The following is a 72,089-nucleotide window of genomic DNA, read 5'->3' as shown; positions in this document are numbered from 1 at the left end:
AAAGCACTCTTGGTAAAAATGTCAGCTAAATGGCTAATTAGTAGTTAACAACGAAATAACGTTAAGGATAATGGGGCATATCTAGGATACAATTTCTTTGGCTACTCCATTGTATTGTAAAATATTGAATGGCGGTCTTGTCTCATTGGGGTCTATCGGGTCTTCATCAGAGCTCTGCGGTGCTGTGTCCTCAAGGAAGAGTTACAGTCTGCCGTGACTGTGACCACAAGATTCAAATCTAATTACATAATATGTTGAACACACACCTTTAGTTTGACCATCCCTGGAAACTTCCACTTGTTAACAGGAGTGTTTCTTTGTGCCAACTTCAAGTGAAAAAAATCTCTGTCCTGGACCATAAGCAGTTTAACTAATGTAGACCAGCTTGTCTCTTGTTGAAGGTAGCAAAATATTCTGACAGACAAGAGATGTTCAGTGGCTCTGAAAATGGGCAGATTGCATAAAGCACTAATGAAAGTCGGAAGACGTGACACTAAAGCAATCTTGGGAATGAAGTAGACAAGCAAACAAGAAAAAGCAAGAAAGAAAGTCAGAGTGAGATAAGACAGAAACGGCATATCTTCTGTAGTCTTCTGCCATCTGATAGGTGGCCATGTGTATTTGCTGGCGCTGCTGTTACCATGTGACACTTGATTCTTTGAACTCTGGTTAGCTGCAGTCAGGGATCACCTCTCTCGGTTTCTCCAACCAAACAAACATACATACATCTTGACTACTCAACAACAAAAAAAAAAGCATTGGAATTTTATCTTTAAATTTTAACACGAACACTGCCACTTCTCTTTGGACTCTTTCTTGTTGGATAGCTGGTTTAGTCCAATTACTAAATAGTCATTTAGTTGACAAATTTTATCTCAAGTGACTTACAGTACCATTACTACAGGGATAGTCTCTCAATGGAACAATGTTGAAGGACTAACCCTTGTTGGCTTTGAACCAACTTTCGGTTCCAGCCCAGATCTAGGCTTCACCACTCTAAGCAAGTTGAATATTTTGTTAAGTTGGCACAGCAGGTTGGCAAGGATGGGCCCAACAGATGGTAGTGTAAGATGAAGCCAGGTGGATATGTGGCCTCATTATCTAAGGGTCGTCTGTCATGACATTGTCTAAGTAGTCCTGGGTTCAATGGTTTAGGTAGCAGAACTAAATGCTTGCAGTAAAAACACATCATATAATCTAGACCTGACCAGCTTTCAAGTGCCAATAACCCCTCTGAAATAATCAAAACAGACCACCCTGGCTTGTGAAAAACTAGCAAATCACCTTAGGAAGGAGGTGAAAATGAAAACTTGTTTTCAAAACTTCTAACGTCTAAACGTGTTTAAGCACTGTTTTTGTACTGTCTAGAAATCCAAGCAGCGTCTCTCTAAAGAGCTGTCGGACTGTGTGGTTTACTGCAAGAGTGTCCACTTTAGCAGCTTTAAACATTCACAAATTCACTCAAAGTTTTACGAGATCTCCTCGTTCACGGAGTCTAAGGCCCGGAAACACTAGGAGGCAGGTAAGGAAACTTGAGTCTGACTGCTTATAACAGCTCATAAATTATTTTTTTAGAGAATTGTATTATCTTACTGTGTTTGTCTCTGTGCTACAGGATCAGAGTTTGTTCTCCATAACGCTCGCCAGCTGAGCCGGGTTTACCCCAGTGGTTTGAGAACTGACTCATCCAACTTCAACCCACAGGACATGTGGAATGCAGGGTGCCAAATTGGTGAGCCTACCTGAGTAAAAAAAAAAAAAAAAAAAACGGAATTATGAATACTTCATAACTCATGAAATTCTGGTTTAGTTAAAGGGTTAGTTCATCCAAATATGAAAATTAGGCTGCGTTTTACTAACCCCCGAGGCACCCTAGGTGTATATGACTTTAATCTTGCAGACGAATCCAGTTGGGAATTATATTAAAAAATGGTCTTTGATCTTTTAAGCTCTGTCATTCCAGTCAGAGGGTGTTGCATTGCTTCAGTCCAAAAGAAGTTAAATCAAAAGTGCCCTTCCATTAAAAAAAGTGTCTCACACGGCTCCGGGGGGTGAACAAAGGCCTCCTGTAGCGAATCGATGCGTTTTTGTAAGAAAAATATCCATATTCAAAACATAATAATCACTTTAATCTAGCTTGCGCTCACTGTTATACATGGAAGCAGCTCTAGGCGGATGATGTATGAGGTCGGTTTTGCACATGCACCGCTCAGAAGTGACGCACATGGAAACGCAGCGGAGAGATCAAAACACAAACATGGTCACTACTTAGAAGTACAAAATGAGGATTTTTAAAGAAGAATGTCGGAGGATTTTAATATAAGCCAAGAGGTTTTTCCTTTGCTAAAGTAAGGAAACTTTGCTTCCTTTACTCTCCTGTTAACAAACGTCGGTTTTTCATGAGACTCACCGGCGCATGCGCTACGCTGACCTCGTACGTCATGCTCCTGGAACTGCTTCTGTGTACAGCTGTTGGCGCAATTTAGATTAAAGTGATTATTATGTTTTTGAATATGGATATTTTTACTTACAAAAACGAATTGATTCGCTACAGGAGGCCTTTGTTCACCCCCCGGAGCTGTGTGAGATTTTTTTTATGGAAGGGCACTTATTATTTAACTTCTTTTGGACTGAAGAAATGCAACACCCGCTGACTGCAATGATAGAGCTTGAAAGATCAAAGACCATTTTTAATATAACTCCGATTGGAATCGTCTGAAAGAAGAAAGTCATATACACCTAGGATGCCTCGGGGGTGAGTAAAACGCAGCCTAAATTTCCTTTTTGGGTGAGCTAACCCTTTAAGATTAATAAGGGCTGTCATGCAATTTTAAAATATTCTGTTAAAGAACATTGCATAACCAGCTATAGATAGTTGGGATTAAGACAGATGTGATTAATTGCTAGTTCTTGGCTCAACTTATCATGTACTAGAAATTAGTATGACTACTACATGTTAAAAAAAACAGCTTTAACCAACCTACTTTTAACCAAGTATTGTCATGTTTTAGTTAGCCATATATCTGGTTAGGATAGTTGATTTTTTTGTTTTTTAGAGAAAATTTCAGTTACTTTTCAGATGGTCAGACTAGGAGGAGCAGCTGACTAAATCAGCTGAACACTACCAGCCTGACCAAGCTGGGAGACCAGCTAAACCATCTTGAACCAACCAACCAACTCATAATATGGTTTAATATAAACTATTCAAAGTTGATGAACATTGCTAGGTTTACTAGCCAAGACATCACTAGTGTAACAGCCTAAATTATCATTCTTTATCCATGAAAATGGAAATTGTTCCAATAACATTATTTTAAGCCGGATCTGTTACTACTAAATACAAATGGTGCTAAATATTTTTCACTACTACTAGTTGTAGCCTTCTCTTCTCTGCTCGTTCTGTTCTTCTCTTTCTCTTCGCTTCTTTCTCTTCTCCTTCTCTTTCTCTTCTCGTTCTCTTCTCTTCTCTTCTTTCTCTTCTCTTCTCTTCTCTTCTCTTCTCAGTTGGCTCTGAACTTTCAGACCGCAGGGGTTGAGATGGATCATAAACAAAGATTGGCTTATTTTAAGTCAGAAATGGACATTGTGGCTACATAAACATACTGAAACCAACCTTCATGCGCAAACACTGATGAGCGGCTTTGACCCAGAGAACCTCAAAACACGAGACGGTTTACAAGCCGCTTAGCCTGTCAGTACAGGTACATACACCTGAAATTTCTTGTGAGGCGCTGGTGTTATACCATGTGTATAATGCGCGAACCTGTATATATTGTGTTCTTTTAAGTAATCAGTGGACAAACAGCTTCCCAAGGTAAACATCAAGGCGGGCTCAATCATTGATCCTCGCGTTCGCGTGTGAAATGCACGGATATACACTGGACCATGCAAGCAGGCAACCAGCTACATTGCCAACAACGGTTCAGTTGAAAACATTATAGGATGGAGTGTTGTCTTAGACTGAGAAAGCCTAGACGCAGTTGAATCCAGAGATCTAGTTGCGTTCGAAAGACTAAACACACGTGTTTTCAAACAAACGGTTTTGAAGTCTCTTTTAAGGTTCACGGTGAATGTAGCTTGTGAGCAATCAACTTCAAATAGTCCCTGTAACTAATACATTGTTTTAAAAGTACAAATATTCCCTTATATTCCCAAGCACAATTAATATCAGCTACCTATTTGTCTCGGCAGGTTTTAAGCCAGTATGGCAACGATACGCTTCATTTCACAAGTCATGTCCCTGAATTTGGCGGTGGTATCTGTTTGCGTGGCGGGGACTATGATAAAACATCAAAGACTGACTTTGTGGGACAGTTCAATATCAATTTCAGCTGGACTTCAACCAGGTACGGCTCCATTCCCACCAAATGCATCAAAAATGGTATCCCCAGGGGAGCTGATGTAAAACTAAGCACATTTTGTGTTTCCTCATAGGGATATCGTCCCACTTCGCTCCCTGTCTAAAGACGGCACCAGACGTACCCTCCTTCCTCGATTTTTGTTCATGTACGGATAACTAAACTAATGTCCAGTGAACTGAATTTAAAGTTTGGTCGTACAACTGACACGTGTACAAAAGAAACTAAAAAACATGAATATAATTTCAAGCTCTTCCCGTTCAACCCTTTGTTAGCAGAAACGCGGACATTTTAATAAGTACAGTAAAAATGGATTAGAAAAGTAAAGACCAATTTTACAATTTTAAGTTAACGTTTGGTTTGCTATATATTTAGTTAATTTGTACGCGCCAAATACATTTTTGTTATTTTATTTACTGTTATTCAGATTTGTGGTGAGTGTGGGATGCATATATATCTAAATAGTAACTCCATTGCTATACACAAAAAAAAAATAGAAATTTAAGATTTTGCATAAGTAACGAATGGCTATTTGGGTTTAAGGCGGAAATATGCACCAGCACAAACCATATAAGTTTTGTCCTTCTTATCCCAGGAACCAACATGTGATGATTCACCAAGAGTCTATTTTTTAACCATGCATGGCAAAATCTTGCTTTATATATTTTATAAAAAAAATATTTCAAAAGAAAATAGTTTTACTTTCGTAATCGTACCACTGCCATTTCAGTAGTATTTTTACAGTGGTGTATGTGTTAACTGCTACTTTGGAATAAAGTACAGAGATAATGAGGCTCACGGGCTCAAGTTACAATCTTACTTTGGCCCCGAAGTACATCAGGGGCAAGAGTCAGTTACAGAGAGATACAGAAGCAGGGCAATGAAAATGACCACGTCTGTTCCAACCTCCACATACCAGGATACAGTATACAATCGTATACATTTCCACAATACATCCCGCTATACTCTTGATATCCTCCTAGCATGTAGAAAGAAGCATTAAAGGAGATTAATTTGAATAAGTTAAGTCATTTGTTAAATCATATGTACCTGTATGCGACGACCAATAGTGTTCTATTTTTGTATTTCTAAGCTTCAGATCTATATACTCGTTTTTGTAATATTGTTCAGTCACTATCTGTTCCGATTTTGCTTGTGTATATATTTGTATGTATTTTATTTGCCATATTCAGTCAAAGAATAAAGACATTTTGAACGGATTTATGTTTCTGTTGTCAACACAAGTTACAGTTTTATACCAACTTATAATGAGAACAAAGAATGGGTAAGATAAGCTGACTAAAAATGATGAATTACATCTTTTCAAATAAAAGCCTGAGGTAAGCCATGCCTCTGTGAAAACTGCTCAAAATGATAGCATGCCATTCCAATTATACAGCTGTAATTTTTGTTAAAGGAATTTAGCTTCCCTATGAGCATCCATTAAATGGTAAAGACCCAAATGCCATCTTCAGAAGTGGCTTTGTGCCACCTTTGCAGTGTAAATTGAATGTAAAATACCGAAATTTACTCTGCAAAAGGTGGCACAGAGGCGCTTTGAAGTGGCACCTTTTGAGGTATTACACAGACTGGTTATGTGCTCAGAGGTTTCCACACCGAAACCACAGCTGTTTGTTTTGATTTTTGGAGCTGAGGGGGGTCTTTAATTTAGTTTTGTTTGCAGCATTATTTTCTTACAAAAAAATCTGAGCAGGCTCAGAGCAGCCTTTAACTCAGCGGTTGTAAAAAGTGCCTTAAGATTGTCAGGTTGTGGTTAAGGAGTGTTTTTGAGTTGCTGCTTCTTGTGCGAGTCAGTTGGCAGACCCCAATTGCTAACAAGCTGAAATCTAAAATGTACATTTAAAAAGTCAATGCAGTGTGCTGTTAATAGCAGAAAGGAAATCATACATTTCTTGGAAAGCCATCACGTTCGATTAAAAGTTCAATTTCTTCATAATTTTGCCATCTGTTATATGTTGATGTGCAATTGTTTTATTTATTAAGTTTAAAGTGATACTGAACATTTTCTAGTAATGTAGACGAGCCTCAACGACCGAGGAGGGGTTTTGGACGACGGACTCATTTTTGTCCCTCTTCCGTTCCATTTAAACCAGGACAATATAAGCGGCAACACCAAAACAAATGGTAAATTTAAAACACGTGCGGGGACTTATTCTGAATGTACGCGCGGTGCATAACTATAAAGATCTTATTCAATATAAATTAAAACACACACACACAAACACACACACACACACACCGGAGGACAGAATGGTGGGGAAAATTAAACGGGCCCGACAGAAGCTACACCACGGCGCGCTGTGGGTGTTGGAAAATGAGCCTGAAAAACAAACCCATGCTGGGGAATGATCTAGAGAAGATAACAGATCCAAGCCCATTCAGCTCATTAAACACAGATGTCAAAAGAGACCAAACTCTCAACACATCTGCCAGCCGCATAAAACACATACATCAAAGGTAAAGACATTTGTTGCATTGGCCCAGTGTCATTATTTTTCAGATGACCTGCTCTAAATGCGGATCCAGTCTTCATTCAGCCTCATGTGTTTTCCATGTAGGCGTTCAGTTTTCCCACTGGAGTCTTTGCTGGAACTAAAATCTCCCCTGAGGCTTTAGTTCAAACGCTGAAGGTTGATGAACCATCAAATGTGACCATAAGCAAACAGTCTGCAGAACTGAAAGGTTAGGTGTTTTTTTTCTCTTTTTTTTTTTTATTTTTTTAATTTTTTTATTCCTCAAAGATGTGCTTTTAAATACTTTTTAATAGTTTATTTGAATAGATTATATAAATATTTTTAATGTACTAAATATTGAAATGGCTTATTTTACTCTTTATTAAGTATTTATAGGTATAAAAAAATCAAGTTCTTATTTTGGGGATTTCTTTAGTTTTGTCACTTTATCGATATATTATTTTTACCAATTCATTACTTGTTTGAAAATTATTCATATTTATATATAATCAATCAGAAGATAGTTTCAAATAAATTATATAATATATAGAACTATATATTATATATATCTATATATAATATATATAATAGTAGTATTAATTAACAGTTTTTTATTTGATATGTAAACGTGATAGTTAAATATATTAAAAATAGACATTTAATTTATTAATGTTTCAATAATATTCAATATAAATTAATTCGCACACAAACAACAGATTATAGTTGAAAATAAAAATGTAAAAAATATAATTTTTTATTAAAGTTTAATTTGAAAAAATATATAACCATTATACATTTAATTTAATGTTTAATTATATCCATATATAAATTAATCCCACCACACACTAAGTGAAAATTAATAAATTTAACTATCTATTTTTTTATTCAAATTGTAATTTCTTATTAAATGTGTAATTATTAAATCCGATTTGTTTGAACATGCGTACACATATATAGATATATTTATTATATCTATATATATATAAATATATATATATATATATTATATTATATATATAATAATTATATCATATTATTAAATGTGAATATTTCAACTGGCTATAAAATATTCATTTGTTGAAAAAAACAAAATGTAAAAGTTATTAATATGTTAGGGGTGCACGATAAATACTCGGCGAAATGAATGCGACTTGCAGTAAAGCGGTTTGTCTAATCAGCGGTAAATTAACAAAAAAAAAGTATCGGCCGATATTTAGTCTGACCCCTACATTTATTATAATCTTAATGAGTGTTAATTGTTTACATTTTTAAATTTGGAAAATCATGTAATGTTTACATTAAAACACGGCGTAAATAATGATTTTAAATGTTTTTTTAATGTAATTATAAGTTAGTTTAGTTTTTTCTATTATAAGTATTGTAATTGCACAATATTTTTTAATTTACTTCTGAAAATGTTATCCTCAATGTTTATTTTATTCTATTTATAGGGCAGAATCATATAGTATTTGTTTTACTTTTACTATACTTTCACATTTTTGCACAGATTTGCTTTTATGTAAAAAATTATTAATTATTAATAAAAATATTATTGCTTTGTAATCATGTGTTAATTAAAGATAAAATAATTATTATAAAAGTATAATTAAAAATATTCAACTTTACATTTAAATGAAAATGATGAGAAAGGTGAAGCTACTCTTCCTATTATAATACTATTATAGTTTATCTTTTGCACAGATTTGCTTTTAATTATGCAAGTATTTCAACAATCTTAATAAATACTCAAAAATGTAAAACAAAGAAAAGCTATAATGCAAAATGAAAAGGATATTTTTTTCTATGTATTGGTCATAATCAGGTAGTATTCATTTTACTTTCTATTATAATGTTTTCATTATGATTTTTTTTTAAATATGTATTTCAACTGAATATTACAAGGATTTAATGTTAAGACCTCTCTATTTATAGGCTGTTGTTGTACTCATTAATGTTAATTTAATTGACTATTATTTATATTATTATATATATATATATATCTTACTATAGATTATATATATAATATTATAAACAAGATTATAAATATTAAATGTATAATCTTGTTGCTAAAAAGCGCTCACGTTTGTGACCACAAGATGGCAGTCTGTAGCATGTTTTGAAGACTAAAATCTCATGTCTATTAGGGGACGTTATGTATATGAAACATCTGTAACATGTATTGAAAATTGTTTGAAATCATTCACCAAGCTTTGATTCATGGCTGTAAGGGGATGTAGCTTAGTGGTTAAGCCAAGATCCAGGCTCTGCATTGAACAAGTTTTGTTGTTCGAACCCTGGACTAGTAAGTAGCAAGGAGCAGAGTTGTCGAGTAAGGAACTCTAAGTGATGAAGAAATGAAGGTGAGTGTTTTGACTGTTTATAGGAGTGTCTCTCTGTACATGTCAGATGTGTTTGAGTTGTATTGCGGTTTGAGGTAAGGAGGGCTGTTCTATTTCCTGGCTGTCTGCAGATAAATAAGACTCATGCGTGAACATCCCAGCGCTGCTCTTGCTGCATCAATGCCCCTACTGATTTGACCCGCGGACCTTCCACTGGCTGCTCACGCGAACCAATCTTGGGTTGTCTCCTTGAGGAAACTGCAGGATTTAGAGGAACCGACTAGGAACTGCTGGAAGGACTGAACTTAACCAGGATAATAGTTAGAATTGGCCCTTGGGCTACGGTTCTAGTCCCTTGATATTTTGCAGAGAAAAATTACCTTGTTTAAAAAAGTTCTGCAGAACCAAAAATCGAGGAACGACCCACCCACACTCAGGAAACACGCCTCGACAACAAAAAGTGTTGGCATACGACGTACAGTACAACATACTCTGTATGTTTCGGTGGTGTTTACTGCTCTTTGTTGTAGCAACACTTTTTGTGCGAGGTGTGTTCTTGAGTTGTGGTGTGGTTTTTGGTCTGCAGATTTTAGAAGAAACTCTCTAAAGGATATTATTCCATGCTCGTAATATACGTTTTAATTGTTTTCAGTATTTAGTACAAAACAGAAATGGAGTCATACATTTCCTCCGCCACATCATAGCTAGCCTTTATCTATCCTAATGGATCATACACTACTTTTATATTTTTTGTAATACTTTATTTTTGAATAGAGTATATAAAATATTTTTATGTAATAAATATTGAAATGCCTTATTTTACCTCTTTATATAAAGCTCATAGTTATAAAAATCAGTTCGTTATTTTGGGATTTCTTAGTTTATCAATTAATCAATATATTATTGTACAATGTCCATTACTTGTTTGAAAATTATTTTATATATAATTCAATCACTGAAAGATATGAAAATAATTTATAATATAATATATCAGAAGATTATCAATATATTATAGATATAGATATAGTATTTTAATAAATCCCGTTTTTTATTTTGAAACAAATACTTAGAAATTGGTTTTTATTTGAAAAAATCTCATAAAAAATATACATTATAAATTAATGGTTTCAATTAATATTCATATATAAGTTAATTACACACACCATTAATTGAAACTAAAGACATGTAAAAAGATAATCTTTTATTCAAATTTAAAATTCTTATTAAATCTTTAATCTCCTTGATTTTGAACATAATTCATATATAATATCTAATATTATATATATATATTATATATATATATTATATTATATATATCTATATTAGATCTATATATCGATATACATATTATTCAATCAAACGAATTAGATTTTTTTATTGTTTGATTTATGCTATTGTATCATTTACCGTAATAACAATAGTTTACCTATATTTGTTATATTTTTTAAACATATGTAAAATTAACTGTGAAGTCTGTATTTAAAATATATATAGTGATTAGATTCAACTTATAATCAGTCCCAGGAAGATATTTGATGTTTTATTTGTTGTTGGATTTGTTAATATTAACAAAGTGACGTGACATGACATACAGCCAAAGTATGGTGAACCACATACTCAGAATTCGTGCTCTGCATTTCACCCCATCCAAAGTGCACACACTCCAGCAGTGAACACACACACACCGTAACACACACCACACCCGGAGCAGTGGGCACTTGGATGTATATATGTATACACACATATAGCACAGACAATTAATATATAAATGTTGTTGAATAATAACCATTTATTTTCAATATTTATTTGAATGATTTTATTGGATTATGCTTCATTAATATAGTTCAAGGATCTAGTTAAATGTGCCTCAGCTGCATCTCTGCGCTTAGAGCGAGGTGACGTTGAGAATCGATGTGGCCTGTGGCACTTCTGGCGTTTGACAGAATGAGGCATCTTTCTCTCGGGACACCTAGCTAACTTTAATTGGGGGTATCGGTGAAGTCTCTGTGTGACCTCGGAAAGTCAGGACCTCCTTCACCGATCCACTCGTAACTCCGCTCCCCAGACGCCCTGCCACTCTCCTCACAACGCTGGGTGGGACGGGGTCAATTGAGAAGTGCAAGTGCAGCTGGGCAGGAAGGGCAGCCGGGTTGTTGCTGTCCAATCCTACATGGGCGGTCCCGTTTCCAGCCAGCTACTCTGACATGATGCTCTCTTCTTGATGGATGTGGTGGGACATGATGGATGTTTTTTTTCACCTGTCCCTGGTTTGTGCGGCCAAACAGGTGACGGGCTGCAGAGTGGGATAGTGTTTCCAGCGTCAGGAGTGGTTGGAGGGAGAGACAAGAGGGGGCCGGAGATCCCTATCGGGGCAGATTACAGTCAGAAAAACACCACTGGTGTTATTTCCTGTGGTGGCCGATGGTTTTGGGATCGACTCGCTGATGGAGTTGTTTTCTGAGTCATGAGAGAGCGGTTTTTGAGGTGATGCTTTGAATAGTTGAGAGTGTGGAAAACTGGTTTTGTGATCTGGAAATTGGCAAACAAATGATGAATGGAAAGAACGGAAACTAAAGTTGGGATTTTTTCAGTTGTAAGCGATATGCTTTTGCAGTTTGGAGATTATGATCATCTGTTGAATTGTTTTTATATTATAATTTCAAGTGTAAACATCAAATTCATCATATTTGAAGCAAAACTTGAAGAGTGCCCACAAGTGTTTTATACAGCATAGCAGGAGGTACATACGGTCAGGCGCATTCAACCCTGTTACGAAACGTAGTTTTAAGGGTAAAAACGATAGCAATCAAATAAGTTTTCTTTAACTTATGGGTAATAAAAGTTTTTATCAACACCAAAAACCAACATCTGGTTCCAGGGGGCACGCATCTAGTACCTACTGAGTTATATCAGTAAGGTAAATCTAAATGTATCACTCTGTTACTCCCTTGTTTCCCGTTGTTTCTTCCCCCAGTTGTATGCATTTATACATATCTTCTTTATTTTATAGATTTTTTTTAAGATATATTTTATATTTTTTTAATATATTATATAAATCTTTATATTATAATATTCTTTTTGTTGTGAAGAAAATAACAATTTTACAAATCATCTTGTGGGCTACATTTGAATTTAAACGGTACCGTGATGAATGAAGAAAAAAAATCAACCCTTCTCGACTCAACATATATACCATAAAGCCACATTATGATGCTGGATTACTAGGACCGCGAGTCGGACTGATATCTTTATGAGCATATTTTTTAGGGTCATCTAAAACTGATCACCACGCTGTTACGCCTTACCTTGTTGTTACGTCCCCCAAATTACAAATATACATAATGATAAAGAGTTACTATAAGTGCGTGGTAGATTGTGTTCATATATATATTTCTATATATATAGACATTTTGTATGTGGCTTCTATGTATGCACATAATTTTTTGGCTGTATTTTACATATCATCATTTTGGGCTTAATTTAACTACTTATATACTTTGGTAACATATTATGATGGGAAATAATTAAAAAAATATAGTGTTACAATGGTATAATGACACTGTGTGTTTACATACTATAGATATATTATATATATCATATATATACATAATATCGATATTTAGTACTATATATATATATATATATGCTATATTAATTATACATATTATCTCATTTTTTTTCGTATAACTATTATCTTATTTTAAAACCATTTATATAAGATATATAATAGGTCCCCCTTTTCGTCATAAGTCTTTTCCCATAGGAAGTGTAACGCAGATGTTTATGTTGTGTTTTAGCATATTATTGAAGGATGCAGAGGCCCAGTGCCTTTTGTGGTCTGGACTTCACATTGCATGCCTTTCTGTCAGAGATCGTCCTCTGGAAAAGTGATATAGTGGAGAAATGTGTGGTCCGCAGGACATGTTGTTTCTCTTAATCGAGTCGCCACTCTCCAGGACTCGTTTCCAGAGGACAGAGCTCATTTACATTTGTCCAAGGCCGAGTCCATGCCCCTATACAGACAAAAACACACAGATGTCTTGTGTTTTATAAACGCTGTTAAAACTGAGGAAAACTGTTTTTGATGTGTACATGACACGAAATCGGTCAGGACTAATTCATAACTCTCAATGTTATTCTCTTGAGATTCCTGCATCGAATCTGGTCCAGGTTCAGCTTTCCATCTTCCACAGGAAGATGACGGTCATTCGAGATGCTGTTTCTCTTACACACACACACAACAGGCCAGTCACCTCAAAGTGATTGACACAACGTACAAAATAGCTTTGCGCATAATGCACAGAAATGTGTGCTGCGGATGTGGGCTACATTTTTACAATTACAAAACAAAACAAAAACAAAAAAACACTTTAACCTTTAGAATCAGAAAGAGCTTTATTGCAAAAGAAGGAATTTGTTTTAGTGTCACAAGCTTCCAGTACACAGACAAGGAATTTGTTTTAGTGTCACAAGCTTCCAGTACACAGACACAACACAAACACAACGCATAATACAAATAAGATGTGAATAAGATACACACTGCATAAATAAAATCGTAAAACATACATCACACACAAACAATGTATGTACAGGTGGGGCTATAGATAGAATAGGAATAGAAAAAAATATTAAAAAAAACATAAAGTGTGGATGCACTAGGATTTTAGGTAGGATTTAAAACGTCAAAAGGAGATGGCTTAATGTGACGGGTCCAGAGTGGTCTTCTGAGCCTTTTATCACGTCGGATGCATACAGTTTTTTGGAGGTAGGCAGGGGAGCACCAAGTATCCTTTCCGCACGTCCGAACCATTTCTCTGAAGTCTTCTGTTGTTCTGACTTTGAAGCTGAAGCACCAAACCAGACAGTTATTGAAGTGCACAGGACTCATCACGCCTGAGTAGAACCTTGGCAGGTTATTTTCTTAGCTCGGCCGAGTGAATGTTACAACCTATGGTTGGGCCTTTTTAATTCAATGGCAGCTCGACAGCCTTCTGTGAGTGTCCACGTCATGGTCCTGAGAGATGGTGGTTCCCGCAAATCGGAATGGAACTACTATGCATGGGCGCCCTCTTTCCACCATCCTCTGGATGATGAACTCGCGATGATTGTAGTTTCAATCTTTTGCAACTTCAGGATCTTGACAGAGGCGGTTCTTTAGAGGTGCAGTCGTGGGTGTACAGTCGTGGCCACAAAGTATTTGAGAATTAACATAAATATAGTTTTCAAAATTTTTGCTTCTAAACGGCTTTTAGAATCTTTGTTTCAGTTGTTGTCTTTCTGTTATGTAACGGAAATAGCATCTACTAGATCACTTCGATACGTTTCCAACGGGCTTTTAAGCGACAAGTACATGGACATTTATGCAAAGCGGTCATTATTTGCAGTGTTGGCCCTTCTTTTTCAGGACCTCTGCAATTTCGACTGGGCATTGCTCTCAATCAACTTCTGGGCCAAATCCTGACTGGATAGAACCCCATTCTTTGCATACTAACTTCTGGAGTTATGCTCAGAAATTAGTGGGTTTGTGTTTGTCCACTGCCCGTCTCTGAGGAGTGACCACCAAAGTGTCTCTCTAATGGGATTAAGAATCTTGTTAGAGGTTCCAGGCCATGGACTGACAAATGAATTGGCAACATTCTGGTCCCCGTAGTCCACTTAGTTATCCCACTATCTTTTGCCCTTTTATCTGTATACTGCACCTGTTTGCTTCCTCATCGTGCTGGAAATGCATAGCATTGTCCTTCACTCAAATCCTTCTGTTTCGGGCGTTTTGTTGGGAAGCAGTTTGCTGTTTGATGGTGTTTTTGGTACCATTCCTTTAATTCATTGGCTGTGTTGTTTGGTCTGCGTCGCAGAATCTGGTGATGAGTATCCCAGTACGCTCCCCTTTGTATCGATGAGAAGGGGCACACCAACAGTATTGGTCACGCCTGAATGGTGTCAGCTATATGCTTTACTGTTGGTCTCATTACTCAACAGTGACTAGTTGTACTTCGCTCCTCCGGACGCTCTCTCATCTTCCCTATTGCGTACAGCCCTTTTTCTCAGATGTCCCCACACACTATGCGTGCCATAGAGGGCTTCATCGCAGACTCACGACTGTTGCTTGTGCCCCATGCTCACAGCAGTCCATTTCACTATTACTTTCTGCAACGATCTCAATCTGTCCTGATGTTTTTTTTTTGGAGATGAAGTGGCTTTCTTTGCTGCCTCTTTCTTGGACAACCCAATGGCATCTTCCAAAAGTCTTTGCGCATCACTGTGACTGTTCCGTCATCGCGCTCACGATACTACTCGGGGTTTACCTCGATCTCCTGCTGCGGCCCATTCCGATCCGAGCAGCTGAATCCTCTTTAGGAGACGATCCTGGCGCTTTGCTGGACTTCTTCTTTAGGACACCCTGAAGCCTTTTTCTTTACAAGAATTGAACCTCTTTCCTAGAAGTTCTTGGATGAACCTATAAATTGTTGATTTAGGTGCAATCTTAGTAGCCACAATATCCTTGCCTGTGAAGCCATTTTTTATGCAACGGCAATGATGGCTGCACGCGTTTCTTTGCAGGTCACCATGGTTAACAATGGAAGAACAATGGATTTCAAGCATCACCCTCCTTTTAACATGTCAAGTCTGCCATTCTAACCCAATCAGCCTGACATAATGATCTCCAGCCTTGTGCTCGTCAACATTCTCACCTGAGTTTACACCAAGATGATTACTGAAATGATCTCAGCAGGTCCTTTGACAGCAATGAAATGCAGTGGGAAGGTTTTTTTTTGGGATTAAGTTAATTTTTCATGGCAAAGAAGGACTATGCAATTCATCTGATCACTCTTTCATAACATTTTAACTTCCTGGAGTATATGCAAATTGCTATTTTAAAAAACTTAAGCAGTCTGCGTCGGCGGATCAGCTCTGAAACAGTTGGAATCTCAGCAGATTCTTAATGTCCTGTCCAATATTGCGTCATTCAGCCGCTGTTTCCGTGGAACAGACGCAACAGAGTGCTGAAAAATCCTACGAGAGCAGGCAAGTTGTTTGTTCCGTTTTTTTGTTTAGGTAAGAGAGCGGAGATTCGAGCAGACTGACTGGTTCGGCAATCGCCAGTTCGAAATCTGCGCTGTCTGAGCTGTACATGATCGCGCCGGCGTCACTTCCCCTGTCTGCGCGTCCCTGAAGCGTTTTGATCCGCGCCGCGGCTCCTGCCAACTACAACTGTCCGCCAAACGTCCCAAAAAAATGCCTCCCCAGACCATTAAATGTGGACAACACATACAGATTAGCATCTGACCATTTTTTGTGAAGTTAAATCTATTTAAACTTGATCACATTGTTTAGAGCATTAAAATAATTTTGTTTAAAAAAAGATTATTGTTTTGACGCAGCTTATAGAAAAATGTAGATACACATTTTTAGTTACTTATTTGCATTTCTTGTGTTTTTGAAGGGACTGTTAGATCAGGACTCGGGGCCTGCTATTTCATCATGTTCATTGTTCTAGGCTTCAAGAAAGGGCCTTAACCAGTTTTTTGCAGATGTGAAGGGGAATAATGTCTTTGCATGAAAACTTGCAGGCTGTCTGGTAAATGGGGCTTGGGGGCAGCGAAGGAACGGCATGGTGCTGTGAAGTGGGAGGTTCTGATAAATATTTGAATTCATCCTTCCATGTAGCTTTATAAGATGCCAACGTCCTGCTGGCAAGAAAACATCCCTCAAAAGGCAACCATTACACATCCATCCTCCACCCTTTCACGCTGACTTCTCTTATCTGTTTAGACTTCTTTACGCCAATTTCGTGGTTTCAGATTCGTCTGCATTATCCCGTGTTTTCGCTCATTCATATTGTCTTATGTGGACAGAACTGCCTTTTTGAGGGTGACCTTGAATTAGTTGTTTCTTGTGCAAGCTTGGACATATATTCTAGAAATCACAGATTTGGAATGACACATTCGCCATTCTTGGGCGATGGCTGAAAGGGTTTGTCCTTTGGCCTTCTCGTGCTGTCGAGGGTTTCCAGTCACTTAAAATCGCTTCGCCATCATTTGCAAAGTCAGTAAAACCTACAAAGTTTAGAATGCCAATTTTAAATTGGGTTTTCTTTTTTCACAAGTTCTTTTTCCAAGGGATAGCTCATTATTTTTTATACTGACTATGCTTCATAATATATGTAACTCATGAAAATACAAGCTTAAAGAACTGCCCTTGCCTGCCTGATATTGACCAAAAAAAAGTCTCAGCTTAAGATCATGTGTATTCATACACAATCCCAAATTGTTTCTGAAGAACATGAAACTCGTCCTTATGAACATCCATACAGTCAAGGCAAGAGAGGTCACTGGCGAAGCCACTGTAGCTTGCCAAACCCTCCCATGCTTTCAGTGATTGGGATCTGTGCAAAGCTTGTGAAGGGCAGGTTTTATCAGGAGCAAATATCTCTTAAAAACACTCTTTTCCTCTGAATTTGTGCTCGGCAACCATAAAGCTTATTGTGAGCTGAGTTTCCTTCTCTGAATGCGATAGAAATCGCAGAGGTCCCGTCCTTTTCATCTGTGTGTCTCTTTGGGATTTGAATTCTTTGTGTGTTATTTTTGGCAAAAACATTCACCCTGTAGTTTAAAACTGTTTTTATCATAGGCTGATGTTTCACAACGCGAGATCATTTCAAGGTGCCAAGCAAAATTGAGTTTTTAGGCTTCGTGCGTTTATTGATTTTTGTGGGCTTGATTGTTTGCCCAGTAAATTCAATTTATTATTATGAATTAATCAGGGTGCTATGATGCGGCTACAAGAACTTTATGTTGTGTAGTTGGTGTACATGAAAATGTTTTTACATTCATGTGTTTAAGGTTAAAAAACCGCATTATTTTTCCACAGACCTAAAAAGTACATTATTGTTTCTTCTCCTCTTGCCCCTCCTTCTGAAACACAAACGATTTTCACACGGATCATCTCTCTCAAAAGCGAGATGTTGCTGTGTTTCGGCCAAGCTATTTCGGCGCATTGTCATTGGTCGAATGCCTGCAGCGTGTGAATGAAATGTTACGCCTACTTGAGGGCATATTTTGATAGTCCTTGGTCCCGGACGGAGCGACGGGACAAGAACATAAAACCCATTATAAACATGATATAACAACAGGATTTCTACGTCGTGTTTTCTTGGAATCAAAACAAAATATATTTCAAGCTTTCCCCCTCACCAAAACCGCGTCACACAAAAAAAAAAGGCCGTGGCCTTGAGTTAGCGGAGGCCGGAAGCCTAGAGTACGCCGCAGGCCTCAGTAAGTGCATTTCATAAAAGATATTTTAAACAATTAATAACAATTTAAGATTTTCCTTTTTATTAAAATTAAAATGCATAAAATTTGTGATCACATAATAACATATTTTTTAGTTCATTGTTTTGACCTCAGTGGTCTTTGAATACCTCTACAGATGAAATTATGCTAAACTACATCACATATTATAGGCCATAATAGATGTTCCTCGTCACACTTGACTGCTCCCCAGAGAGGTCCCAGTACAATAGTTAAATCCACACAAATGCTCACTCCTGATTAAGTCCGTCACTTGCGGAACAGGCAAGTTACGATGCATTAAACAGACAACAGCCATCCTAACTTAAGCTCTCACATGAGAGCTATTGTTATTTTTCCTTCCATTTTGCAATCCAACAGACTCACGAATGCACAAGCAATATTCACTTTAGATTAAAAATAGTGCCTTTTGTGTCAGAACATTGCTTTTGTTTTGTTTCCCATCCCTAAAATATTTTCTTCTGTTTCTATAATTCTGTTTTCACATCATTTAAAAAATATTTTCTAATGCCGTTTCATGTCATTTTAAAGGGTCGGTGTGTTTTTTTAAATGAAATGTTACTTAAATACATAAATATATCTTCGTGATCTCAGCAGTTCAGTTCCTGGCTCATGTTTCTTTGGGAACTGAACCTGCAACCTTTTGTGTTCAAGCCAGCCATGTCTCCTTGTGGGAACTGATTGGCTGCCGCCATGCTATTTGACAGGTGCATGAAGTCTATGCTCGCAGACAAACAAAAACCCAAAAATGAACCAAAAACCCTGCATTGTAAACGAAAACTAAAAGCCCTTTCTATGGCAAAGAATAACAGACAAAGTCCAATGCATTTGCTTTTTGCTATTTTTCTATTTAAACCAATGCTGTTACTGGAACTAAAAATTAAAACTAATAAAAATGTGTTTTCATTGATTAAAATAAAGCTTAAAAAATAATATATAAATATCATTTGAAAAAAAAAAAACCTAAACTTTACCTTTATAAGATAAGAAATGTTTGAACTGAAACTATTAAAAAAATAGGGTTTTGTTAATTAAAATAAAGCCTTTGTGAAATTTCTCGCTTGATTTAATTCTTAAGCTTTTTATGGCTTTAATGCCCTTAATTTTCTATTCCTGTTTTGTCTTTTTAATGTATTTTATTCCCTTTATTGTCTTCCTTGACTTTTATTTTAAATTTAAATGGCAGTCTTATTATTAATATATTGTTTTGCTAAATTATTGAACCAAATTGGATTCGCATTCTAAACTTTTCTTTCTTTCCCCCATTTTGAGAAATATTATCATTGTTTTGTTCTTGTTTTTAAGAAGCCCTTTTAAGTGTTGAATACATAAAATCTTAAAGGACAGTCATGCATATTGTTGAACTGATCAGTAATGATCCATATAAATGTCTGTTTTTCAGGCACAGGGAAAAGAAGCATCAGTCAAAGAAAAGAAAAAAAAAAATGAAGGAAGCGCAGGGAAAGATGGCTTAACAGTGAGTATTTGCTCACCATTCTCTGCTTCTTCCCTTTCCCGCTAAAGAAAAAAACTCTTTATATCATCACACTGTCCAGAGAACAATCCTGAAATGCACAGTGTGAGGGCTGTACTTCTAATGTACTCTTCCTGTTCGCTGCTCACCGTGAGCTGTTCTGTGATTCTATAATGGGCAGGCAGGGAAATTCCAGAGATGGATGTGGCAGGGATCATTAATGCCACAATCTCTGATTTTTAGCGCTCTGCTGACCATCGAGCTGTTCAATGCCGGGATGCAACACAAGCTCGGCCAAAGGTGTGATTAAAATTAGGATCAAATGGGCCTCTTGGCTCCAGGCGTAAACCCAAGCCTCAGTCATGTCGTAATACCAGCACTGTCAGGGAAATTAAAAAGGGGGGAGGATTAAGATGTTGCTAATTCTTAAGTGGTTAACAAATGGTGTACACAATGCTCTCTGTACTGGTGCGGTGGTGAAAAAGAAGTCATAACTGCGGTGAAACCTCCAAATGACAATGAGAAAATTACATTTATTTGTGTTTTAAGTTTGTGTCAAGAAGTGCTTCTGTGTTCGTTTTTTCTTCCCTACATGTACTGTACTTTGTTGTTTTTGACTGAAGCTGCTGGTCTTTCCTTCTCACAGCTCTCATATCGTTTTAGATGGCCGGGTGACATCAGTCTGTTCCTGCAGGTTTCTGTCTTTGACCTGGACAGGAATCTTCCTACATTTATTATTTTATTCTTTGTGGAATTAAATGGAGATATGTTTATTTTTATGTATAGGGTTAGGTTTAGAGTTATGGGTTATGTATTTTACACTTGTATTTTTTGTTTTTATTTGATGCTTTTTTGTGTGTATTTTTGCCATTTTATGTTATTTTATTTTGTTATTTTTTGTAGGTAGCATATTTTTATGCTTTTTACACCTTTTTAATATATACCCTTTGTTTTACAGATTTGCTTTTTTTTTTTTTTTTTTATTAATTTTAATGATTTTTTAATGACACTCAAAATATTTTTAACTTATTTTTCACGGTTTCTATACATTTTTTGTTTATATTTTATGCTTTTTAAATTCCGTCATGGCATTTTATGTTATATTTTATTATATGAATCAAATATTAATTTGTGTTTTAGGTTTAATGCTTTTTATTTTATGGCATTTTGTGCCTTTTTTATGCCTTTTTATTTAATGACATTTTATTTTATTTAAATGTACCTCATTTATAGCTTTTATTAATGTACAGCTTTTTAAATTTATTTTAATGCTTATTTTTAATTTTAATGTTTTAATAAATTAATTACTTATCTTACACAATTTTTTTATTTTGTTTTATACAACTAAAAAATATTTGTTATTTTATGCATTTATATATTTAAAAAAAAAACTTATTTTTTATAATTATTTGTTTATATTTAATTTTTTTTTTATTGTATGCTTTATTAAATTCTTTTGTTTGTTATTTTGTTTTATACCCCTTATTTTATGAATTTAATTTTTTGCTATTTAATGCCAAATCTTTTTATTATTTTTATTTTTCTTCCTTTCTTTTCTCATGCAATTTGATGATAATAACAAGGAAAAAAGGATGAGAAAGTGACTCTAAAAACTTCACAATTTGGGTTATCCCCATCCGCGTCCGGTCAGTTAGCAGGTGTGAATTTGAATAATATGTCCAATGTGGTGGTCTCACTGCCGCATTGCTTACCCAGAAAACCACTTTGTCATGTAGTTTGGTTTGTCTCTTCTGTCACATCCAGAGATCCAGTGCGATCAACCTGGCGCGTGAGCAGCAGGTGGCGCAGGGCGCGGAGGAAGGCCACATCCTGGTGGTGGGAGACATGAGACCGCTGGCCGACGCCCTTTGCCTGAACTCTCCCGAGCTCCGCCTCCCCCGCCTCTCAAATCCCCCCCCTGCACAGCGCACAGCGGAAAACACAAGCGTAAGCCCTTCCTTTTCTTCATTGTCTGCACACAAGTACATTGGTTTAAGGTTAGCTGGGATGTCCTCTGCGGTAACTGATTTGTGTATTTTCTTGCCATGAATTACTGTAGTGCCTTGAAACATCACTTCACACAACAGATTTCATCCAGCACCTGTTTCTCTATTATGTATTAATTTTCTGGCAATCCAGGGTTCATATTTTTCTCTTTTCTGCCCTTGAGTTCTATACATTCACTTAATATTTTATAGAAAATACATTCTCATATCCATTTCCCTAGAAAGACCTCTAATAAAATGCTAAAGTGCCAAAACATGACATCATTTTTTTTTTTTTTTTTTGGGTTTTTAACATTAACATTAATATCTGTATCAGCTCATGATTAATTACCCACTATCATTATTTAACATTTAAAATTTTACATGTTGAAAGTCCGTATATTATTAAAAAAATTTAAGTTTTGGGGAAAGGGTATCATCAGCTAGAATATATCCTTTTTATATATACCTGTTTTTAATAAAATGTATGATTAAGAATTAAGTAAACCACTTTAAAAAACAAAGCACTTGAAAAGTTCAATGCGAAAACACATTGGGTCAGTGTGTGTGAAATCATATAAATAAACAAGTAAGAATATTTATATATGGGAAAATCGCATGTATGTAAAAATGATTTAAAAATGTTTTTATTACAAACTTAATCGGCTGGAATTTTTTTTTTTTCGTTTAGTTTTGTTTGTTGCATTTTTTTGTGTTTTTAAAATGTCTTTTTAATGCATTAATGTTATTTCAGTTTTAGCTTAGTTTAGGACTCAAGGGAACTTAGAAATTGTTGTCGTTGCCTATATTTTGTCAATAAATTTTACGGTTTGTTTTTATAGTTATTTCAGTTAAACAGTTTATTTTCTGTTCAAGCAACGAACATAGGTTTTATTTTAATTATCTTATAATAACCCTTGTTGAAATGTAACCCTTGAGCAGCACAACTAGAGCAGTTTAATTCTTGTATATTTTTGGCAATCCCCCTGTAAGCGCAGATTATGTATAAAAACATATATTTAATATCACACACCGGCTCGAAATGTATTCCGTATTAAATTAAGCCATGCCACGTGTCGACAGCAGTCAAGCTTGTTGTTGTAGATTAATTGAATTTGGCTGAGCACATGAAACTATGAAAGCCAAAATCTTTCTCACAACTGTTTAATTGCTTTGATCAAAAACTCATTTATCTGTTTGTTTTCTCAGTTTGTGTTTGTGGTGTTTTTTCTGTTAGTCATTTGATGTATGTTGTGAAGTCTTGTTTTTGTCTTTGCGTGAGTAATAAATAACATTTGTGTGAGAAAGTGCCCGGCGCTCTGGAGAGAACTTCAAAGTTTATCTTTTAAACATGCCTCTAAATATCTGTATATAAAACACTTGAGCTTTTTTTTTAAGTTAATGATGATAAATATAAATCGTTCTGTAGTTAGCACATATTGTTTTGTTCTCTGTTTTCACCACAGTTCTGCTACGAAGAAACCAGAACTCCACAAATTTCAGCCAGATGAAACCAGCCCAGATACGTGAAAACTACTGGTGTAATAAAATGGCTTCCCCTCCTTCATTTTCCACCCTTTGCTAATGTTAATTTCACATCAGTATTTTATTTCAATTTTATAAAAAACCTGGTGGTTAATGGTATGAAAATCTCACCAAAAAACCTGAATCACAAAAAATCGTACCAAGAATATACAAGCCTCTTTTTTTAGGATAATATGAACTCTTTTTTTTTTTCTCTCTTCTCCTTTTCTATCAAATAGTGTCTTGACCACTTAGCATATTACAGGACACCAAGATTTACTATATGCTCAAAAAAAAAAATAATTAAGTGTCAATTCGCAATGTGAGAGAATTAGTACCTGTTTTTTTATACCATCATATATTATTACACAATGCATAAGATGCAGCAATACCTCTTCAACTGCAAAGCATTTAAAAAATAAATTTGACAAAAAGGGATGACATTGAATGCAAACTGTGGCTACAATTGTTGCGTGAAAAAAGATATTACAGATATAACATAAAAAGCTCAATTCAATGTTTTTTGTCATGTCATTTAATTACCTTTTACTTTTTAAATTTACTTTTTTCAGTATTATTATATATTACATATTTAAATAATATACTTTATTTTTAAATTAAAAACATTAGTTAGGGTTATTATAAATTAATTGTATTTAATTATATAAAATGTATCAAACGCTATAAATTATTAAATTATATATTCAATTAAATGATTTAAATAAATAACCAACATATAACCATTCCCATGTATGTAATTTTATACACTGAAGATGTCATAGCAAAATCTTCTACGCCTTACAAATATACCTAATTTTCTTATTATACTAATAAAATATATAATAAATATAAAATATAGTTATATAACATTTAAATATTTACTTTCAAAGGTACAATTTAGCAGGTCTGCTTGTTCACCTTTTGTAAGCTTTTTTTTTTTTTGTGTTTTAGACAACATTTTTTATTGTGCATGGATATTTTAAGAAAAGTCCAATGTCACAAAAACTTAATCGCTATTTTTTTTTTTGTCCTGGTTCCGCCGAGACGGGAAGCATCGCAATACATCAGAAGCCCTCAAAAACTTGACCTTCAAGCCCAACCCTTTAGCTGCAAGGACATTTGGCTTGAACATCTCCGAAAACGACTCAAGCAGGAAGACGAACCAGATTTTCAATCGCCACTCTGCAGCGCCGCCCTGTTGGTGAGGACCTACAGAACTGTGTTTTCATTATATGCTGGTACATCAAACCAGAGCAAATACAGTTAAACCGGTTTTATACTTCATAATAGAATATGAAAACGAAGAGGGAATCTGAGATTTGCATAACTTTGCAATATTAACACTATAAAGGAAACACAGTTTCTGTGTGTACCCTTTAGTAAATGAGTTTATTGCAACCACGAATATGTGCTAGTTGATGATCATGATACCAGATATTTAATGATGTGTTTTTTGCTCTTGGTTAGAAGATCAAAATAGAACTCTCAGTGGGAAATGCTATGACTATGCATATGTTTTTCATTTATTATTTCAGCACCTGCCAAGAAAAGCTTGGACTTATAACAATAAAAATGGTCAAAACAAAAATCCAATGATTCTTCTCTTTCCTCACTATAAAATTTGACTCCTACCTGCTCGCATTTCATTCATTGAATATCCAAGACAAGCGCTCTCTAATTAAAAGCGAGATCTGATATATCAGACGTTTAGTAATGCTGCCCTCTCCTCCTGTACTTTCCATGGCAACTTGTTGTAAAAAGAAGGAAAGGGCGGCACGCTGCAGCAATATGTTTTCAGAGATAAAGGAGAAAAGAGGAACCTGACTTCTCTTAATAATGGCTTTACTGTAGGGGCTCTTGGACTGTGCTGTATATTGAGTCGAGGACCTTCTTGTTTAGTTCTCATTTCGTGGCTAAGACTGGATCCTCTTTCACAACCCCATCACTAGATGCTCGGCGATTCCTGTGTCATATAAACCTCTAGCATTATAATGATAGCAGAAGTGTATGTAATGTGTCACACTAGGGGGGTGTTTGTAGTATTTAAGCGCGAGTGAAGTGGCGAATGTGGTGTAGTAGATTGTAGATGTTCCTCACCCACAACTAGTTTCCTCCTCAGCGTGTGCTTGTTGGTCTGTCCTAAATCCATTCATTATAGGGAAAGACTACTAGGATGGTGAAATGTGTCTCGATTTTAATGGCAAAGAAGTTAAAAAGAAAGCGACATTTTCCATCTTAATATCTGCTCAGCAATAATTGTAGGCACATTTTGCAATCAGCTTCAAAAATGACAAAATATTCCTGGAATCTATATTTCTTGACTTCAGGAGTGTGTAAGTCCTATTTTGTTCAGATAAATTGTTGAAGTTGTTTGGCAAGTTGAATTAGTTTCTCTGCATCTAAATAATAATATTTCATGGTTAAATAATATAAAAAGTTTCAAAAAGTCATCATCATACCCCTCATGATTTTAAAAAAATATTCATATGCATTTTATTCTTTTACCTTCTGTCTATAAGTTTAACTATTGATAAGACTAGTAATAGACGTCAAGCTTTTTTGTTTTTGCTTTTTAGTACTGTGGCATTTTTTTCTGAAGCTGGTCAGTATAACTATGACAATATTTACTTCATTAAAGAAAAGTCTGGCTGTATACTACCCAGTCATTTTACTTCAATGTGGTACAAACACTATGAAACTTCATAATTATATATTTTAAAGTACTAAAATGAAAAAGTAAGTGTTGTCTAGTGTAGCTATAGCAAGAGTAAAATGAATTATGGAAATGTTGTATACAACTGAGTAAGTACTAAGGAGAATTATGACTCTTCACTCATGAATGCATTGTATTAGTGAATGTCTCAAAATCTGCCAAGAACATGATCAAGCAATAATGTGCACCCAAATCAAAAAAGAAGAAATTATAAATATGAACATGGAATATATATATATATATATATATATATATATAAAAATCTCACATTTTACAAAATTCCCTCGTTGTGGCATTATTATTATTCATGACAACTAAGCACAGTTTCTTAATAATTCTCCCACTAGTGTTCATTGAAATAGCCTACTGTATTTTTTAAGGTTATACGAAAAAATAGCTACTGTATTATAGGCTAGTAATAAGATTTCTGAGATAAAAATCGGCTGTTATATAAAGCCATATGCGTCGGTATATGGAGGCCTCCTCTTCATCCTTCAGCGGTCGACGCACGCGCGAACTCCAATCCTCCTCCATACATTTAGTGAGTCACACACACACACACACACGGGGTCAGGAACCACGAAAAGCCTTCCTTCATTGGTCTTTATCAACTGAAAAATTTTGGAATTATTTATATATAAATAAAAGTACTAAAAAAGTTTTCAAACAGCACATACCGCATGATTTTAAAAAAAAAGAGTCAGAGCATTTTTTTGTTTAATGTCTGTCTAGAGGGTTAACGACAGGGGAAAAGAATAGATAAATGGTTGTTGGTTTGGTTTTGTGATTACTGTGGCATTTAGTTGCGGAAGGCGGTACAGGATTTAGGACACTATGTCGGCAGGAAAAAAGTCATGCGGGAAATACTCAGGTCAACTTGCATGGACCTAACACATGAAACTGCGGCAGAGGAGAGTGGAAAGTATAAAAGGAAAAGTAGTGTGTATAAGGGGACGATAGCAAGAGGAAAAGTGAAGGAGATGGGGGATACAACCTGAGAGAACGAAGGGAAGTAGGAATCAGTGAGGACTGCTGGTAGTGGGAATGGCTCACAATCTGCCAACGAACATGAAGGGAGAAAGGTGCACCCAAATCAAAAAAGAAAGAAATTATACAGATGAACAGGAAGATATATAGAGATATATATAGATATAATAGAATTTTTGTGTTTGTGTATGGGTTGTTTCCCATCGGGGGGGCATTATTAGATGCAGACAACGAAGCCCAGGGGTCTGAGAGGCTCCCACTAGGTTCAGGGAAAGAGCCTACTGTGGTTGGTAAGGGTTTGTTGTTGTGTTTCGTGTGTGTGGGGGGGGGTAAGGGGGGGACGAAAAAAACGACTGGATTATAGGCCTAGTATATAGATTTGAGAGAAAAATCCGGCTGTTATATAAAGACCATTGCTTCGGTATATGGAGGCCTCGCTTCATCTTCAACGGGTCGGACGCACGCGCACTCCCATCCCTCCGCTACATGTAGTGATCCACACACACACACACACACATTCACAGGAACCACGAAAAGCCTTCCTTCATTGGTCTTTATCAACTGAAAAATTTTGGAATTATTTATATATAAATAAAAATATTTATCTATAAACTTTATTCACTAAAATGCTAAATGATCCAGCAATGGTTGAGCATCTCTTTTAGATGATCATTTAGTCAGACAGTATTTTTAAGTATGCAGTAGTATTTAAGTATTTTTAAGTATGCAATACAATTTTTTTTAATTCCAGTTTTGCATAAAAATATATCTGTCACGATGTGACATGTGAAAAACTAACATGTGAGTGTGTATACTGTAACAGAACAGAATCATGAATAATCATTGTGGGGGAAGAGAGACAGATGTTATTGTCTATTTTACAACTATAATATTTTGACTATAAAATATCCATAATGGTTTAAGTATAATTGTGATGTGTGTGAAAGTAAAATATGTTACACTTTATACATATATAATCTTACAAGTTATAATTTAAATAGTTTTTTTTTTCTTCTGATGTTCCTGAGGTAGTAGTTTTACGGCCTCTGTCAAATTTCTCAGTATAAAGGAAACCATACCTCCGTCTCTCTGACCAATCAGCGCTCGAATTTGGCCGCGTCAAGCTCTGATGCGCCAATCAAACGACAGAGAGATAAAAGCGCCCGCCCACCCTCTGGCCAATCAGGGTGTCCGCATCGGTTTATTACTTTCTCCGTTTACATCACCACTGCGCACTCGTAATAGCATATGCAAATGCGCATGGATTAAAGCCTCGCGGTGTGAAATGCGGTGATGCTCCCGTGTGCCGTTTAATGTCAACGGGGTTGTCGAGAAAAACTGCACGCTTCTCTTCTAACAGATTCTGTTTCAGCATTTACTATTCCTTTGCCATTTATTCCTTTGAGTTCGGGTGTTCATTTTTGGGACGCTTTTTGTTCAGCAGGATTAATCTCAACCCCACGATATCAACCCAGCATCACCCTGTGAGTAATGATCCGTATTTATTCACGTACAAATGGATATAAATGCAATGCTTTTAATTTACATTATGGTGTGTTTTAAAACCATGCTCTCATATCCCTGTAATCAATCAAAGGATGGAAATGTTAATCAGTGGTCCGTTCATCTACAGTTCAGCCTCCGTTGAGTCCACGAAGCTTCAATAGGATTTATGCTCAGATACATATGTGTGTTGAATTTTATGTTTGGTGTGTTATTCAAACCACTAGACCGGACAAACTGACCTAATGTGCAACCAAATGTACGGGGAACCACAGCGCTGAGATGATAGTTTTTGGACCCCCCCTCAAGTCAAAGGAAGCCTCTGTCCCAACTGCTTTTTGTCTCTCTCCTTTTCTGTTCCCTGTTATGGAAAATTAATATATGCTAATATATATTATATATATATATATTATATATATATTATATATATATAATATATATATAGATGTATAGATATATATATATGACATACATCTGACATTGTTTAAGTTAATGATTAGGGAGGCTATTTTAATAATCCTAAATCTTTTTTGATATAGTAAATAATCTAATAATATATCCATATTGGATAATATATTAATTTTTATATCCCGAAATCTTGTTTTATTGTCTATGGATTGATTATTTGTTTTTTTGAGTTTGACTTATGTTGTTTGTTTGCTTTATATTAATATATTATATATAAGTATTTTTAATTAGATATATATATTATATATATATTATATATTATATATAGATATATTTTTTTTTTTATTTTTTTTTTATTGTGTTTATTTAAATTATAATAACTAAATTATAATGAAAAACAAAGTGTGTGTCTTATTTTTAAAAAGTATTTATACATCCTTAATATATATTACAAATAGAAAATTTACATACATTTTAATTAAAGTAAATTAAATAAAGACATCATATAGATTATATATGTACCAGCATATATAGTTTATAGATATATAATATAGGACGACATTAATTCCACATTAATGTCAAGGACGCAAGTTGGATCCAATACAAATGTTCTTTGAACTAAGTCTCTGGTCACTGTTCTATACTGATTCTGAAAAGCGGCTTTTGTTCCTTTTTTTTTGGTTCCCTATCATAGTTTGTTTAAAGGAAAAACACGCAAAAAGCGCCACGCCCGGGCCGAGGTATGAATTCTGCAATGACTGAGGTCGGTGCAAAGATGTTGAATTGAGCCTGGTTTTAGTTCAAATTGAAAGACGAAACAGACATCACAATGAAGAAGTCAAACAGAATACGAGATAGTTGGAACATGTTTAAAGTTTTATGAATATTTTAGACTGGGTTCGTTCAAAGTTTAATGCTTTATAAAATCAGTTCCTGGTTGTTTTTGAAACTGGCTTTGATAGTTTTGATGGTCTTCTTAGCACATAAAAAGCCAGAGATCAGGCAGTCTGCCAAATCTTGATCTTTTATAAGAGCTCTTTAACAGAAATTGCATTTCGGAAAACTTGGGTTAGATGAACTTACTGAATTGCTGATCAGCAGCCCGTTTTACATCAATTAGGATGGAATATAAATTTTCCATATCACATGTGCACTTAAGCCACAGTAATATCATCTTGTGTAAAAAACAACCACAGGTTCAGTAGAGAACAGGAAGCGCAGTAGTACCCATACCATTTGTTTCAAAAAACTGTTTTGGACTATTTTCACTTGTAAACAATGCTGGATCTGTGCATATTTAAGCTCCTGATTCAGGCGAGTCAACTTTTTAATGGAGAAAGCAATATATACATAGAGGGACTCTATCCATAATATTCTATTCAAGACAGAAGCAAAGGTTGAAAAAAAAAAAAAAAAAAAAAACGTCTGAATGATGGATATGTTGCTTATAAACACAGCTTTTTTTTTAATTCTCAAGATATTAACTGATGGACTGGAGTGGTGTGGATTTGAGGAGTTATAGTTATGCTTTTATCATCGTGTTTGGGACTCTCATTCTGACGGCACCCATTCACTTCAGAGGATCCATTCTTGAATAAGTGACACAAGGCTCCAGTAAATTTCTCCAAAGTTGTTTCCATAAAGAAACTTAATTCAAACTTGAGTAAATTTTACTTTTTTTTTGGACAAATATTCCTTTAAAGATCATTGGCTGATGCTTGTGGTTGTTTATCGCATTGAAAATAGGTTAAACACACTGCATTATGGGATACACTGTACAACGCAGTGCACTCTGGAAGTATACTGTATTGTTTGGTGAATGCAGTCAATATTTTGTATCGAAAAGATGCAAAAACATGGTGTAGTTCCCAGCAATCCTAATTAAACAACATGTTTTAACCAGCCAAACCATTATAAACTGAGTAATTAATCAACCATAACAGAGGATTTGAACAATATGCACTAAAACGGGGCGTTACAGCAGGTGGACGTTTTGTGCTGAAGTGGCTCTTCTCTACATGATGACGTGAATTTATGGTTTCTCTCTGTTTTTTGAGTCACGAGGCAGCTGTTAGCAAACACAGTTGAATCATCAGGTCACGAAGCATGAATCATCTTTTTTTGCCTCATGGGTTGTGTGAGAAGCAATCTACTCGGGAAGAGTTTTGCATCTTTAACACTGGCTGTGGTTTATTATTTTCAACAACCCAAAACCCCCCTAAAAGTTGTTATGTCTTTCGGTTTCTTGTACCAACTATGGCAAACTAGAAGTCTGTGGATAGAACTTGTTTCATGCACATGCTAATGCAGCGCGTCGTTATAAGTAGCTGTCCACAGTAATCGGCCAAGTTTTCTTCTCTAATCATGGGAGGGTTGATTTAATAAGTAGTTGTGGGGTTCATTTGTTTCAATGCATGACTAACTGTTATTCCCACTGAAGCATATGAACCTGTTCATTGAGTGCTTTATAAGAATAGAGAAGATTTAATCTGTCGCTTACATGATCTTCTGTCAGCGCGGGTCCCATCTGTACCGCAAATGAATGAGTTTTTTTGAGAGCTGAGAGTGTCGCCAGTAACAGACAGATTACAGGAACGATGTTAGAACTTTTTCTAGTTTGATCTAACGATGTGGTACTTTGGTAAGACGGAAAGAAAACTGGAAATGCGTCCTTTCAAGGTTGGGTTCTGTGAGCGCCGTCTGTTTATATTTAAAGACCTATATGTCTATATGTGTAATGAATATTTTGACAGAAACTTGGTAACTAGGTTGTCACTAGGGGGGCGTTCATCATTCTTTTTCATTGTGAGATGTGATGTTGTGTGCATTTCTTTGACATTTGTCCTCGAAAAATATGAACTGATCTGAAGATTGGCAATGTGTTTGAATTTGTTCACGAAACTACCGCCCAGGTTGGCGCAAAGGACAGTTTTGCAACTGACTGGAATTTATATTTTTGTTTTTGTAAAACGGAGATCAAATAACGAAATAAAAACAATAACATATAATATAACATTATATCACCCTTAAAAAAAAATCAGAAAATTAATTTAAAAATTATTTGTAGAAAGTTAATTTAACAACAGCGTGTGATAGTCTTCGTTAACAATTCAACAGCTGCAGCCTGACGCATCAGAAAAAAAATTAAAAATTAAATTATATTTACATAAAATGCTCTTAAGCCCATGTTATGGTTATTGAAAACAGTCATTATGAAAACCATTCAAACTACACAATTTCCTTATGTTGTATTAACGTTGTATTAAAGTCGTCGTCAGAATACTCCATCTGCCATCAGACGTGCAATCTGGGTTATATGAAGTGACAGGAACACTTTTTGTAAGCAACAGAAAACAAAAAATAACGACTTTATTTTTCAATTGATTTCTTTGTCAACAGTTCTCCTCTGTGTCTCTCCATATTACCGTATGCTGCGTATGCTCTGCGTTGTGCTGTCATCCGCGCCACGCCGCCCAATAACTAATAGTGATATTCGTGTGTTAGCCAGACCTTCAGACTTCGGCCTGAAGGTCTGGAATTCATGACAGCTTTCTGTGGCCAATAGCCCGCCCGCTCCCATGAGAACTCCGTTTTGACTGATGGTCAAACAACATTTACGTTCGTTTTGTTCAGCGTCACATTTCGGTCGGCGTGGAAATGTCGCCACAATCACAGACTGGTGTGTTTTTTTAAAACTCTCGGACGTATTTGAAAGATTTTTTCCACCTGTGCCGCAAAACTTTCAATATTTCACATACTTTTGAAACTCCAGAGTTTAGTTGATCCTGATAAGCGCTCGTCGTCACGGTTGTAAACACTACGGCTTTCTTCTTTCTTGAGGGGGTTTGGCACAACGGTATCTTTGTTTCCGGACAAAACGTTAAAGAACGCGACACACATGTCTCCCGGAAATCCTGTAGAATTCAACCAATCCGCGATGACGATTTTGACCACTCCTGGGAGCCACGTTCAAGCTCACACCGGTGCGCAACGTTTTTGCTACGTTTTCCGGGTCGGTTGAACGACACGTTTCTGGAAAACGGTGGGCAACGGTGTGCCAACGGGTTTGAGAGGCGTTTTCTCTTAATTGTTTGTGGGTGTGTCAGAAATGTCGGCCGCCAGACTCAGCGGCAGCATGTATATAAACCACGCGGGTATTTAAAAGAGACACCTCGCACAAATGGGTCCTAGGTCCCTAGTAGTTTTACAAATGTGTCCCGCTGCAGCTCTGTGTGATATATGCACCACAATTGAAGACAATTAGAAGACATCTTCGTTTTGCCCGTAAGAGTTTTTATAGTAAAAATATAAGCATATCACCATGATGTTGTAGTTGTTTTATATTTTTAACTTCATTGCAAGGCAAGTTTATTTTATACCCAAATTTCATACACAGTGGTAATGAGAGTAGCTCTTTACAAAAAAATGAGACCTGATTGAATTAATACAATGGTATTTAAAAAATTAAGACGACTAGAAATAAAAATAATTTAAATTAGTAATTGATTAGCTACCAGTGTATGATATAAAATAGGATGTGTTTTTACAGTCAGAATTGGTTGGTAAGATGTTCTCGTTCAGTCCTTTATTTCTGGACGCCCTTGGGTTTTTAAGGGCAGTTGGGACTGTAACATCGAGGGTACTTTGCAGTATTAAACAAGTATAAGTGATATCAATAATCATCAGGCTCCGAAAATTCCCCTTTTCAAAAAAGAACACAGAGGAATGGCTTCTCAGCTGCCATAGTTGCACAAAGTCGCTTTGCGTCATCACAACAGGGTGTTCAACCCGCCACCGTTTCCGTTTTTTAAAAAACGTTTTGAGCCAACGGTTTGGTGGTGTCGGGGCCCTAATCCACGCCTAGCCCTTGAAGTGTTGTCCACTTGTTGTGGAAGACTTTTAAAAAATATATTGTAAATATTATTAATATTCAATTTAAAAGTATTAATTTAATCCATTTTCCTTATTATCCGAAACTGAAAAAGCAATAAACAAGTGCTTTTTTTTGCTCTCTCTTTAGAACAAAGAAACTAAGCTAATTTAACTCTTTCAATTACTTTCAATAGATTATTGTGCATATTAACACAAAAGGCAGCAATGATTACAACCTGAGCAGATTTATAAAAATAGTTGTTAAAAGAAGATTTAAGTTGTAAATGATGGGATCGCTGGGAACGTTTCCTCCTGTGGGGACTCAATTTGGAGTGTTTGTTTGTGGTTCCATGCATATGTACCGAGTGCTATATGTAATAATTCTATTCTTTCTTCCTTGGATCTTTCTCTTATGACAACATATTGATTCCAGAAGCACAGTTGTCCTTGTATTTGCGTCTTCGCAGAGCGGGTTGGATACAAAGCACTTAAATGGCTAAATTGTATGCCAAATTGAATCAATGTTGATATGGAATGACAGGTCTAGTATTATGAGCTCAAATGCTTTAATAAACTTCAGAAGGGACGTGGCTAGTAATGAGAAAAATGTAAAGGGTCTATTGCCTAAAATACAAAACAGTGGTGTGTGTGTGTGTGTGTGTGTGTGTGTGTGTGAGAGAGGAGAGGAGAGAGGAGAGAGAGAGGAGTATACAGTAACAGTTTCATTGTGTTTTAATGGTGGTTTAATATCACTATATGTAATATTCAGTCACTAGGTTAAATGGTAACCTCTGCCAAAAACATGAAAATGGGGAGCCATGAGGTCACGAACCAAAAAGGAAAGGTCTGATAGTCGAATCCCTTTAATATTAACTAGTATTTTTTTTTTTCATATGATTGCAGCGATTTGTTTTGTGTCGTTAACTTAAATATTTTTTGATTTATGTTATTTTATGTATGTAATCATTTGTAGTTTTTATTATGTAATGATTATTATTATAATTTTATTCAGCTTGTTCAATGACTAAATGTGTGTTATTTTAGAAATATAATTTCATTTTATTTAATGGTTTACTAAGAGCTGGTAGTTATTTAGTAAACATTTAGCCTCTTATTGTACATGATATTTTGTAACACTTTATTTTGTGTGTATTTTACATTTTATTTCATTTCAATTGTATACTATCACGTTTGTAATATTAACACTTTTAAAGTTATGTATTTTTAGTTGTATGCTTTAAATAACATTTTATATTTTAATTTACATTCATTTACCTTTAATTTGCTGGCGTATTAGGTATATATTATTATTTATATTATTTACACTACTATGAATTAAATTATGGACTGAAGGAATTTAAATTATTTTATTTTGTCATTTGTTAACTCAGAGACCGGTAGCTGCTTATTAACTGCCCTTCCTTCGAGGACTTTAAGTTTAAATAATTTTCTCGTCTTAAATCTGTCATTTACAGTGAAGATGTTTTGATAGTTAACAGCTGATTTGATGTGATTGTGTGTGTCTGTGTAAATATGAAAACGCTGATAGCTCTGTCTTTTGTTACAGGTCTCAAAAAGCACACTGTGCGGCTTGTAAAGAAAAGGAGGTAAAAACATACAGGTGGGTTTCAAGTATAAAGCAAGCTTTCGTTTGAAACTATATAGTAATCTGTTGCTCTGATAATTTTACGTTTGTTCTGGGGGGGCGAGTTGTGTGATTGAGATTATGTGGTGTCCTTTATACCTGAATGTCCACAAGCGGGAGGCAGAGCTTTGCTAAACCACAGCTTTAAGGGTACTTTCACTTCACCTTTCAAAATGGCAGCTGTGTGGATGGAGGTTTTTTTAATATGGTCTTTCTTTTTATAAACTTGACACTTTTGAACAATAAAATTAATTTTAAATGCAAATAAACGTTTAAATGAAAATGATTCAATAAGTAATTAAAAATAAAATATTTCTTACAATTTAAATGTAAACAAAAAATATATTAATTTGAAATAGTGTTCAGTGTTAATTAAGTTCCTTTACGTTTTATGTAATGAATGAAAAAAGTAGAATTAATATTTATTGATTTTATAATGAAAAATTTCAAACACAAATAATAAATGCAAGTTTTAATTTAATTAATATGTCAAGTAATAACCCATCATTATGTACATGGTTTGGTTTCATAAAAATATATATGTATTATTTCCTTTTTGAATCGCATTGTTTTTTTGTACATTTATATTTTTGGAATGAAGTTAAAGATTATGCATCATTTAATTGCGCATTAATATAATGAAAAAGATGTTTAAGTAATAATGCCATTTGAAAATCAATTTTAATTTATATCGACTCTTATTTCCAATGAGGAGTGTAAATTTCTTTTAAATGACATTTATTTAAATTGAATAAAGTAAAAAATAAAAACTGGGCAACCAAAAGATATTCAGTTCTTCAGTTGCATGGTTGGATACTGTAAGGCAGATGTTGTTCTACAAATTGAATTGAATTTAACATTAGATAATTATGTTAATAAAAGTAGTCATTTAATTTAAATTTTATTAATTATATTAATTTAATAAAATAAGGTGACTTGATACGAATTGCATCAGTTTGAATGTTGATACTGTAAGTTAAATGGGGTTCTAATTTTAGAATATATGATAGAGAGAGCGAGAGAGAGTACAATATAACTTTAATGTAATTGTAATTTTGTTGTAGAAGTATTAATTATTTCTTATGTATTTTTTTTTTTAATTCTTAAATAAAAATGTAAAAAGGGGCGACTATCAACAATAAGACCTGGCCACAACGACAGGTATTAGTCTTCAGTGTGTGGTTGATAACTGCAAGGTTAATGATGTTCTGAAAAGGAAAAAAGAAAAGCCGGAAACTCGTATAAGACGTCTGAAAGGGACAGTACACATGAGGGAGTGACTAGTAGAGTTCCCACCGTCAAGCCCTCCTCTCTCGTTCCCTCGCCTCACCCTACACTCCTGATTGAAGTTGTCTTCAGAGAGAGCTCGTGTTACGGTTTGTGGTTACGGTGGTTAGGCACAAGAGTCAGAGATGCTCTCAAAGCATGGGGGAGGTTATTACTGCCGAGTGTCGAAAGGAGGTTAAACGAGGAAGAGACGACAAAAAACGTTCGAACGCCAAAGGTCTATTTTAAAGCGTTTATCTTTCCACATAAATCCTTACACAGACACCTTCAAGTCGCTCTGGATCGAAGTTTGGTGTATAACCTTTCATTGGTTAAACAGGTTATTTGCACATGGGTTTATGTAACACGTGGTGCCTTTTGCTTTCCACGCTTGCTTCTTTAAGTTTGCGTAATCTTACCAAAAAGAACAAAAAAATAGAATTAGCCTTGTAAATGACTTATGACATTTTTTGTATTTTGAGTAGATTTAACTTCTGTTTGCACAAATTGTGTGTTAGTGTAGTTAGTCTCATTTGCAATGCTTTTATTTTGCAAACCTATCAATTGCCAAGGATACTAGTTAAAAACGAGGTTTTACGATCTTGGAAAACCCTGGAAATGGTTTGGTCATTTCTGAAAGGCCTTGGAACAGTAGATTTATATTTCATTTTTGTATAATCTTACATTTCGTTTTTCTTTTGTTTATAAAGTTATTGCACCGCAAACATATATTTGGAGTTGAGACATACTGATACAACGAATTGTACTGTTTGTTTAGTATTATTTCTGACACTTCATATCGCCATCAATGCAAATAACATTTAAACTTGGGTCCAACTTGCATGAAAACTGATTACATTTAAAATTTTCTATAAGTTTAAAATAATTCAATTTCAGTCTAGTCACCTGAAAACGTCACTTTCCCCGATAGTATATATATATAGTATAAAAATTTTAAATTAAAATACGTTATTAAAGGCCTTTTTTCAAAATATTTACGAGTTCAGCTCTTATTTGATCTAATGGATTGGAAATTCTTAATGGAAAAGCCTCGGAAATCCACTGGACGAACCGGTGTTTGAGGTTCAGAAAGCTCGTCAGTGGCGACTCTGTTCTGCCCTCTACATACTGGCTCCTTGCATTATTTCTATCTGCTGTGTTGTAGCTATCAAGCGTTGGATTTTTTGTTGAGGTTCGTAAAGGCTCGTACCTGTTTCTCTCTCTCTTTGAGACTGTGCGTGCGGTGCTGAAGGCAGCAGACTAGTGCAGGTTCAGTTCAAGACAGCTCCTCATGTGTGAAGCGAATCGGTCTCATTAGAACGGCTAATGTCTCACCCGATCCCAGTCCATCGCCGCCGACCAGACAAAGATGGAGCAACAGAGTTTATTGTTAAGATAAGAGATTTGTATCAGTCACTTGTTTAGTGAACAGGATAACCTTTAATTCCTGTCACTTCTGCAGTATCGTCATGCTCTGATGGACGCGCGCTCATTTGCTAACAGTCTTTTAAAAAACGCTGGATGGAGGCTCTTGATTAAAGCAATTGTTTTAGTATAATAACAAACCTTCCCTCTGGTATGATCTGCCTTTATTCCCATAATCCCCTTTACATTAGGCAACCTTTGTGGTGGAGTAATTCATTTGCAGCTTTCTAGTTGATAAAGTGTTGTAAAGCAGGGATGCGAATTGCAGAACTGTTAAATAATAATAATAATAATAATAATAATAGTAAATATAAAAAGTAAGATAATATAATAATACAATATAAAAAATAATAAGATATATATATATATATATATATATTATATATAATATAAAATTAATCTTATTATTTATTAATAGTTTATTGATTAATTAATATATAATAATAAATTATTCATATTTATTTATTATTGCTTTATTATTATTAGTATTATTAGTAGTATTATTATTATTATTATCATTATTGTGAGGGAGAAAGAATGGAGAAATGTTTAGAAAAAAAGCCTATTCATGAAAAATTATGGGAATTTCATATTTGCAGTAATAATTCTTTTTTTTCCTTTTTGTTCCCCTTTTGTTGATATTTTGCGTGTTCTAAAGAGAAAATTGAGATGGCCATAAGTGTAATGGTAAGTTTTCGAAAAATACATTTGACCCATTCATATTTATTGTATGCTAGTAATATATTGTAAATTGCATCTAATAGACTGTATATTTATATAATAATGATAGATAAAAATATTATTTTCCAAGGTTATTCTTGCTTAATGTTATTTTTTTCTAAATAAAAAGTACCTTTTTTTTTTTTTTTTTTAGAAATGCAGCTCAATTTTATTTATTTATTTATTTTTGTCAGTTGACTGCTGTCTAGGAATAGTTCTGCAGTGGTAGATAATCCACAAGCAAGGATTTAAAACTTTCTGGCATCAGCTGGGTGAAAATACACACACACACACACCACAAATGCAGACTTATTTTCTTCTGGATGCCTAGGTTGAAAATATTGAATTTTGAACAGAAATGGGGCACAGCAAATTTAGATAAACATGGTTACTTAAGCGTTCTATCACACTCTGTGCCATCGTCTCTCATGCTCAAACATGGAGATAAAAAAAAACCCATGTCCTTCTTCCAGACCAAGTGTAGTGGAGTGAAGTCCTGGGGGATGGACTGTGAGTTTAATCTACTGGAGGGGGGACTTTTAAATCCCAGCATTAGCTCAAGCGGTTCAGGTTTGTCCAGGCGTGTCCCGCCACCTGTCTCCTTCTCTCACTTTCACACTCTCTCCCCTCTGTTTTTTCCTTCTGATGGACTCAGCGATAGATCCGTCTCTGTGGCATGTGGTCTGGTTCTGGAGCTTTGCTGATAAAGTGTGTTATCTATCCCACCTGTTCTCAGTGGCACCTGTTCTTGCTCCTTCATGTGTTAGGAATAATGGGGGCTTCTCACATTGTTTAGAAGTTTACTTCTAGTTATCAAACAAAAAATAAAAGTCATGTTGTTTACTCGCCCTCATGTCGTTCCAAACCTGCATGACTGACTGACTTCTCAGAACACAAAAGAAGATATTTTGAAACAATGTTGTTTAACTGTTTTGTCCATATAATGGAAGTCAATGTGGTCCAAAACAACAACATAACATTGGACCCCATGACCATTGTATGGGCAAAAAAAATTTGTAAATGAGTAACGACATGAATAAACAATTTTCGGTCCCTTTTTTTTTTTTTTGGTTTGTTTTAATTTATTTCTTCATTTTTGGTTGACTTTTAGACTCAATATAAAACTCAATGGGAAAACAAATTCAACTTTTCTTCTGTCTTAATATGGCTGAAGTCAATTTTTCTAGCTCTCGTCTATCACTGGTTGGTGTGTGTGTCTCAGGTCATGTGTGTTAAATGGATGAAATCGCTTGATTGGTCTTGTTGACGAATTGAGACATTCACCCCTGGGTGCTTAGGCCAGCAGATCCCTACAGAGCAGAGTCAACACTAAACGAATGCTGTCCGATAAAAATTTTACAGGTCCTGTGGAGAAAACATGGCAGTACTGGCAGCTGCTGCAAATTGTCCGAAAGATGGCGAGCTTTATTTGAGCAAATCTGATGCTAAAGCCTGTGACCAGCTGTTAGCATTGTGTGTTCATAGAGACCATGACACATTTGCAAAAGCTGAGCTCACATATAAAGCAGAACTACTTATTGTTTGGTGCCTTACCAATTTTGAGTGGAGAAAAGACCTTTTTTAAAGTCTTGTATATTATTTAGTAACTTATGTTATGTATTGGTCTGTCACTGATTTTTTTTTTTCCCCCACAGGGATCATCAGCACCACAATGAAATGAAGGTATGCAGAATGTCTTGTGTTTCTATTAAAAGTATCATGTTAGTTGAAAAAGTAACTAGTTTTGATGTGTTTTTAAAGTTAATTGTTATGCATTTTATTCTTAAAGAAGTTCTGGGCATAAAAGTGCGCTTTAAAATCTTGTAGTGTTGATTTCAGGTGGAAATGATTTCTTTGAGTAGAAAATTTGTGTCAAAATTTCTGTTGTCACTTGTGTGACCAAATGGAAAAGCAATGATTGTTATCAAACAGGTTTTCTGAACCCTGTCATTGCCTGTTATTAGTCAGTCAAACAGATAGCCACGCCCCAAACTCACACCATTGGTTGAGCCCATGTTGAACAGATCAGGAATCTTAAAACAGACCAGTGCTTGGGGTAGGATGACTGCAAGAATGAGTTGGCATTTCTGTTCGGCGACAGCCCTGTTAGTCGCGCTTACTTTTAATCCAAGAAAACTTGTAGTGCTTGTGGACTGTAATACCTTACAGGCCGACACGAAAGTTTGTTTCTGAACTTTGCTGACACTTGGAGCGTATCAGGCCAAAAGTCTTTCTCAGTCCGCACAAGAACAGATGAAAACATGCATCCATCACACACACACCTTTCTCTGTCCAGATCTCTTTCTGTCCCTTTCTGCATTTCTTCTGCTCTCCCTTTGGTCTCTCTCACTCCTGTAGTGTTTTTGATGAGCTGGAGGGTCGTAGAGCTGAGCTATTGCTCAATCTTCTGATCGCACATCTACCTTTCACTCAGAAAAAAGACCTGCTTGTGGCCATTCCCGAAGCCGTCTGCTGTCCGTGGTCCCTGAATTCATCTTTCTTAGCTCACAGCTCTCCATGGTGACTGAATAAGTCCTGTGCTGTTTAAAAGCACCAAATGGAGTTTCCACACATGCTAACAGTGTATTGGATGTCATTTCAACTCAAAATGCCTTGAGCTAATAGCTGATATCTTAAACACTTAAGGAGAGCCAAGTGTTTTTTTTTTTTTTTTTTTTAGTTTTTTAGACTTTAAGAACTTTAAGAGTTCATGCCAAAAGTTCAGTTATAGAGTCACAGTCAAGTTTAGTGATCATTTTATACAGTCCTGACTCCAATTTGACTGAATATTTGTGGTTTTAAATGACCCAACAATAGTGCAAAGAAAAAACTGAGATACAGTAATAATACAATACAATAAATGTAAGATGAAAATAATCCTGTGTGCATGTTCCCGTTCTATAAAGCAGATGGTGAATGGTGAGTGATGTTGGCTAATTTCAGCAGTACCGCTCGCTAATGTGTCAGGCGTCACACTGTGAGAAATGCCTCCTATTTTCCCACAGGCTTTCATTTTCCTGAGGTTCACCCACAGCTAACCCTTCTTTATGGCAGTTTTTACCGTCACTCAACATCAATCCGTGTGATCGCCATCAACGAGCAGGTTGCCCTTATCTCTGAGTGAAATGTGAACAGATTTCACATTCAGAATGTGAATTTTACATCCAACTCCAGACACCTTATTTTCCAGTTTTCTTGCATTCATAATGGTTTCTAAGAGGAAGGTATTTTGATTTCATGTTTGTTCACTAAGACTTTTTCTCCTCAGCACGTCCACAGCATCAAATGGGATGGTTTCAGAAAGATTGAAAACTTGAGATGACAGGAAATAAAATGGTGTTTCATGTCTAGAGTGTCAGTGTATTGCTTTAAAAAGCTTCTGTTGAAATGCCCGGGGCATGTCACTCGCTTTAATAGCTTTTCGGTGATTTTTCAAGCTTCTCAGGTTGTTTATCACAGGACTCTCTATCGACTGTATCCAGCTTCACTCAGCCCCTTCAAAATCTTTGAAGCTTAGAAATGCTTCATATCTCCCTGCCTTTTGGATTCAGTTGATTGTTTCTGCCAATACGGGTTTCAAAATGTTTTGGAATGTTGCTGCAGAGGGTTGTGGCAACGCCATGAGAATGAATGTTCTCTTGATTTTTGAGCAAACAAGTTATCGTCATAATCACCTCCTCTGCTATTCATCTTGTCCTTTTTGCTGTTCTGTTTTCTAACTGGTATTGACCTCCAGTTTTTTAAGTATGTTCAAGTGATCAGATTTCAATAAACAGAACTGTTCCTCCCCAGCCAGACGTTTAATTCTCTAAACGTTTTTCTGTTCACACTCAAGCTGAGGCTCGAGTGCTAAAAGTGACCTCCTGTCTCTTTCACTGATTCATTAGGGGAATGTAAGCATTTATTTGGGCAATAATTGCAACCTGCACATTAGTTGTCTCCCATCATTAAAGCTGGTTAATTAGCCTCATTAAGGGAGCAGGCGGGGAGGGTGTTGTAAGTGGACCAGCTGACATCAGTACGCAGAACTCATGATTGGAGATGAATTTTTAACCATGTCCTTGGTTTCTCTGCCAGTAGGAGCCGGTGGGCGGCCCAGGGGGCAGCAGAAGCTCTGCAGGGTCTGGATGTGGGATGAAGAGAAACGCATGAGTGGTGTTCGGGTCCCCGCTTTTCACATATCTTCTCACCTCCATCTCTTTGAAAATTCAGTATGTGGATAACAAAAAATATTTCATTTCGATTTATGCATTTTTGAAAAGTGCCAAAAAAATATATGACATTTGTTGAAAAAATTTGAAAAATGAAAGGACTTATCCTCAGGACCTAGTCAGATATTCCTCTCTGTTGATTCTAATCCTAAATTCAGAGCAGATGAAAAGATTCAATGTTTAAGGAGGTACCGTGCTGACCTCCTGAGGAAAATCCACAGTCCTCTTTATTGTGTTTTCTTGTGTGTTATGTACAACGCCAAGCATTTTTACAAGCATGTCCATACCTTCCTTCCTTTCCTTTCCAATATGTACTGTTTTTTTGAACTCTTGTTATTGAACATTTTTTCCGATGTTTTGGAGTAAATTGTTGTACTATATGGAAGAATCATCTGTGGACACCATGTGGGTTTTTGTTTTTTCCCCCCCCTTGTTTACTGACTTTACTTTCATCTGTTATTAAAGGTGCAAACCATGGTATTGAAGGTAAAAAGATGGGGGTGTTTTGCTGTACCTAAGATTGACCTACTTGTTCTATATCTCTTAACTTCCAATCCTTTCAGTTGATCTTTCCCTTCTGTCACTGATTAACATTTTAAGCTTCTGAATCAAAAGCAAAAGTTACTCTCTTTGGACATCCTCGGTTCATTTTGACCTATGGTGAAAACACACAACCTAGACAGAATTATGAAGGGAAGCTCTGTGGGGACCCATAAGGAATAGGGCAGGTCGTAGTTGGAAGGCAACCAAGGCCATGATTGTTCAACATGATGCCCAAGAGAAAAGCACAGGAAAACAAAAACTGCTGTACGTGCAACTGAACAAAGTTTATACTAAGTACAAAGTAGAGACCTGCGCGGGATGGGTTTTATCAGCCCCGCCCACTCCCGCTGAAATACTAATGTTGTTTTGTCCACTCCCGCCCACAACATTCAGTTTTGTTGTCCACGAAGCCTCCAGCAAAAAGCCTGCATAAAAGTAGCCTATTTATTTATTTTTTTCAGTACATCGATGAAATCGTAAGTTCTGGTTTGGCTTAGCCACAACATCCCGCATAAACACCCCCCGATGAAATATTTGTTATTAAAGCAATCAAACATTCAACAAAACCATATTATTTTTAACAGAAAAGACAAGCATGGACTGCTGCGTGCATGGTTTGGCCATAGGCAGAATGCAATACAAATGAGCGCTTTCTTTATAATCGCATCTAAAAAACCTGAGTGAATGTTAGCTATGGACGTTAAAGAAAAACCGCAACCGGACAACCTCTCCGCCAAAGAAAGCGGATAATTGCAACCCGTTATAATTGTAAGTGTTTGTAATTGACTTTTAGAAGAAGAATAAAGCAATCTCAGTTACAGTTACAGCGAGATGAAAGAAACTTTTGATGTTCTTGCGACGGAAGTTGACTTTCTCTAGGACATCACAGGTTTGTGTTGCTACCTACCACATTTCCACCAAAAATCCAATGAAACCTCCCTCCGGAAGGAAGGGCAACAAACAAAAAAAAGTCGCGTCTGCGTCCACTTTCCAAAGCTAGTCTGCTGAAACATTGTTGTGATGCAACTTGATGAGATGGATACGGCACAACTTACAGCTACAAAATACTGTCTCAGATGGGGAAACAACTCGTTCACTTGTGTTCAATACCTATGTGGACCCTTATTGACAAGATTGTCACCAAACCGAACATCTGAGATTGATTTTCTGGTAGCACTTTCGTATTATCAGTTTGTTTCTGTATGTCTGTTCTCTTTTCTTATCACGTTTATATTCCTGAGCACCAACATGGCGTACACGTGTCAAGCTTTTACTCAAGGATTATTTGTAAATGCAGAAATTTACACTCATTTCCATCAGCTTTGGCGAACTGGGCTGGATATGATGTGTTCCTTGTTGCGGTAGTTGTTGCATGTTGTTCTTAGTAAGGGTGAAAAAAAATCTGGTATCAGGACACATTTGGAAAATGAGATATACAACTAATTCGTTAAATAATGGAAAATAAAGAGAAATATGTTGCTTGCCAAGTTTGGTGTATCAATGTATTATACACAGTCGCTCAAATCTCCAGTGTTCATAGCTAAAAAACATATTAATATCTTGTCAGCTAATGTTAAATTGTTTTCAACTAATACCTGCTTTTAGGATGCTATCATTTCAAATCCAGTTACAAAGAGGAGATGAAAAGAATCTCTAAATTTGACATTTACAAGGTCCTGCCCCTCGGAAGCATTGTAAGTTTCTCTCTCTCGGACATCACAGGTTCGTGTAGCATGGACGTTAAAGACAACCGCCAACCCTGGACAACCTCTCCTCCAAAGATGTGCTGGGGGAGGGGCCTCACTTAGCTCATGGCAACGCCCGGGGATTTAGAGCAGGAACCGCCCTCGGCAGGGAGGGCAACAAAGGCCACAGGACATTTCCAAAATTCCGACCCCAATGAAGCGAGGAAACCGCCAGGGGCCAGTCTTGCGACCGAAAAAAAAATGCTCTCATGCAACTGAAACGAAATCAACCCGGGACTGCAGTACAAACTTCTTGTCTCAGACGGGGCCGGTACGCATGCACCTGTCTTCCTTATGACCATTGAGGTTAATGGACCGTATTTGAGGGCTCAGGCCCACCGAAGAGGCAAAAAGCCAAACTGAATGCGGCCGAAAGAGCGCGCACCGCTCTTTCGTTCCGTTTCCAAATGCATCCTGAAGCTCACCTCGCGATGGGCCGCACGCTGACTGTTAACACCAGGACTTCACCTCAGATCAAGCAGATTTCCTCAGACATGCTCTTTAACGGATTTGAGACACCCGCGCCACCTGAAAGACCCCTTTCTACCTGAGTCTTAGCAGCAAATGGGTCTCTCTCGCTCCCTAAAAGAGTTTCCTCTGCCCCATGGTCTGAAAAACAAACAACAGGTCATATCCTTCTCTCCAACTTACCCCCTGCACTCACAAACGCCCCACTACAGGCAGTGGCAAAAACGCGGTGATGATCCTAAATGAGCTGTCGCGCCAGGATGACTGAAAGTATGAGTTTGTGGCTGAGAGCGGTGAAAGGCCAATGCCAAGAACTTTACAATGGCAGTTTACTGTAGACCACTCAGATGTTTCCAAGGGTCTGGGGAAGGACGGGAATATAAAAAGCTGGCGAAAGCTGATGGGCGGCCCAAGCGGCTCTGTGCAGGACTTTTTAACATGCAAACTGGACCAGACACCATCACCGGACAGCACAATTCCCCAGAGGAGGGACTTCAGCTACACCTGCCTCAGGTGGAGAACTGCCTTACCTCATCTTTATTAGGGGTTGTTGTTTACAAGTACTTTCCTCTATGACATAATCAAAACACTGGTCATTGACATACTGCAATTGTCTCTTTTATGAAATAATCACATTTTAGATATAAAAAATCTATCAGTTTTTTAAAAAAAAAAATGTTTTTCCTACATTCTCAGTTTTTCCCCAAAGGTTACACGCAGTGACTTAACTGTGATGAAGGGGTCATTTTTTGGTGAAAAATGACAATCATATGGTGGACTAAAAGTTAGGCTACGATGGAAACATAACTGACTGTGTCATAAAAAATAATTCAGGTCATTTCATATGCGCCACATACATAGGAACTCTGTCTCGCATTTATCAAGCTTGATATTGAAAAAAGCAATTTGAATGCGATTAAATGCGTATGCTTCAGTAGCTTTGCTTGGCTATCATTTGTCCTTAATAAAGCTCCTGCCAGTCGTTCATTTGAACAATTGTGATTAAAATCAGAAACCTACACACGAACTGGTTTCAGTTGGATTTCAAATGAAACTCAAGCATTAAACCTTTAATCGGTGGTGCGCCAGTGTTCACGGCATTATTTACACATTAGTTAATCCTGTAATAATCCATCCACATTCCCCCTTGATAAGCAACCAAAGAGAATAAAAGAATCTTAATTAAAATCAGCTGCAGGAGCACTTCCCTCAAAACAGGGAAAAACATCGCTCTCACCTTTCGTCTAAAAGAGATCTTTCAGTTAATAGGTCCGTGTCAGTTCATTTCTTTTAGTGTTCGAGCATTTACCATTTTGTCAACTATTTTCAAATGGATACCATGTTCTGTCTTTAAAAGCATCAATTTAATGTACCTTGAGAATTTATTCCATTTACAGTTGTAGTCTTTGAGCAGTTTCATCGTTGTGTGATTAGCTAGGTGGCATGGTGCCACCACTGTTATTAAGCAGTATACAGTTGTTAGTTACGTATTACATTGTTGTTTGTACAGTAATGGTTGTGGCGTTCCCCCCTGAGGTCCTTTGCGGATGATGTTTCTCATTTAGTTGTGGGAAAAGTTCAGTGAGCTGACGGATAACTCACGTCACCACATGCACGGCGGGGAAAGTCCTTGCGGTGTGTTGTGATGACAATGGTGAGCACAATGCATACTTTGACTGGAACATTGAAACAGGAACATGTCATATTTGGCTAAATGACACTGACTGTTTATCAGGTATCGGATGTGGAAGGATGCTCAGGTCACTTTGCGGTCACCACGGGAACCAAGTGTTATTAAATGGGGAGTCCATGAGTGATGAGGACTGGCCCTTAACGAATGCCATGCTGAGATCATCGCACGTCGCTCCCTCATCAGATACCTGTACAAGTCAGCTGGAATACTTCCCAGGTGAAACACATACTCTCTTATGTTGGCAATATATATTTTGATTCATTCTAATATTAAATTGACACTAATATTAATTTCCATGCTATTATATAATGTAACAACTGTCAGTTTAATGTTATTTTAAAGAATTATATATTAATAAATATATAGTAATAGTAATTAATATGTAGTATCCGTTGGGGTAGTAGCACTACTGTTAATCCGTTCTTTATTTTTATAAATCATTAAAGGGATACTCCACCCCAAAATGAAAATTTTGTCATTAACTCACTTACCCCATGTGGTTCCAAACCCGTATAAGCTTCGTTTGTCCTTCGGACACACCATTTAAGATATTTGGATGAAAACCGGGAGGTTGAGACTGTCCATAGATGCCAAGTAAATAACAGTTTGTCAAGGTTCATAAAAGGTATGAAAGTTGTGTCGTCAGTATCACTTCATCTGCCAATCAGACGTGCAATTCTGGTTTATATGAAGCGATGGGAACACACTTTTGTAAGTAAAGACGAAGGAAGAACCAAAAAATAATGACTTTTTTCCATAATTTCCTTTGTCACACGGTGCTCCTCCTGTGTCTCTCCATATCACTGTATGCTGGGGGATGTTTATGCTCTTCTGTACATCGGTGCCACAAGGATGCGTATTCTGACTACGGGACTGTAATACCGTTCCTGGACCTTGACACTGTTATTTACTGGCAGTCTATGGGGGACAGTCACAGACCCTCCCGGTTTTCATCCAAATATCTTTAATTGTGTTCTGAATAGGAACAAAGCTTTTATGGGTTTGGAACGACATGGGGGTAAATGATTAAATCACAAAATTTTCCTTTGGGGGTGGAGTATCCCTTTAAGAATTGACAAATCATTCATATTAGCCTGTGGATATGGAAAATTATTTTTGGATCAATTTTCTCAGATGAATTGATTAGCATTAATTGATGTGGACATGGATATGCCTGGTAATCAATTAGGCAGACCTTTCATTCACTGTGAAATAATAAATGACAGATTTTGATGAGATGGGTCAGCAGGGCAAGGACTGTTTTTACATTATAGACATTTCAAAGCCCTACTAATTGTTCTAGCTGACATCACAGATCTCACAAGTGGTGTGTGTTTTCGTCTTTAGCGACAGCACTGAGGAACATGAGAAATCCATATTCAGATGGTGTATGTGAACATGGCTACGGCCTAAAAGACGATATTCAGTGTCCATCTGTAGATCAGCACATCGCCCGCGGAAAGGCGCGCCGGAAAGACGGCTTTCTACCCCATGAGGCTGGGGGAGCCAAGAGGGTATGTAAATTATGATGATGAGTGAGGATTTGCACATTTTGTTGTGTATGCCCACAATAAAAATAAGGACCTGGTTTTTACAAAAATAGTAAACACTAATGGGCCCCTCGTAGCTCGCTCTTTTAAGACCAGGGTGACCGCATCCAAACCGCAAAGCCCGCGGGACAACTTGCGAACCAAGATGGAGTCTGGAGAAGGTTACAATACCTGTTTCGTACGAGTAACACCATTCAGACCCGGGGATGGAGTGTTGCAGGGAGAAGAACGGCTGCTAACCAGGTCGTTTGTAGTGACAAGATTGCCAGGTATGATGCTGTCAGTAGAGGACTTAACACTGTTTTCATACAATGTTTTGTATCTCAGCTGCCTCTCCGAAATAATTTGCTTTAAAGACAATATTTTAAGTTGACATGTAATCCATTTGAATTCCATACAAAAAAAAATAAAAATATTTTCAATTTTTTTTTGTTTTAAGTAGGCCACATTTTCTAAAAACATGCCTGAAGCTTTGATGATTTAGGATTCTTTTTGTGAAAAAAAAAAACATCCTGCGTGACATCAGGTCGCCAACTTTTGTGCGCTGACAACCGCATGCATGTGAATGCTTCCTATGACCGGTCTTATTTCCCCACCACTTTAACGAGTCCCTCCGTTAGCATTCTGCCGCCTGACATCCAGCGGCACTCAGGAAATCAGCCTGATTGGCTATGAAACCCCAATCAACTTCAGCTCTCCTCCAGAGCAGGGGGCTCCCTGGAGCAGAGGGCATTGGACCCTGAGTAGGGCTCCTGATTGTGTCTCTCCAAGAAAACACGCCTTCACGCTGAAGGAAGGAAGCTGCGTCCACAAACACATTACATGCCCAGACTCGCATTGGTATGCCAAGAAAAACTCCACTCCAGTTAAAACGTAGTGTTTATCATCCAGCTGTTGAGCGGAGGACTGTTTTGAGAGCTCAGATCTCATTGCCACCTTTGGAAAAAAAAAAGAAAACCTTCATGCGAAGGATTTGGAGAAATCACAGTGATTAAGATTAATAGAACCCAGGGTGGGGTGTTTTTTATTTTTTTCTGAATCATTTCAATGGTTGTTGTAAAATCAGGTGCACTCTCTTGACATCAGGATGGTGTTTTTTAGAGAATTCGAGGGTACGGTTTGCTACCGTGTGTTATAAGTTATCATGCTGTATGTCCACAGGCGGGCGACTCACTTTTACCGCTTGCAACCAATGACTTGCTTTTCTTCTGTTCAACCAAGGTGCCACACCTGTACTTCTCAAACATCTGTGGGTTTTTTTATTCCCTTTGTAGATGGAATCATGATCGGGAGTGCTGCAGGGTCTCTTCTGAGTCACTTTACAGAAACCCCATCTATTTCTCCAGTTTAATTTTGGGACAAAGTCTGTACCAACGCAGACCATCTTTCCAGAGCGTTTTTGTTTTGTACCAGCGCATTGCAGAAATGGACGATTTGCCCAAACCATGTGCCCTTCAACAGACCTCTTCTTTAGTGGTAATTTTAACAATCTCAAATGAATTACGCTTGTATGAGTTTTCTCCAGCTTTTTGGCCCCCCGCCATGTCTGTTACCTCCCTTCTCTGCCAGGTATCACGTAAACCAGAAGCAAGGGCAACCTGGGGAAAGCTCCCAACTTCAGCGTCAACTGGACAGTCGGAGATCAGGGCGTTGGAGATCATTAACGCACACACAGAGAAAAGGATGATTCGGAAGGAAAAGAACCGTCTCACTCTGTAAACAGCCCTCTATAGTCGCTGGGTCTGTCTACATGCCAAGGTGAAAGCATTCTTATGTAAAGCTGGATGATAATTTATGGATAAATAAAAGATGGTTAAAATAAATATGGTAACTTGTTATAATAAAAAGCAAATATCCCTCTTACCTCTCTGCAGCTCAAGTGAAACTCTGCGGATCCAAGGATCTTCGGCAAGGCTCAGGACCCGAGCGCAAAACCAAGCAGCAGTGGAATATCACGGTGCCAAACAGACTCTCTTCAATGCTTTCTACAAAGCGGGATTCTTGGAGCATGGGTTGAAAAACCCATCGAACAAGACCAGTTTTCCCTTACTCTCTAAGATAAACCGAGAGAAAAGGATTGTCGGCAAGACGATCCTTTTGTATCATTTCCATGGAATGCAAGGTTTTAATCTAACCTCCATAGTTGTATTTTTTTTGCATTGGTTTCTTTTTATCTGTTAAAAACAGCGGTTGTTCACTCAAAACAATGGCTTGGTTAAAAAAAAACGAATGGAAACTTAAAACCCCCCCCCCCACCCCCCCACAAAAAACAAAAAATAAAAAAAAAACCAGCTGAAAATTGGCACTGGGGTAAAAGGTGGACAGTTACTTGCACTCAAACAAACCAGGTGGCGTGCATGGTAATCACATGGACCATAATGCTGGCTAATTTTTACCTCAGCAATGATCAACTGTCTTCACTCCAGGTTAAAATAATGGTAAGAATCACTACAGAAGTTTTTCGGTCAGACTCGCAACCTTAATATCATCAGGAAGTTACCCACACAGAAGTATTCTCACAGGAGGAGGAGACCAAACTGATCTATATTCTGGTGTTGCTATAAACCAGCAGCGTGGTTGCACAACAAAATACACAACATGTGAAAATAACTTTACGCTGCGCAATTACAAAATGTACTGATAGAGATATTCTGTTATATAACGACAACCATCTTATGATACTGATAGTGGTACTTTAGTACCAATGGTGGTACTGCGCTTTCAGCAACCTTTTGACACCATTCCCTACATATACATTACATCACTTCAAATTGGCAATTTGAATAATTTTATTCTCTTATAGCATTTTTTTCGACATTAACTAACTTAAGGTGCTTTAATAAAGTCAAGCGCGATAAGTAAGGGACTACCGCAGGCTCCTGTGCATTAAACGGTTTACTACTACCTGCCAGCCAAATCAGAATAAATGCTATTATCAAGCCTCCCATTGATTGAAGGACATATTAGCTGTTTAAATAATCAGCGATGTCTATTAACTCCAATAGTTATAAATACAGGCCAACAACAGTAATGCTAAAAAATAAATAAATAGCTCTAAAAATAATCCAACAAAAGAACCACAGGCTTGGGGGAAAGTGAAAAACCCAATTTTTTTTATTTATTTTTTTTTTTTTTGCTGCTTGTTTTTTATAGTTACAAATGTTTTTATGTACGTGTTTTTGTCTACATCCACAAGGTACTTGTTTAAGTATTAGAAGTGATGTCATTTCATTGCAAACAATAAGACTGAACTGGATCACAGAAATCAACTTAATCAGAGTGCAATGGGAAAGATTGTTTCGTTAAAAAAAAAAAAAAAAAAAAAAAAGTTGTTGTACAGGGATTCGATCATTAGACATTTTTTCAGTCATTGTAATTATTTACATACTAATTTACAATGTTACAGATTCCAGAAAAATGCTTTTCGATTTTACATTGATTACTTTTCATGTGGATTTGTGTTACGTGTTTGCATGATTTACCTACTTAGTACACAGGACCGTCAGGGTATTCCATTCCTCATTTTTACAATTAAGAAGAAGGTAGACTGTAGCCGCCGTGCACACTTCTGCCAAAACATTGATGTGGAACTTCACGAGTGGGTTTTCAACTCAGCAGTCTATGCTGCATTCACGGCCGCAAAGTGCTGACTGGGGAAGAGCAACAGTTGGGCCCAGGCCGTTTATTGCTGGGTTTGGACTTGGCTCAGCGGGAAGCCCTAGAATCATTACCGACTCTAGAACTCCAGCCTATGGATTTTTGTCGAGAGCTTGTCCTGGAAGAGTTCCATGATGCCACTGGGTTTCTGCGGATTCAGGATGCTCCTTGGTTGTTGGAGTCCTGCTTGGATTCGTTTGAACTGGTTCAAGAAGTTGCTTTGTGCCTGCTGCTACTCAGCAAAGAGACTCGAACAAAAGCTGCCTAGTGTTATTCACATGAGAAGAAAAGTATAAAGAGAACCATGCTGTACGAAAATAAAATGATAGTCATAAATTTTGTTGTTGTTTGTTAATTCTCTCACGGTTGGAGTTCTGTCAGAGCTTTTTTTGTTTCATGTTTTTTAACATTCCCAAACAATGCCAGCTGTTGAACTGCAACTGTTTCTTTATATCCTGAAAAGTTGTACTGAATTATATTTTATGTAATATAGTTATATATATATATATATATATATATCTATATATATATATCTTATTATTATATATATATTATATTGTGCAATGCATGACTTTGAAAGCTTGAATGTTTTTAAATACCAAACAATTTAATAGACTTGGCGAGGGATTTATTAAAAAACAATTAATTCAGTATCTTGCATTATTAAGAACAAAGAGTGGATCGTTTTTCTGGAATTCAAATGCATAAATTATGACCTTTGCTACCTGCAAATAGCGACATGCAAAATGAAGCGATTAGCCCCCCCCCCCCCCCCAACCCCCCTCCCCCCCCCCAAAAAACTGTGGTAATCGCAGTGACTAGAGTGAAATTGTGTTTATCTTAGCTCGTTGTGCCGGATTGGTCTTTGAACAATGGCACTTTCAGCTAAAGTGCTTTTATCCGTGACTCCTTTAATTCACATTCTAGAGTGTTTCCCCTCTTTTACCATTTATCGGTTTGAGGGCTGAAGCCTTTGTTTCGCTAAAGACTGCAAGAACTTCTAAAAGCACTTCTTACGCGTTTAGAGGCTTACAACAAGTTTTAATCAATCAATATTATTTCATATGACTGAATCAGCCTGATTTCATGAAAATACATTTTAAGCGTCAAATCATCTTCACTTAGTGTAAGCAAGTCATTTCATTGCAAAGGTAGTTTCCCATATACTGTGTACATCTTAAACGAGAGTTCAGACAGGACTTTTCAGAGGAATATTCTCAAGCAGTTCATTTCTTTCTTTTCCCATTCGTATTAAAGTAGAGAAATGGTTTCTAAAAATCTGTGCAAACCTGTGGCTTCCCTCTCACAGCTGTCCCGCTTCTTTCCAGCGGGAGCATGTGGGTTTGGGCCATATCAGCTCTCCACACCTGTGCAAGGTGAGAGAGAGGAAGATAATCCCGACATGGATTTGCCTCATCTCTGCGCTTCAAAGAAACCTGAACAAACAAAATAAAGTAACCTTATCAGCCATCAAAACTTTAAAAACTTCCACCAACTTTCAGCACCATCTTTAACTTCAGAGACCTTCCAGTGCGAGGAGAAGAAAGCTGCCCTCCGTTGTGCAAACCGTGTGGATGTATTAACGGTTTAGGAGACTTGAGATAGATTTGAGATATTTGCGGATGATTTTCAGAGTTCGATCATACTCAAGGTGAGGCAGGATTAGCGTTAGACGCCTTTCATGGCTTCCGGCTTCAACCTTTATCTCCAAATTGCCTTTCAGGAGGTTAAGTGTGTAAAAAGAAAAAAGTGGCGCACATTCTGCCCTTGTCACTGGAGTCAAAGATGTGCGTGTCACTCCACTTAAACGCGTAATTTCAAGGCATTGTGTGCGAGCACAACATGTCGGTTGTTTTGGTTGCTTCAAATTGCCAAAGCGAGATAAGATGATTTGAAGTGTGGGAAAAGTCGGCCACAGACCATATATAAATAATTTTTTTTACCCAGAGTCGGCGTCAGAGCAGATCTACTGGAGGGGCATTGGATCATCGGCGGGGGGGCACTGTCGTTTGATAAATATTTTTTTGACGCATTGGCAACATCATAGTAGCATGGAAATCCAGACCTAAATCTGAAAGATCTATATAGAATGACAATGAAAGATTTAAGGCCCGTTCACACAATAAATAAAGTAATTTATATTAGAATTTAATTGAATGAATGTTGGACGCTTGGCTCAGCAGACCCTAGAATCATTTGTCCTGGAAATTTCCCATGATGGCCACTTGGGTGTTTCCTACAAACCGTGCGATTCAGGATGCTCTTGTTTGTTGTGCAGTCCTGCTTGGATTCGTTTTGGAACCCTGGTTCAAGAAGTGCTTTAGTGCGGGGCCCAGTCTAGCACAAGTCTCCTCGAAGCTGCATGATTGTCATTCACAATGAGAATAAAATATAAACGAGAACGAGCTCAGAACTGTAAGAAAAATAAAAATGCGTCCTAATTTTCGTTTGTTATTATTCCTCTGATTTAGGTCTGTCAAACTGTTTGTTTCATGTTTCTAACATTCCCCCAACAATTCCAGTGTAACGGCAACTTTTTCCTCGTTATAATCCTGACAGTGTACTTAATTTATCTTATGTAAATATACTATAATATATATATATATAATATAGTATATTATATATATATATATATATATCTGATAGTGTGCAATTGCTATGACTTTTGAAAGCTTGAAATGTTTTGTTAAAAGAGTAGCCCAAAGGAAGACATTGATGCCTTGCGAGGGTAATTAAAAACACATTAATCAGATATTCTGTGCATTCTTAAAGAACAAAAGAGCTATGGATATGAAGCAACGAAATAGCTATCTTTTCTAACCTTTCATGGAATTACAAATTTAAATTCACTAAATTTTGTATGAACCTTTTTATTTGCTTACCTGCTCCATGCGACAATGCAAAATGAAACGAGTAGCAGTGTGGTAATCGCCGTGACTAGAGTGAAAATTGTGTTTATTCTGGAGCCGTTGGTGCCGTATTGGTCTTTTGAACAATGCCACTTTCAGCTAAAGTGCTTTATAATCCGTGACTCCTTTAAAATTTCACATTTCCCTAGAGTGTTTCCGCCCTTTTCTTCTTCCCCTCTTTTTAACTTACCATTTATCGTTAGTTGAGTGGCTGAAATCTTTGTTTCGCTAACAGACTGCCAGAACTTCTAAAGGCGACTTCTTGCCCCTTGCGTGGTTAGAGGATTACAACAAGTTTAAAAAAATCATGAATTTCCAATACAGGATATTCAGATTTTTCTGTGACCTCGTCATGAACCCTGGATTTTTAAAAATGATTTACATTACTTAAAAATATTTTATATTATTTTGAAATACTTTTCATGGTCGCAATAACTTACATTTCCTAATCATTCAAAACCATACCACCGTAAGTACTCAAAATTAACATGACTTTTTACAATAACTTAATCGATTTACGTTTGTTATATATTGTCGCAGTTTGGTTGTTTTTGTCTGGCTGGTTTGTGTTCACGCTCTAAATTAGATGGAACTTGATACGGTAACAGTTAGCTATAAGTAATTGTTATCTTATTGGTAGTCTTTATATAGCTATTTTTTCCACCAACTTTGTAGGGTAGGTTTCCAACAATATTATTCATATAACTGAATCAGCCTGATTTCATGAAATAAATTTACGCGTCAATCATCTGTTCACTTAGTGAACCGTCATTTCACAATTGCAAAGAGTAGTTTCCCATATACTGTGGACATCTTAACGAGAGTTTCAGACAGGACTTTTCATGAGGAATATTCTCAAGCAGTTATTTCTTTCTTTCTTTTCTCTTCCCCATTCGTATTACGTAGAAACATGGGTTCTTTAAAATCTTTGTGCAACCTGGTGCTTCCCGCTCCCAGCTGTCTAACCCGCTTTCTTTCCAGCTGGAGCATGTTGTTTGGGCCATATCAGGGGGGGGGGGGGCGGTGGGCTCCACAAAAACCTGTTCATTTGAAGAGAGTAAGATTAATCCCGACATGGGATTTGCCTCAATCTCTGCAGCTTCAACAGACACCCTGAATAAACAAAAATAAATTATATCAGCCATCACAACTTTAAAACTTCTCTTCCCACAACTGTGTCGCAACCATCTTTAAAACTTCAGAGAACTTCCAGTGCGAGGAGAAAAAGCTGCCCTCCGTGTGCAAGCGATGTGTATGTATTACCGGTTTAGGATCAGCTCTATAAAGAGAGTGTGAGAGAATTATAGCCGGCATGATGGATTTCGAGAGGAGTTTCGAAACTCAGACTCAAGTGAGGCAGGATTAGCGTTTAGAAACGCCTTTTCATGCTTCCCGGCTTCAACCTTTTATCCTCCAAATTTGCCTTTCAAGGGAGGTTAAGGTTTAAAAAGAAAAAGCGTGCGCACGTTTCTTCTGCCCTTGTCACTGGAGTCCCAAAGATGTGTGGGCCGTCACTACTCTCCACTTAACTGTTTTTTGTTAAAGCTTAAGGTTTCAAGGCCCCTTGTTGTGCGAGCACAACCTTTCGGTGTTTGGGTTGCTTTCAAATTGCCAAAGCGAGATAGATGATTAAAGTGTGGAAAAAAAAAAACACACATCAGGGGTCTTTTGTTGGATGAAAGCATTTACCTCAAAGAAACTGACATACGAGTATACTTACCGCACAGAAACAAAGTTCAATTTTTGATTGCAGCTCGTCATTGTTTTGGTTTTTTTTCCTTTTTTAATTAACCGCAAGTAAACATGCAATTGTTTTCACACAACTAAACTGGAGTAGTTAATTCACAATTACATTTATAAATAACTTTCATGAAAAGTTATTTTCATTAGATGCACTTAAATCAAGTTCAAATAGAATTTCCTTTAGGAATGTATTTAGAAAAGTATGGAAGGCATATTTATTTTGTTTTAATTTCTCATAAAATATATATATATGAAGAGAGAGAGTATATATAATTTTTCTCTCCCCTATGGTATACATATATATGCATATTTTTAGTTCTGATCATTTCAGAATGCAACAATGCATTAAAACAAAGTGGATGTCATTCAAGTATTCACAATGGCCTTAGGTCAACTCTAGACAGTTGTTACCAACACCAAACCGAATCAGTTGCATGATGGAGTTGGACCTACACTGTTGTGATAACGTAGTGATTTGCACAGTGTCTTTAATATTCATAAACGCTCTGCAACCTCCTTTCATCCATTATTCTGTCACGGTCCGCTTATTGTATATTTTGAGTCGGTTTTACGATCGTGCCGCCATTAAACTCTACTTCTTCGGACCTTTCCGGGCCTTTAAACATCAAACAGATGGGAACAGAACAGACCACCAGAAGCAATCTTAGCCCTGGAGTTAACAGACAGCCAAAGTAATCTTCCAACCTGTACCTTGTTCACGGAAAACATTGACCTACCTGAAGATGAGTAGCAACCAGTTTTCATCATCCCCAAGATGTCAGCAAGAAATAAGGCCTACTCATCAGGAACACACGAGAAAAAAAAAAAAAAACATTAAATAGACATTGTAAAATTGTAAAAATTTTCAAATTAGTTTATAAATAGGACATAAGCAGTTTTTTACATTCACCAGTTTTGAAGGGAGACCGCTGATAAGTATTAAAGTTACATGTGTGGTTATTATTTTCAGAGGCAGGCCAATGTTTTCGCGGTCCCTGGGTTTTGTAGATATTTTCATTGGATATATCTTTTATCATATACCTATAAATCATTTTACTTCTTTTATTCAGACAAACGAGTCGTCTTAGACGCACCGTTTTCCCGCCGTGTTGCTACGTCGTTCGTAGATAGGTACTTTTATCTTATATATTCAATTATTTAAAATTACTAATTAATATAAATAGTATTGTTTGCATATTTTGCAATGTATTTATATTATATAATATAACTTTATTTTAATTTGTTTCTCCATATTCAAAAGCTCAGTCTCTGCAGCCATCTAGTGGCCACTTAGTAGCACCACAAAAAATAAAAAAAAAAAAATAAAAAAAGAAACAAGAAAGAGGAAACGCAACGTCAGTCACAGTTCGAACTTAATCTTGCGCAAATACTACGTAATGGGCGTGGCTTGGTCATTATGGTCTATCCTATTGGGTCTAAATCCGGGAAGCGTAGAAGCGTTTTCGTCCTTGTCCGTTCCCCGGCTGTTATTTGAAACAATAACACAGACTCGGATTTAGTCGTCGTTTCATAAAAACGATGACGGTTTGATAGAATAGTAATTAATTAACACGAAACTAGTCACGGTGATTTAAGGTATGGGTGTAACCTAAAACTGCTTTAAAAAGTAAAGATTTTTAAGTAATTTAAATTCAAGCGGCGTTTGTAGTCACTGTTTGCCCTGGAGTGTTATTACTGCTTATATTTTGTGTGTACAGTGGAAAACTACCATGTTTTTTGAGCATTTTACTCCATTTGAATACCATGTTTTTTGCCATGGCACTTTCAATGTAACGTTTTTTATTCTTTTTTAGAACAGTACTACCTTATTTAGCTTCCCAGAGTATCATAGTATGGGTACAGCCTATGGTGGAAATCTCTTTATTTATGTGGTAACTCTCCATAGTTTTTTAGTTCACATATAGCATGCTAATACCATGTGTATCCTCAGTTGCAACCTTAAATCCATATCTAGTCCGATACACAAATTGACTAGCCTGCCAATTGCATGGTGACTTTAAATCAATGCATGTCTGTAAATGCATGTTATTATAGATTACATGGAACTTATACAATATTACACGCATCTGGGCTGATTTCCTTACCGGCTCTCAGATCGTGATGGAGCAGGTGAGCCGTTCTCCTCTTTCCATCATGTGGAAGAGTTTCTATTATTAAGTGTTCTTTCAGATAGGAGGGATAGTAGCCTCTGATCTGTTGTCAGTTCCCACTCCACCTGCTGTGGATGGATAGATGTGGGGTTTGCAGAGCTGATCTGTCAGAGGAAAGGGGGGGGGGGGGGGGGAATCACCTTGGAACGACTTAAAATAGTGTTGATAGCTCCATAGTTTTATGTGTAATTGGAATAGAATAAAGATGGAAAGAAAAGATTTGACTGCTGCTAACGCTGCAGTCCAGAGACAAAACAGGTGAACAAACAAATGAAACGTTTTTGTGGACCTACCTCCAAGTCAGTGTTCAGGTTGTAAAATTGATGAGGGAGACCGCCGATTATTTTTGCAGCTATATTTCTGATGTTCCGCATGCATTGGTTTATAGATGAGATTGCGGGTGGCATAATGCATGTGATTGTAGACGTGGTTGCATGCTCTTGCAGCAGGAGCAGAGAGATTGGGATGCTGTTAACAGGTTGCTGCAGCATCATGGGTTCAAACCTGTCAACTTTGCAGATCCAACAGAGAGACAAGAAACCTTGCAGGTAATCGCATCACTGATATTCCAAAAATAGTTTTTAAATAAATGAAAGAGATTCTCGTCAATATTCCAATATTTCTCGACGTCGGTGCATTTATACTGGATGTTGTTTGTTGTCTGTTAGAATTGGTTCTGTTGGAGCGTAAGTCTGCATCTGATGTACGGCTGATGTTGAAGACCATGCTGTCAGATTCTGAAAGGAGACAGGGTCTTATTCAAGAGCTCATTCAGTCCAACAGCCAACTAAAGTGATGTCTTTCAGCTTTCATCGATTCACAGTTAATATGCTTTAAATACGCCTCTAATGCTGCTGAGGTCTTTATTATATTCAGATCTTGGGGTTATGCATAAAACAGGTTTTAGTACAGTAAATTTCACAAGATTGAAAAGAGGGTCATACCTCTTCCAAAAATTAAAAAAATGTAAAATTATATTTTGCAATAAAGAAAATAAAGCCCCTTTTTTAAATTTTTTTTTTGTTTTTTTTTCTTTAACTTTGTGAAATTGTTTTATGACAATTTAAGGTCTAATTTTCATTATTGTTGGCCGAATAAAAAAAAAAAACAAAAAAAAACAGAGTAAATAATAATAAAAAAATTGGTATATTGATCATAACTCTAAAATAATTAAGATAATTAATATAAAAAAACGTTACATGCAAAATAATACATACTATATACAATTTAATAAAGGTTTATACATTATGGTTGCAACTAAATTCATTTTTGTTGATTATTTGTTATTTAAATCATTCCCTGGTCACATTTACCCCCAAAATCAAATGAAATAAGTAAGGTTTTATATAATAAAATTCAAGAATATGTTTTGGAGCCATTTGCGCTGTGAGATTATTTTTTATTATTATTATTTTCATTACCAATATGCAAAAATATATAAATAAATAAACTGTAATGCTTAATTACATCATTTAATATGTTTGTACTGACTTTAAATTGTTGATTTGTTATTTACAAATGATGAACAAACAAATTGATTTATGTGTTTGTAATAGTACAGTTTTTTTTATGTTCTGTCGGTAATGAGAACAGATAAAAAAAATAATGTCAAAATAAAAATCCTAATGGTCCGTTAAAAGTAGACTTTGTTTTTTCTTTGTGCAAAATATATCTCCTTTTTGGGGTGGAATGTGTCTCTCTTTATCGGCATTTCAGCGTAGATATTCAAATGACTCTTTAATATTTGAATTGTTTAGCACTTGTGGTTTCTTCTCCAGGGGACGCCTCCTGGACATGTTGGCTTCTGTCAGCACACGCTCAATAATGTAAACCCCTTGTGTGCGGCAGTGGTGCTGCCCATCTGCTGGTAATGTAACATAATGACAGGACAGACGTTGTTCCCGGCTCATTCCACAGCACAGCTAATCCAAGCAAATTAGAAGTGCAAAAACTCACATAAAGCACGGTAAAGTTGCCTGGATCATTTTCAGAGAGGAAGTGCAGCAGCATCAGACGCGAGCCGCCCGTCATCCTCAGAGGGCTGCCGAGCTGGAGGGCATCCTGGATGGGGTGAAGGTCAAAGTTCAAGACCTAGAGGACTCGTACATCGGTAAAGCGGCCCAACAGCACAGCCATTTCCAACAAACTGCAGCAGGACAATGAGAGATGCTGAGGTATTTTAAGCATTAAATGCATGACAATGATTTGCTTTAGATAGCAGTATCATGTAACATTGGTTTTGTATTTGCAGAAGCGCTGTCAGTCTCTGGAGCAGAAGCTGTCTCAGGAGGAAAGAGCAGTGTGTCCTCAGCTGCAGAAGAAGCTCCAGTACGCCGTGCTGGGAGGAGAAGACGTCTGCCCGACAGAACCAGGCCTTCCAACAGATCCACCGCAGATCAGCCCCGACTCAACTCCAACCAGCGACCAGCAGTGAGTGACGGAGAGGATCATGGGATCGGCATGAATTATAATCAGTGGTGGTTTCTACACATGCTATTTTATTTCTTTTAACTGCATGTTTAAGTCATGGAAATCATTTACAAGAAGCTGTATAGAAAGTTTACAGGAATGTTCTGTTGAATATTATAGTTTTAATTTATTATATTATTATTTTAATGATAAATATTAATTATTATTAATAATATATAATTTTCCATTTTATTTTGTCTATTTATATTATTTAATTTAACATTCAGAAAAATTAGAATTTCTTTTAGTAATTATGAACAATTATGAGACATTTTTCAAAGGTAACCTCCGCCTTGGGCAATTAATAAAAAATGATTTATAAATGATTCCTTTTTTTGAGGACCCATATTTTTTATCTATAGATGATCGTTTTTATAAATAAATTTTAAAGTCTCTAAATTGTTTTTATTACTATTTTTGTTTTTTTATTAGTTAGGATTTTTTAATTCAAAAATGTCCCCCTTTTATTATATTTATTATTTTTTTACATTCTATGTTTAATATTATAGGTATTGTAAAATAGAACTTCAATTGTTTGTCTTATTTTAAACAGTTGTTTAGAAGATAACCCTGCCTTGGGCAAACATTTTGTTGTTTTGAGAACCTGAATGTGTTTTTGACTGATAGAATTTTTTCTACATGTTTTAAAAAATTATATATACAATATGTATATTATTTATTTTATTTTTAATTATCATCCAGTAATTGGAACCAACTGAAGAGATAATTTTACTGGTGCTTGTAAAAGCTGATGCTGTTTTTTGTTTCTTCTGAAGGATTTTGGACATCGTTGACATGTCGAGTCCCAAATGCAAACAGCTACGGAATGAACGAAGTAAGTGTATGAATGATTTGAAATTAATTAATTAATGAAAGTCCTTACACATCAGTGTCATCTTTCCTGCAGGATATATAAAAGCAAGCTCATGAGAGAAGGACTCCTCAAACCTCCCAAAGAACAGATCCACAGTGGAAAAGACGCCACTGACACGTCTTCCAACTCAAGGCCCTTCTGAAGGTATCGTCAGTGACAAGTGTTTGATATCTGTTCTTGATCTTGACGTGTAAAAGTGATTCTGTTTTGGCTCTAGTCTACCAGGAGCAGCTGAAGGAGACCAAAGCACAGCGAGAAGAACTCAGGACTGAAATCCAAGGTTAAAAGAAGATCTGGAGTCCAGGTTGATAGCACATTTTTGGACCTTTAATATCAGTTGATTTTTTTTTTTTTTTTTAGATGGTGACATTTGTTAATGTTACCACATTTTAGACCCACCATTAAAGAACTGAAGACCTGCAAACAGCAGCTGAGACGCCTGGATCGAATCATTCCAGCAGAGCAACATCAGGGAAGATCTGCATTGAGTGAACACAGTTCTTCTAATGAAGCATTTTGACTCATCAGGGTAATGAATGTACTTGTTTAAAACAGACCATCTCAAGCACTCAATCGCTCGGACTCCGGCAGAGATGCCAACACAAATAACACCGGCATCCCAGATACCTGGATGCTTCTACCTGCAGAGACTCCTTATGGTACGTAAAGATGCGTGATTGAATACGCAAACTGCTTTAAAGTCAGTGTTATTATAGTTACACTAAGGACTAAACCATAAAAAAACTGTTTTGTTCAATTCAAATATTAATGAAAGGCTATAATAGTCTCTCAGTTAACCAAAAGAGGTTGATGTGTGGTCTGATGTTTCTGGTTGTTTTCAGGATGTTTTGTAAGGAACTCACATGTGCAAGATGTCAGTCATCTCATTTCTGCAGTGTGAAAGTTCAATGTAAATTCAAACCGAAGATCTTGCCTTCAAGCGGGAGAAGGTGATATTTATCACAGTTCAGGATAGCATACTATTTTTTTGGTATATTACTGTACAAACTAGAATATAAAACTAAAACCAGTTCCCAAAGCATTTCCATAGACTGTACAGTTTGCAGTATTACGTGCTCAATTTGACATTATGACAAATAATAGAAATTGCGCAGATTTAAAGTGATGTAATGATCTCATGAGTAATGACAGTTCCATTCGGAATGTAAGCCAATGCCTCACTGACATCATTCACATGTGGATTTTCTCTGCAAGATCCTACATGACATCACCGCATTCCGGACCAAATCCCAGAGCTCCGTTGGGTTTGCTGAGGCAACGTGCGCAAACCAACCTAGAGCTCAGCAGGAGGCGGAGTTTGAGTTCTGATTGTTTCCCCCCCTGTAGGTTTGGAGCCGACAACTAACCTCTCTTAGCAGTGAGGTCAAATCTTTTGGGCAATTGAATTTGAAACTAGAAGGTGCGTTTCACATTTATCACTATTCGGTGAAATTCAGTCATTTTAATAGGAATCCACATGATTGGAGCTTTGCTTGAGATTTTGCTGATTTCGCATCAGGTTTAAGTTGATTGATGTCGACCAACAGATGCTGATTGGCTTGAAAGTGACTTCTGTGTGACTTCATTGCTACACTATCGACAATAGACAGTGGACCTCAAGTTTTGCTGATGTTTGCACATTTAGCATCGTTCGGTAATTTTTTTGTGGGGGAAATTTTAGTAATTTTAGTAGGAATCTGTACAAGATTCAAGAACTGGTTGAAATTGGTTACGTGGATTCGGCGCATTGACCAACAGAAATCTGTTTGGTTTGGAAGTGACCTTGCTTCATATATTTCTATGATATTGAGTAACAAGATTTTGCTGAAATTTGAATTCATCTAAAGATGTGGTCATATTTTACGTTTAATGACAAAATTCAGTAATTTCAATGAGATCGTATGCAGTCGGGAACTGTTGAAAAAGTGGGTAAAACCTGGTTAATCTTTAGGAAATGAATTTAACTAAAGGTGTGGTCACGTTTACAGTTGTTTTTCAAACTTCTGATGGCGAAATTTTAATAGGAAGTTTAATAGGGAACGGTTGAATAAACCCGCCTCATTGCAAAATAATACACTTATGGCGGAGAACAGCTTTCTTGTCACCCACAATGCGAAGTTCTGATTGCATAGATTCCCACTTGAAATTACTGGATTTCACCAACAAAAATTCACAGAACAGTAGTAAATGTGACCACATCTTTAGTTAAATTAAAATTTCTGTGAATTTTTGTAGCAGAAATTTAGTGATTTCATTTGGAATCAATGAGATCATAAATAGTTGAACCTGTTGTGAAATATTTCACTTTCAAGCGAAGTTCCGTATCGCACCAATCCTGTTAAAACGACTGAATTTTGCCCTCAAAAATTCGCAATTTTGCAGAAATTTTGCAAATTCGCAAATGTGACCGCACTTTATTATAAATTAAAATTGCAGCAATTTTTTGCAAACAAAATTCGGTTAATTCAGTAAAATCAGTCCAGGCTACCGGAATGTCACTTCACTTAAAAACTTTTTGTCCACTCGGTAAGTGGCTTCACAATGAATTGAAATTGCGAATAAATCGCGATGCACAGGTTGTCAGTGAAGAACGGTATTTCGAATGTGATTTGTTTGGTTCACTAGGATCTTCATCGTGCCTCATCCGCTCCGACTGGTAGAAGAGGTTCAGTGAGGTTGCCATGATGGCAGCCAGAGGGCATAGCATCCCCTCCGCTCCTTCCCGTCAGATCCCGTGGCGGGTGGAAGACTTGATGCTTATCGTCGACACGCTTCTCGATGAGACGGCATCAGAAGACAAGGTACGACTTCTCCTAAAAAGCAACGTTTCCCTTAGTGTTCTCAGTAACTCCATCAGCTGAAGATGCTTCACGATTTCCTCAGGTTCTGCGGAGCCCCACCAGACACACACCCTGGGAGTCCATGGTCGCCCACTTCCAGAAACTCTTTGACAGCCCCATCGCTGACAGGAATCTATCCTCGCATGCATCAGCAACGCATTGAACGAGGTCTACACGGCCACTAAAGCTGGGCGAGATGAACAAAGGCCATGAGGAATCTCAGAGACGTTCTAGATTTGGGTATTGAGAATGAGAATTATGAAACACTCCAAAGATGTCTCTGCATACCTGTATGACTTGCACCCTTCCTATTCCTCTCTGATTTGATAATGTTGTTATATCTAGATGATAAAGCGCCACCTAGCGAGGGTCGTCAACAGGGCCGGCACAACTCGTGTCGCAGTCAGGAAGCCGCCAGCAGGTCAACGAGCTTCTACAGCCTTCTGGAAACGGCAGTGACATTGACAGGTTGCGTCCATCTGTCTAAGTCTTTTGTGCTCTAATGTCTGTAAAAACTGTTCTATATCATCGTACGAATAAGTTTTGTAAAATCGCTAACAACAGTTAATTGTCAGTAATTCCCAAAGTTTGTCAACAACCAAATCCGCTCTGACTTGTTTTTGTTTTTTATTTTTTATTTTATTCATTTATTTTATTAGATAATTAGCTTTTTCAACTTACAAAACCTCTACAGGTTTTTAATGCAATTAGGGTATAGTTTAGGCATAGGTATGCAGGGTGATTTTTTATATTTATTTTATACAATTAATCATTATTCATATTTTAAAGCGTTTAAATATGTAGACATTTAAGGTTTTTGATATTTTATGACACCTAATACATTACTCTACCTAAAATATTAAACCTAATGATAAAGAAGACTCTATAGCAAACTTTTTCATGCAGTTTCATGTGTTGCCTATCAGAAGAGAGTTAATATGAAATTATTATTAGTTAATGCCGCAGTATCATGAATACTAACAATGGGACCAATTTTTTATAGCATTTATTGATGTTGATGTTAATTTATAATATTATGATATATATTCTGTTTGGTTGTGTTAAATCAGATTTCTTTCATAATAAATTTGACTTGACCTTGAAATGTTAAATATATGTACAAACTGTACATGCCAGTAAGTTTTGCTCATTATTTTATGATATCTAGTACATTGTTTATGAGTTGAACCTTATTATAAATTATGACCAACTTCGTCGTAATTCACCCGTTTAATTAATTGCTCGAGTTTTATGTTAAGAATGGTTTATAAAAATGTTGATATTTAGTTTAACAGTTAATTTCCATTGCCAAACCAAGCAAAATGAATCAAAATAATTTCCCAATTGTGTTTTTAATATTAGGTATAATCCTGTTATGCCATTTACAACTGCATATATTTTTCTAAGTGTCAGCTATCAATTAATTGCTGTTCGTTCATGGTTGATGAATCATGGTCTTTTGTAATCTATTTAATTATTTAAAATTAAATTAGAAAGGGACAATAGTTTCCAAGTTTTTTCATTATTTGTAGTATACAGTACATTTATCTTAAGGGAATTTAATTCAATTGGCAAAGTGTAAAATTTTTAAACAAACTTATTGGTTCAGTTATGAAACACGCAATGGTTTATTAAAAGTTAAACTTATCAGCTTTTAAGAAACTACATTGAAGAAATGTATAAATTGCTCTTTAAAAAAAGTTTCCAATGTCAGTTTGAAGAAGTGTGACTTCAGGACCAGATGACACAAAAAAGTCTCCTTCATTAAATCTGGAAACAATGATGCTGATTTAATGTGAGTTGGTGACCCACTGGTGTTATTCATAGTGATGTTTGGTATTTCACAGTATCATTGTAAAGCTGCAGCGAACATGAGGAATTTCTTTCCAGTTTTCACTCGTTATAATGGAACTTCTGCGAACTCTGGTGTGGAGAACAAACTTTTGTCAAATTAAACAAAACAGAGTCAAACAAGTTCATTCTTCAGTATTATAGTGCACTGAAAATCCTGAGCACACATGAACTTGTCTCCTAAACTAGTAATGTTGTTTCCTCTCCTTTCAGACCGTCCCGACTCAGATGAGTTTTACCAGCAATACATTCTCTCAAACGATGGTTTGTAAGCACCAAGTGGTCTTCACACCTGAATTTAAATGTTTTACTGCGTTTTTTATTGTAGGTTCATATGTTAAAATAAATGTGCATTTCGGCTGTGTGTTTTCTGAATCAGATCACAACAGCAGTTTATCTTAAAAGCTATTCAACCACTGGTGTTGTATTCAGAAGCCTGTTATTAAGAGGACAGTTTTATGTTATGATTGGCAGATATTTTCAGGTCTGCAAAGTCCCATCAGTCTTTTGTTCTCTGAAGTGCTGGAGTGTACCTGAAGTTTCTCCATGAGCAGACTGTTGGAAGGTGAGCGTAGTGATGAGCGTCAAGACAAACTCTGGATGTCTCTTTAAGACGTGCCGTTATGACCGTGACATGACGACAGGCCCGATGTGAGAAGCCAGCGTGACGCTCAACGTCTTGCTGTAGAATAGAGTCTGGTTGTCTTGATCAGCAAAATAAACTGCAACAGAAAAACATTTTTTCTGAAGTTTGAAAAATATTTTACGTCACTTATAGGACAGATGTACATGAATCTTTGAGCTGAGAGCTGTATATTCGATTTGGAGAGATGAAGGTATTTTTACCAGCTTTTCCTGACAAGTGACTGATGAAATCGCCTCAGTATCCTCCTCTCCAACCCAAGGTGAAGTAGATTCTTTAGCGCCACTGCACAAACTCAGCAAATCAGTACACTTTAAATAATACTGCTAATTATTTTTTATTTAAAATGCATAGTTTTCTTCAGCAAGGATGGAGTAAAATTGACAAGAAAGACAGCTATACTGTTACAAAGGATTACTATTTCACATAAACACTTCTGTCCACAAAAAAAACATATCTTGGTTTTTCAACAACAAAAAAATGCATTAAGCAGCACAATTTCAACATTAATAAGAAATATATCTAGAGACAGTAACTCAGAAACACTAGAATAATTTTGCACGGATTATGTGCCACTGAAGGACTTATTGAAAAAGTTATTTTAAATTAAAATCTTTCACAAATTATATTTTACTGTATTTTTTTAAACAAAATAAATTGCAGCTTGGAGGGGGAAAAAAAAAAAAAATCTTATTAATGCCTATATTTATATTAAAATACCAAAAAAAAAGTTATTTTCATTGATTTAATTGTTTAAAACAGATAAAATATATAATACAGATGCTGTTTTATATATTAATTAATAATAATATATACTAAGAATAATAATTATATACCACATTAACTGTTTATTATATAAGATATGTAATACCGCAAGTATGTTCAATGAAATCGCATTAAAAAAATCCAAAAAAAATGTAAAATGCAAATAACAAAATACAATTTATTTGTAACAATTTACCATTTATATAATTATATTTACCAGTATAATTTTAATGTATATATATAAAAATCACTGGATTAATGATGATTTTACCCAATGAACATAAAATGCATTCATGTGATAATTTATAATAGACAGAATTTTATATAGAACAATGTGTATATAGTAATGAATAATAATTTTTCAGTGAGAATTACATATCTAGTGCCCTGCTGATCTTTTTGTTCCTGCTCTGTCTGTGCCCTCTTTGGTTCTTGTGGGTTACGTGACGACAGTGTGGGACTTGCAGAGGAGCACTGGGAAAAACAGCTCTAAGCTATGGCAAAAAAAACAACACAACGATTTTAGATCATTACCTGTAACCTTGAAGATGTTTGAACAAGTTCTGTGAGATAAAGTAACCTTTCTTCAGAAGCTCTGGGCAGGAAGCATGTACACCCACATACTGGACCGACTGAAGATAGGTTCAGCTTTATGACTCTCCGCGCCGTCAGAGACGCTTCTTAGTACCCTGAACAAACAAACCAGCTCAGAGCAAGAACAAAACACCACAATGAAGAATTCATATGACTCGAAACAGATTTGTTACCTGCGCCATTAACCAAACTGAGCGAGGATGAATTGGTGTCTTCTGATGCTGGATGGGAGAGGTTCAAACACACAATCCGGGACCTGTCCTGTGGACTGGCCCTTTCATCTGTAAACAGGTACCCTTCAGGTGGACAGTCGAAACCCCGTTGCCTGGCAACTGGAACGCTGACCTGAGGCCCAAACGGACCCATGTTCTCAATAGGCCACACTGTTCTAGGTCCTGTCAGAAAGCACCATTCCTCAGCTTCATTTCAAACCCACCAGTTGGGAAAAATATTTGAAGGTTTTCGACTGTAATCATTTACACATAATACGTAATATAATGGGATAAAGCCCCAATTTTTAACATATAAAAAATTTATAACCATCTTCATAATTGTTAATATAAATATATCATATATATATATATTATATATACACATACAAACACAAATTAGATCACATGTTACTGTTACCACTATGTATTAAACAAATTGGACTGTTAAAACTTAAAAAATAGTTTATAAACACTTTAAATATTCTTTTTATAGTATGCTATATTAAACGTATATATTATGAAATTTTGATTCAAATTTTTTTTTGTAATAATATTAACATAACATTATATATGAATTGTTAGATATAATATTAAAATCAATTAAAATGTTAAACATAAATAAAATAAGTAATATCATTAGAAATTTACAGTAATAAATGCATATATAAAAAATAACTTTAAACTATATTGATATGTTTATGCTACATTAAACAGTTAAAAATATTAATAAAAATGTAAACATTTCATATCATTGTAATGTTAATATTATAAGACATTAAACATGATATTTTACACATAATATAAATGCATATCTAAAGTAAATACAGCGGAGATAAACCAAAAATAAAGCTGCATAAACAAAAGTCTCATTTGGCTGCAAAGCAACAAAAATTGATTATTTTAGGGGGGTGATTTCTTTTTCTTACCCACTGTGTGTTTATATATATATATCTGGACCCCTTAAATCATGACAAACCCATTGTAAACTGAACATCATGATATACATAACGTGGCATTACACACCTGAAATGAGAAGGTTACAGCTCTATACGGTCCCATTGATCCGACGAGCCCTGCGGCTGAAAAAACCTCTGGCCGCTCCCTCTGAGCAGTGTGTGAACCACAGAGGACTGATCACCTGTCTGACCCTCTGCACAGCACCTGCATTAATTTAAAACACACCCAACAGCATTACAGCACACACACCCACACACACACACACACAACCACACACACACCACAAACACAAAAGAACTCCAGCAGCGGTCAGGAAACACTCACACTGCCATACTGTGTGCAAAGCTCCACCTCACTGCAACCCTGAAACAACCAAAACAAACAAACGTGCATTTAAGGACTAAACCCTTTTAGTTTGTAAAGGACAACCTAATGATGACCACAAAATACTAATAAACAAATACAATATAATGACATTTAATATATTTTAATTAAATATAAAAATAAACAAAAAATATATCGTTAAAGAAACGTTAATATTTGTTAAATAAACTAAGGTTTCTCAAAGTAGACAATATATTTGACCCAGCGTTTCTATATGTTAAACTGCATTAAACAATGTTTTTTTTTCAATTAAAATTTCAAAACAGCTGTTTTTTCTTGTGTTGAATGAAACCTTTTTTCTAAACGCAAAAATAAAACTAAACAACACGCTTTAAATGTCAAAATCGTAATATTGCACATGATACGTGTACTAATGATCATTGACAAGGGGTGATTATGTTTTTTTTAAGCATAAATCAGCTTTTAAGCGCCTCAAACCAAAACAAACAAAAACACTTCACGTGTTTTGATCACTCACTTTCACTTTTTAAACACGATTTAAGTAAAAGAATATGTAAAACGCTGACTTTATCGTCAAACTGTGATAGCCATACTCTTAGGTCACGTAGACCTACCTGACACGGGTTATCGTGATTTGTCGTTAGTTTTAAAGTGTTTTTAGGTAAAGGACAGCGTGTTCCCACTTACCATGTTTGCTGTACAAGACCCTGTGATCACTGTTCGCACGCCGAGCGTCATGCGTCATGACGGAGCGCCGCAGAGCACAAAAGCCGCGACGAAACAAGCACACAAAAAAAAAGAAAGAAAAAAATAAGAAAAGCTATGAATAGGTCCTATTTATTTGC

At 36.4% G+C, this 72,089-nt stretch overlaps 3 pseudogenes; all 3 read left to right on the top strand.

The window, feature by feature from the left end:
* LOC122144967 overlaps nt 1–3,862 on the top strand; it is an 11,502-nt pseudogene extending 7,640 nt beyond the window's left edge.
* Nucleotides 3,863–43,059: 39,197 nt separating this feature from the next.
* LOC122134511 lies at nt 43,060–51,271 on the top strand (annotated as a pseudogene).
* An 8,628-nt stretch (nt 51,272–59,899) lies between these two features.
* On the top strand, nt 59,900–68,000 carry LOC122144971 (annotated as a pseudogene).
* Nucleotides 68,001–72,089: the final 4,089 nt, after the last annotated feature.

Source organism: Cyprinus carpio, unplaced genomic scaffold, assembly GCF_018340385.1.
Source record: "Cyprinus carpio isolate SPL01 unplaced genomic scaffold, ASM1834038v1 S000006810, whole genome shotgun sequence".
NCBI lineage: Eukaryota > Metazoa > Chordata > Actinopteri > Cypriniformes > Cyprinidae > Cyprinus > Cyprinus carpio.
Note: the sequence above shows the minus strand (reverse complement) of the source record. Positions and strands in the feature narration are given on the sequence as shown.